This window comes from Haliotis rufescens, unplaced genomic scaffold (genome assembly GCF_023055435.1).
Source record: "Haliotis rufescens isolate VD_foot unplaced genomic scaffold, xgHalRufe1.0.p SCAF_7, whole genome shotgun sequence".
NCBI lineage: Eukaryota > Metazoa > Mollusca > Gastropoda > Lepetellida > Haliotidae > Haliotis > Haliotis rufescens.
Window position 1 is genome coordinate 21,153,262 of NW_025964361.1, and position 72,089 is coordinate 21,225,350.

A 72,089-nucleotide genomic window follows, 5' to 3' on the forward strand; every position below is an offset into this window, starting at 1 on the left:
TTCTGCACAATACGTCCATCAGATTCTACTGTTCAGCAACATTGTCACTGAATTTCAGAACTCTGGCATGATATAATAATCAAGGATTTCGAAGGTGAACGAGGGGAAAGGCAGACGCACGTGGATTTACTCTCAGGTTATTATTGTCTGGAGTTCACATTTTTGGACATTTCATATACTATTTGAACAGAGTTCACCTGCACATGTCCACTTTAGTGATACAGGCTGTAACCAAAAATGCAATAAGCCGTAGCTCTTAATCCCTTACAACAACGGTAACTACAACCAGGGTTAGGACACAGTAAGGTTAAACCGTGTCCAACAGACAATCTCAGGTGGCTAACGCCATATCTCCCATCAAGTCAGCTCTGTTTTTAAGCGCATAATTATGTTTTTACATATTGAATTAAAAGGAATTTAAAAAATCATATTTAACAAACCTACACATTACACTCTTTCTAGACTTTGTTCCAATTAACCTGGATCATTCAACTCGCTCGCGAAGGTCGTATGCGACTTTAAAGTGAATACGTCTACAGTGTACAAGTAACTTTTAACTGTATCATATATACTCATGATAAGCAATTATTTTCGTTCCTAATTCGAATGAGCACATTCTGAGGCTAAATCTGCAAAAGGACAGATAAAATATTTCTTTGTACAATGCAAACGATACAAACGTAGCGGCTGATAATAGAGACAATGATTTAATAATCTGCAATATATCATTTGTTCTCGTTCAATCTATTGTACATATTGAAGTGATTGTAAAGTTTCAAAGAGTACTAAAATGTTGTGGTATTATGAATTTATTTAGAATATGAATAGCGAAAAACAGTCACCATATCGGATGTACATGTATAACTTGTCTTCCAACACCACGCTTGTGCCGAGGCCCATGGTCATAAAACTAATCGGTCCCATAAAAGGAGCAAATAGTTTCGCAGATACTACTTGCTATGGTTCACTCCCAATTATCAGACGACCTAATCATCAGTCAGACCAGTCAAGTGTGACCAGCGTACCTGCCTGGTTTTACCTCCTAATTACTGAGCTGCCCTTTACTGTCATACTGTGGGCAGAGTAAGCGGCCTCGTTGAGTGATACAGACTAACCAGATTGTGATTGTGTTTGTAAGTTGCGTTTAATCTGTGTCGGGTTGCAGTTGTTTTATTAGGCAAGACAAGGGGTAGTTTTTTCAATGAAACCTTTTAGCCATTGAGTTTGTTTTGCATTCATGTCATTAAATATATTCCAAGGGAGAATAATAACACGTTATATGGATTAAACATCTCCCTAATCTGAGTATAATCTCACATGTACTCTAAGTACCGTTCTATATTACTTTGCGGAGACATTGAGTATAATTTTTGAGTTGGCATTGTATGCTGTCTGAATGACTTTACACAAATCCCTGCATTCAATGGACCCGTGAAGATCTTCAACAACCCATTCTTGGCGTGAAAGGGCGACAGCGCTTGTCGTAAGAGGCGACTACCGGGATCGGGTGGTCAGGCTCGCTGACTTGGTTGATGCATGTCATCGTATCCCAATTGCGTGGATCGATGCACATGATGTCAATCACTGGATTGTCTGGTCCAGACTTGATTATTTACAGACCGCCGTCATACAGCTGAAATATTGCTAAGTGCGGCGTTATACAACTAACAAACAAACAAAACTTTGAGGAATTCACAACAATCACTATGACGAGGTATGCATATCTTGCAATCAACCTGAATCCAGTTACTGGAATGTCAAACCCGGGCTTGGTTAAAACAAGAATTGCAGTTAGATCCGCTATATGCTGTAGATCTCCTGTAGTCAAGAGATGCAATAGCGAGGCAGAACTATGTCAATTTATGAGGTACAGACAGCTACTCGAACATATATAAACATAGCAGCCAAAGATAAAAATGAAATCATATCATGTACGAAAATAGAAATCATGTCACCACAAAAACAGAAAGTGTATGAGTACTAAAACTTGCAATAGATATGCGTACCCTACGTACACACATGAGTCCCATTCGACAGTCTACAACACACGAATAACTGTCAAACAAGTTTGGTACCCCTTCTGTTCAGGCAAGTTATTTAGTTCAATAATTTTGTATTAAAATCCTTTTCAATTTGTTTTCACCATTTTCCCTATTCCATGCATGTTTATGTTGCTACATCGTATTGCTCAGGTTTCCAAGTATTGTAAAAACATTAATGTTTCTCCTTCTTAATCTAACGTTATAACATTTCAGGTCATTGCCATCATCTAATAAACAAGAGATGATACCAAGACATATTTTACTCGGTTTTATGGTCTATGCGGTCTTACAATTGATTTTATTAGTCTTTAAATCTATGTCTAGTAAATATTTTCACAAACAGGGCTGTTAGCTGATATAAGGAATGTAACATCCAGTTGAGGACTAAATACGACGTACGTAAGTCTGGTAACGACGTTTCTACAATCAATATTTTGAATACGCCGTTAATACGCCAGTTGTGACAGGGATGATGGTATGGTAGCTGTAGCAGACATTGACAGCCGTTGTTAAGTGAGTCACTAGGTTATTAGTACGGCATTGGCCTTGTTGATTGTTACTATACTTTGAGGATTTCTGTGGCCAGTGGCGGACGTAATTCAAACTCCTTCCACATTGACATCGCACCAAATATATTTGTGTACCGATTACATAACTCTAACTGACAGGGTAGGGTGGTAGTTCACGCGAAACGGACGACACTGTGTAAATTGAGCGGCCCCTTTGATATCGCCTCACAACCTACTTTCAATGAATGACCCATTAAACGATGATACACATCAGGATCGCAGAGAAAATACAAGATTAGTTCTCGTTGAATATATATATCAAGGCACAAATTCATCTTTCATAAACTTTTTGTGTCTTTGTGCTTAATATATCCACATATCAACGAAAATATGTAATACATGTATCCACAAAAATATACATGTACAGGCTAGGTATTTGCCCACAGCAACACCTGCATAACTGTTTATTCACGCGTGGTGTGGCATATTGTAATTGACCGACAGCAAGTATTGTAGAATCACCTGTAAATAAGGTCGACATTGTAATTAGACACAACGTACTAATGAGAATATGAGAATTATCATAAGAAGGCTGTTACGTTTTTCTTAACTATTACCATTTTCATACCAAAAGTGACAATGCAGTTAAAAGTTGCTTTATTGTCACAATATTCACTCACGTTTTCCTCAATCGCATTGAAACATAATTCCTACTGGTCAGTTCGACACCACTTGTAATTAAAAAATTATTTTGAGATTTCGTTAGAATGTAAGATTTTCAGCTAAACGTTATGCAATAAAAGACGAATAGTTTCTTTCCGTTAAAATACGCGCACGCGTACCTGTCACGTAATTGCCCAGTGTGATGTATCAACGGGACATAAAATGGGAAATGAAATAGAAACTAACTAAAATTTAATGTTGTGGAAAATAACTCCAATGAATTGGATTACACGCACATGAATTCGTATGATAAACTGTCAAAACGTTTTGAGAGGTAAGGCCGGGTTCATTAAAGATCGCTACAATATGTAAAACAGGTGAAATTTGTAGAACTTCTATAAAGGAAACATCCAACCAAATGCTCTTTTTAAATAGTAATGTAATGATATAATATAAAGTATATTTCACATGATACAATATACTTTGCACACAGTTAGTTGATGGGCAAAATATTTCAATATCGCTATAAAATAGTTGAATTAAGTTAAAATGAGTTAAATTTTGTGTCATGACACTTGAATGAATACATTTAATGTATTTGCGAAACATAAACATGAGTTTTAAGTAAAGGAACATATTCTCGCCCATGGGCCAAACCTTTTTCTCGCCCATGGGCGAAATAATTCAATATCGCTATAAAATCGTTGAATTAAGTTTAAATGAGTTAAATTTTGTGTCATGATACTTGAATAAATACACTTAATGTATTTGCGAAACAAAAACCTGAGTTTTAAGTAAAGGAACATATTCTCTCCCATGGGCCTGCCCATGGGCCTACCCATGCATGGGCCAGACTTCGCCCATGGGCAGGCCCATGGGCGACATAGTCTAAATATTGAGTTTTTGAACAATTTTTTTTTCATTTTTTCTTCCTTGGTATGTTCCCATGAAAACAGCATGTTTAATTTTGTAAATACCTTTAACCGAGACTGGGCAAAGACCGTAGAGTTTCTGGACTTTTGGGTTTCCAGAATTAAAATGGGACGTGTTAGCCACATTTGCGCAGTTCATCAGATGTTAGAGAAGCCTTGACCAATGAACATGACGTTGCAGTAGTTGTGTACTTCTTGTACAGTGGAGTACCGAACTATCGGTAACTAGACTGGAATTCATCTGCGTCAATGATGTCTGCGAAGCCATATATGACAGGATGTTAAATGAATTTGTCAGATTTCCACGTGGTGAAGCCTTGATGGCTATAAAGACATGCCGACCTTTCCGAACTATGCAGGAGCGACAGATGCTACACATGGCTGCACTGGCTGGCCTGGCCGAGTGCATGATGCAAGAGTGTTTGCCAACTCAACTTTGAAGACTATGGCCGACAATGGAAGTCTCCTGCCAACGTCACCAAGTTGGTAACATATACTGGGCTGGACAATGCTCTTATGGACATGTCGGTAGTTCCACTTGGCGACGCAGCCTCTCCATTGTCTTCCTGGCCGCCGAAACCACTCACATATAAAGGACAGCTTACAGCAGAAAAGGTGTACTTTAACTATCATCTGAGGAGTGGCCGTAAGAGATTGAGAACACATTCGGATGGAGACGGAGGCGTATCCTCGAGAGAGTTGAGGTTGATGTCAAGTTCGCGTCAACCCTTGTGACAGCAGCTGTCTCACTACACAACCTGTAAGAAAACAGAGATCAGCCCTACCCACCAGACTGGCATACTGCAGTCCAGGATGCACACACAGTCCAACCAGGAACCACAGACGACATGGTTATCCTACATGCAAATGGTACCAACATCAGAGGTGTATTTATCATTCAGTCTTGCAAGGACCGCAATTAGACAATTAGATTGAAATTTAATCTGAAATGACATGTTGTACTTTGACAACAACTATGTTACCATGAATATATCCCATGTTGCTGCATCTGTTTATACAGCTCAATGTAGTTCCCTGTGAGCTGGTCTATTGAAAATAGGGGGCACGGGTGGCCCAGTGGTCTAAGGCGCCGCGATTCGCTGTGCAGAGTTGCGTCCCTTGGGCACGCCAGAAACTTATGATTGTGGGTTCGAATCCCGGTTCGCCCCGATAATGTTTCTAGGTTTGTCAGCACCATACCCGTGCTCGTGGGTTTCACCGAAGTGGTAAACGTCTGAGACATGCATCACTTCGGGCTTTCCTCCCACATTAAGCTGACACGCCGTGATATAACTGGAATACTGTTAAAAGCGGCGTTAAAACCCAACTCACTCACTCACTATTGAAAATAAATTGGGGTGTTGCAAGACAGTGAATATGGTGGGGGCATATGTCGAAATGAGTTTATATGCACATAAAACCCCTCTAGGGTAAACTTACCAGGGGATAAATAGATGCATGTAAACAGGGCTCAACATTTTACAAATGATATATATTGACTTGGAAACTGAATGTTTAATGTTCACAACGCCAATATGAGATCATTAACATAGTGTACAACATTGATGCTTGATATTCTCATCCATATTGAGCTGACGTTCATTATCATACCGTCATTTCGATCTCAGTCGTGTCCTTCAGATCTGAGAACTCATTTCAACCCACTCACATCACTAATGGGAACATGATAAGATGATAATGATTGTCTGTGCTTACCATTTTGAAGGTTATCTTGATTTCCAACCATGGATAAATGGTTATGATAAATAATTGAGCAATCTAAAGTTTAATCATGCAAAGGTTTGAGTTCAATTTCCCATGGGGAAGTAAAAGTATTAAAAAGTCAACAGAAACGCGATTGACGACAGACTGCAGACACATGGCCATATATAACGAACATAAGTTATACATGTATAAAAAACATCTTCTTGAGGCAAGAGTGTGAACTGACTATAAAAATCCAGTTTCAACCCTTGTCGAAGGCTGGAATTATGGAGTTATATTTTGGCTGGACTAACGAGTCTGTGCATAGTCCATTCATAATCGCGTAACGAAAACGACAACCGGTTCTGAAACTGCGGTGCAGATTTCGGTCGATTCCAGTATTGGCAAAACATATGTACCGACAACTAAGCTTAAACAGATATTTTCCAAATCTTTTCAAGATGCTCACGTGATCTGATGCACTTCGCGATGTAAGACCCGTTTTTCTTACAGTATAGATATTGATTATCGATCATCGGTCTTCACTGGGCGACGGCGTTTCATTTGAAGCAAATGTAAGTGATATGAGAGGTGGTATCGGATTGGTCAATAGGAGGGACATAACTCGTAATAGTCACTGGCGGTGCTACGATCGGGCCCACAAATTCCAGCCTTGTTCGGCAACGGCGGTAAATGTACTTTTACAGTCAGTTAACTCCTTTGCCTCGGGATGATGACGAAACGCGACAAAAAAACTTTTCCACAATCTTGAGAAATCGTTTCTAAAGGCAGAGTCCATTTACGATTCCGACTATATCATATGCCTGTGTTTATGATTTACTAACACATAGTCATGATACCAGGTGTTCGCGAAAAGATGGGTGTATCCTGCCCCATTGTAGGCATCCGTCATAAACACATGTAAAGTCAGTTGTTCACCATACAATATAACACTAGGATGGAGTGACTTGAATGCTCATAAGTGCGACAGAATGTCGCTGAAGAGCCTTCTTCTTCCCGTGGTTCGATGTACGAGGACACTGATCTTTATTTCCTCATGTGTTCAAAGTATAGTATAGATCCAAACTCATACTTCATACCATGGGACATAACCCCAATTCTATACTTAATGGCAATTTCTCAGAAACCGCAAATGTAAGGCAAACAGTGTTGGCATCTCTTAATGAAAATATAGTATAGATCAAACTCATACTTCATACCATGGGACATAACCCCAATTCTATACTTAATGGCAATTTCTCAGAAACCGCAAATGTAAGGCAAACAGTGTTGGCATCTCTTTATGAAAATATACTCTTCAAAAAAAGAAAAGAAACGCAGATTTGTGTGAGGTAGGAAAATACATTCCACGAGGAACCGTACAAGGTATTGAGCAAATATTGTGGAGAGAACATTTGGTGATTGTAGTCATCTCAGTTATCGGTACATAGGAAAAGTCTAAGGTGAAGGTCAGCTACCATCAATAAGTGCTATGTCCCCTGTTGGAATCGATAGCGGCCTGACATCACCTGCCCATGGAAGAGACGAGTATGCGAATCACATCCTGGGGAATGGTAGCCCACTCGGCCTGCAACACAAAAGCCAACTGTTGCAACGTCTTGGTTGACGTCGGCGTAGCCGTCTATCCAATTCATCCCAAAGGTGCTCTATCGGGTTCAAATCCAGGGATCAGGCGGGCCAGGGGAGAACATCAACGTTGCTGTTGTGTAGACAGGCTCTTGTGATACGTGCTGTATGCGGTCGAGCGTTGTCCTGCTGGAATACACCGTTGCCGTTGGCTGCAATTGGGAGGACGTGTGGTTGTAGAATTTCGTTGATGTGCCGTTGAGCCGTAAGATTGCCCTGGATATGGACCAAACCTGTCCTGCCATGATGAGAGATAGCCGCCCACATCATAGTGATACCCCTAACCAACCTGTCCACTTCATGTACGCAGTTTCTGGCGTAACGTTCTCCCCGAGGTCTGTAGACCCGTGCTCTTCAATGAGGTGGCTGTGGCCGTCCTTTCACGTAGTCGGCGCAGTCGGGTGTAGCGATCTTGGGTGGGGGTGGTTACTCTTGGTCGTCCCGACCATGGCCGATCACGTGTTGACCCATGCTATTGAAACCAATCCCATAGCCTTGTGATAGCGCTGGGCGCTGCATTGAAAACCCTGGCTGCAGCTAAACGGGATTCCCCTGCCTATGGCGTTTTATCTTTGCACTTCTGTTAATCTTGGCATATTGTTGAGCTGTCATTGTTCGACTGACGAAGATGCCAGGCAATCAAAAACCTTGCACTTTAATACCGTTCATAGTGCTGCTGCGCGTGCAGTGCGGGCAGCTCTATGGCCCTCTTGTTAACACCGGGTGCGGTTTTCCGAATCGTACGTGTTTCCCGATTAATGTCTCCCGATTCTCCCGATTATTGTTTAAGTCATCCGACTAGTTCACCTATCCAGAACATGTATAATTTACGAAAATGAAAATATGTTTAAAACATGGATAGTCCAGTTGTACTCATTCCTTACTGGTTTCATTGTGCAATACATGTACTATGTTCTTGTTTTAACATCTGCCATACATCGATGCACGTTAATAAAGTAGCTATCGTCAAGTCTCTGTGTCTACCAAACTGGAGGATGCATGATTTGCGTGTCGAACACATTATTCCACCCACAGTGACAAGTATATCATATTCAATATATCAAAATCGATAGGGACTTTTAAAGATAATATGTGACCATTCATCTCGACTTACAGACACAAGAAAGAGATGTCACTTTATTTCTATGATTGGGAGCAAAGTCTCAGCCTGTATACATACAGCAATAAACATGTAAATAGTCACCTACATGATACAAGTCACTTCTTCCGGAGTTAAGAGAGACTATGTTAAAAATATGCTGCATTAAAAACAGCTTTGTACACATGTTACATATGGCCCTTAATGTACGAATGACACATACATTGTGGTAATATACAAGCATTTATATGATTATCTATATAAAGTGAACATTCTAATTTCTAAAATTACACAATGGGCTGACTAAAATATGAGACAGTTCACCTCATCAGAGTATTTAGATTTGCAACAAGTTCTTGACGTTTTTAGAATATGGTATTCTGACAGTGTTGTACAGTGGACAGTGCAGAAGAACATGTGTTTCATCCTCAATGTTGCCTTTACAGTAAAAACAGTCGTTTTTTCTAATAGGGTCAAGTTCTCTTATTTTACCAATCTCGAGCCTTAAAGGAGCAACCCTACATCTCAGTAGCTCCAGCGCTCGTCTGTTATTTCGAGTTATAATAGATTGCACGTAATGTTCATAGGCGTAACTGCTTTAAAAACGTCCTGTACAGAAGAAGCCTGTTTCTTTCTCTCCCTCGTTGTCCAATCTCTTTCTACAGCTTTGCTTTCCGCTCGGTGTTAAACTTCCCCATTTCCGCAGCTTCTATCTTTAGACACATATGACGCCTACAATAACTTACATAAATATTTAAAAAGTAGGACTTCTCATGTTTGTTCTGCAACTTCTTATGAACTCTATTTTGCCAGTTCTTCTCAGTAGCAGCTGTTGCCATAGGGTCGTAGTCCAGATAATCAGTAAGGAGAAGTCCCAGAGAACTCTAACAGCTATCTGTTTCCAATGACTTATTTCAAGATTTAAATGTAACAACACTTTTAAAAATGATGGAATATTAAAATGAACTATCTTTCATTTTCTTGATAGACAGTCAGTCTGGTCTCCTAACACCAGGTATTCAGTATGTCCAGTATGAGGGCGAGATTTTCCTCTGATTCCGATGATGGAACAAGATCATCTGTAGAGCCACGATTTGCGACTTTCTTTCCGACATCAGTACTAATGCCGACTTTATTTATGAGGCCGTTAATAAAAATGTGAAAAAGTACAGGCGAAAAATCGAATCCCTGTTTCTATCCAGTATTCACTAAAAAAACCATTCTGCTGCACGACCATTTAATCTCACACAGCTATTAAGATTTTATATACATCGCCATCACTGCATGATACATTTTGCACACTTTTCCTATGTATAGGATCGTACGCCTTCTGGAAGTCCATGAAGGCTTCCAAATTGGATTTTCTCAGAGCTTTACGGGTATCAATAATTGTCGTTATAGTTGACATATGAACAAGCTGGCGGTTTATGTTTATTGTAAGGATGAAAACAACCATGAAAGACAACACAACAATAGGTGTGTGTTGTCAAAAATGTTCGTTTGTGATGACTTTCATTAGTTTATACAGCCTGGCGTGGTCGGAATCAATTTCAGGGAGTCTTGAGGGATCGTGCATTTTGGTGATGTTTTGCTTGGCTCGCTTCCGCCAAGGTTTTTTTTTTTATCAGCTCATCTGTTATCCAGCAAGATACATTTCCTTGGTCAATCAATCAATCACACAGGAGATTTAACATGCGCTTTCCGACTGAAGCGTATTTCGCACACGGGGTTGCACTTTATACTATTGGGGTAAAAAATTGTAATGAATAAATAAAGAAGCGCAACCCCCAAAAATATAAACTTTATAGTACTAATCTAATAAAACTAGTGAGGTGGGGTTTGGCTTGGATGGGAGTGGGGGATAAACGAATATACAATAATATGGAAAAAAATGGGCGTGGGTTGGAGGGGAGGGGTCAAGCGTGGGAAGGCATGGCGTCGGCTGGCGAGCGTGTGTGGTGACTTGAAGCTGTTTACTCCATCTGGCCGCTGAGGAGTATACAGGCGAGGTTGTACTCTACTCGGCAGATGCCTTGGAAGAGTCCGTCGACGATGGGGGCGGCCATGGCGCCGACGAAGTGCTCCGTGAACTTGAGATCACTGTTTACCAGGAAGTCGTTGAGATCCTGGAAGCTGTGCATCTCATGTTCAAAGCGTTGACCCTGCAGGACCTGAACCATAAACAGGGCTGGTTGTGGGCGGCTGCTTGGTTGGAGTCTGTTGGCGGGCCGGTGATCGGGGAGGGCTGGTCCTTGTATCGTTCCATAATCTCCGCAGATATCCGGGTGAGCAGGAGCCGCGCGTCCTCTGGCTTCTCCTTTGGCACCTTGACCGGGTTGGTCTGGGTGTGACTGTCACGGAGGGAGGGGACTGGTGGTGTGGCGGTCTGCGTTTTGCTGTCATTTAGTGTAGGGCCTGGAGGTGTGGCGGTCTGACACTCTGTTGACTTGGTAGGCGTTGGACAGGGGGAAGTGTCGGGAGAGAAGATGCTTCTCCTCTTCTTCTTCTTCCTCCCGTGTCCCGTCCCCTCAGACGAGAGGAAGGGCTCCTCCCCTCTGGATTCGAGGGGAGCGAGTTCCATCGCTGCTACTGGGAGTGGAGGAGTAGAAGGCAGGGTCTCCTCAATCTCCATGTCGAGGACTGGAGGAGGGGTCTTCTTCTTGCACCGGGCGGGGGGCAGGAGGGGCAGAAGCCGGTGTAGGTTTCACCTGAGGCTTGGGCTTAGCCGAAGCTTTGCCCAGAGGCCTCTTCCTTTGACCAAGGTCAAAGAAGATGGAGAGGGTAGAGGAGTTGGACTTATAGGAAGTCCTGAGGGAGTAGTCCCCAACCCGGTTTAAAAAGCCAGCAGGGGCTCCAGGATGGAGACAAGCTCCCTCGGCAGTGACTTTGCGATGTCTCTCATTGTGGGTAATGAGCTGCAGGAGAGCTTGGTTGGACGTGTTCGCAGGGCGAGTGTCCAAGCCGAGATACTTACTTACTTACTTTGGAGATTTAACGTGCGCTTTCCGACTGATGCGTATTTCGCACACGGGCCCGGCCAGGCCATTTAATGTGTTTCCGAAAGGGGCGAAGTTGTCTGTGCAACCCAAGAGGGGGGTTTTAGGGGTTGCTTATATAGAATTTGGGAATTTTGATATTTGGAATAGATGCCGATGGGGTTAGGGAGGAGAACTAAGGGAGCTGGGTATGGTGGATGTTTGTTTGTTTATGTGATTTTGATTTGGTAGGTTATTGTGTTTTTAGATGCGTTTTATTAGTTCCGTTTTGTTTAAGAATACGCCTAAGGCCTTGAAGTTTTCTAGTTTATTTTGTGGGTTTAGTATTGCTTCTAGAGTTAGAGCCTTGTTTAGATTGAGGGTGGTTTGTAATGCGGTTCGATGTGTTAGGTAGTGTGTGCAGTGGATGAGTGCGTGTTCTGGGGTTTCTGGTTGTTTGCAGTGTGGGCAGTTACCTGTAGTGTGTTTTTTAATTTATTTAGGTGATTATTTAGGTTGGTGTGTCCTGTTTGGAGTTTAGTGATTACTCTGTCGATTTTTTTGGATGGATGGAGAATTTTTGGTTTGGTTAGTGGTTTGCTGAGCACTTTTTTGATTTGGCTATTTGAGTTTAGATATAGGTTATGCCATTTTTGTGTGATTTTTTGCTTGTTTACACTTTTAGTTTCTGATTTTGAGATGGGTAAGTTTAAGCTTCTTTCTGGGATTTTGAGGGATAGTTTAGCTGCTTTATCGGCGTTTCATTACCGTATATTCCTACGTGGGCGGGTATCCACAAGAAGGTTATTTGTTTGCCTGCCTTAGTTAGGTCGTTGGAGCTTTTAAGTATTTGATTTATTAATTTAGGTCGGTTTTTGGTATTTTTGTTTTGGAGGGCTTGCAGTCCACTTAGGGAGTCGGTAAGTATTAGGATTTTTTTGTGTTTTTTTATTCTTGATTATGGAGGGCTGAGGCCATGCCCATTAGTTCTGCCGTGAATATTGATTGGTTGTTTGGGAGTCGGAAGGATTGTGTGGCTTTAGTTGGTTGTGTGGTATGGACTCCGAAACCTGTGTGTTTGGAGGTCGGATCTAAGGATCCGTCCATGTAAATGTGACACCAATTTGGCCAATTTTCGTGTATGTATGTAGCAGGGCGTGGAGTCATCCCACAGATGACATCCTTACCTTGTCAGCTTGCTGACGGGGTTAACCTCTTTGGTCATGTGGACAAGGCGTCCGACCTCTGATCAGAAGGTCCGTGGTCCGAATCCCATCACGGGACTCGGAAATTTTATGGCCGCTACATTGGCGCCCGACGTGGGGCTGAGCACGTTCATATTAAATTTGAGCAAAATAAGCCTCAGTACCCAACTATGCGGCCCAGGACGTGCCTTCTGTTGACGCGGGAGTATGTAGCAGGGCGTGGAGTCATCCCACAGATGACATCCTTACCTTGTCAGCTTGCTGACGGGGTTAACCTCTTTGGTCATGTGGACAAGGCGTCCGACCTCTGATCAGAAGGTCCGTGGTCCGCTACATGTATGCTAGTGTGGTTGTTTTAGCTATGTTTGGGTCGGTTTGTTTATTTATTTGGCTAGCTAGTGTTGTGTCTATTTTGGGTATTTTAAGTTTAGGGGTGAAGATATTTGATTGTTTGCAGTTTTGTTTAAGATTTTTAATTTGGTGTTCATTTAGGTAGTTTGTTATTCTTTGGGATATTGGGGTAAGTAAGGGGTGTTTACGAGCTAGAGCTTGGTTTTTGGGGCTGATGTTTTGGTTTATTAAGTTTTGGATGAGAGGGTTTGATTGGGACGCGGCCCAGAAATTTAAGCTTAGCTGTTCTCTGCGTAGACTTAGTGGCATTTCTCCTGTTAAGGCCTGAAGTGAGATGTAGGAGGTGCCATGTTGGGTGCGTGTAATTAGTTTGAGAGCCTGATATTGTATTGAGTCAAGTTTTTTAGATAGAGAGTTGTTTAGGGTGTTGTGTATGGCGCAGCCGTAGTCTAGTTTTGATCTAATTAGTGATATGTAGAGAGAGAGGAGGGTATCTTTGGATGCTCCCCAGTTAGAGCCAGTTAGGCATCTTAGGGTGTTTAGGTCTTTACTGCATTTAGTTGTTAGGTTTTGGATGTGAGCATCCCAGGTGAGATGTTCATCGAAAATAAGTCCTAAGAATTTGGTTTGTTTTTGAAATTTGATTGTTTGATTGTTTAGCTGGAGGATTGGGGAGGCGGGTTTCATGTTTTTGAATAATATTCCTGTTGTTTTTTCTGAGTTAAGGGAGAAGCCCCATTTGTCAGCCCATTGTTGTATTTTATTAAGAGATTTTTGGAGTAAATTTTGGATCATGTTCATGCTTTTAGTGCGGATCCAGATGGCTCCATCATCCGCGAATTTTGATGTGTTTACTTTAGGGGATAGGCCCTCGAATAGATCGTTTATCATTATATTGAAGAGGGTGGGGCTGAGGATACTGTCCTGTGGAGTACCATTTTCTAAGGGACATTGGTCCGATAGAGTTTGGTCTATACCCACGGTTATTTTACGATTGTTTAGGAAGTCCTGGATGTAGTTTATTATCTAACCTTTGAGTCCTATTTTTTAAAGTTTTTGTATTAGCCCATCGTGCCATACCATGTCGTAGATTCCCCCTAAGCATGTTACATAGTAAACTGACTTGATAAGTTGAATAGCAGTGGTTGTAAATGCACCACTGACTAAGCCGTCACTACTCTAATAGTAATTAACAGACAATTGCAAGTGCTAATACCCACCCGACACTAATTGCCCTGTTAATCCCTAGTCCACAATGAGTTGACATTGAGTTCATTTTGCTAATTAGCTGTTTTTAGAGTAGCAAGGTAATAAACATCAAAGGTGGTGCAGGCTTTGATCATGTTTTCTGTAGAAGAGATGATGTCAATTGTTTTATGTTTATTTAAGATTAGCTACATCCCTTGATGCTACCAAGGCATCCCTTGAGATTATCAGACAGTTTGGCTGGACACATACTGATGTCTCCCTTGTAGCACACTATGTGTCAGACAAGGACTTTGACCACTCTGTGCAGATGCATATCAATGCATTGGGTAGATGATTCAATAATGTCATGCAAGTCAAAGTTGGGTTTCACAGTATTTAGAAACAGACGATGGATCCAAAACTTTATAACAGTAATTATGATTAATTTAAACTTTGCCAGACCAATATTTTGGAAGATTTGCTTGTTATTGTCATTAAGTCATTAAGTTAATTTTCAAAAAAGATAGGATAAATGATAAAAATATGATAATGATTTTAGTCATGAATATTGCCATGAATATTTGAATTCAGATCAGAACAAACAGGGAGGGTCACCCAAAAATGTGAGAGTCTCTAGGGGAGGCGTATGACAAAATGGACAATAAAATATAAAGTGCTTTGCATTTTCTTTCAGGGAGGGTAGTGTCAAAAATGAATGAGAACATACCGGTAATACATGACCGGCCCCTTTAATGTAATATACCGGGTACATAGTTTTTAGTTGATGGTTCAGGTTGTGCTTTTCAGTTGAATTTTTTATCACTGTCTGTGTTGGACTACCAATTATAGGTAGATATAAATTATCCATAATAACTTAGATAAATACTTCTTCAGTCTCATCCTAATTTGTCAAAATTTGAATTTCAATATAGCTTCCAATAATGAATTTGGTGAGAATATCTAGAAAATCCCAATGTACTTTCTTTTGTATTTGGTGTGCTAGGGTAGCCTAGTGGGTAAAACGTTCTCTGAAACCCGGGTTTGATTCACAACATGGCTACAATGTGTGAAGCCCATAGCTGGAATATTGCTAACAAGCTGCATGAAACTATACCAACTCACTCGCTCATTATGTTGTATTTTGAGATCACTTACATGACCTGTGTGATTGAAAGTTTTGATTATTATGAATAGTTCTATTTTTATGTATATGAACCTCTTGTCTTGTTTACCCTTCCTTATATTTTGATGTAATGCAAACATTCAAGCATATTTCAGGTGAACCTTGTGGGGCTTAAGGTATTGTTTTAGAAGACCGGATACATTTTTGTATTTTCTGAACACTTTTCTGTTTGCAATGGCTTATTTACATGTTCAAAGATTGGTTAAATATCAGTTGCAAGATAAACTGTCAATACCTCACTGTTCAAGAAAACAACTTTTAACATTTCTAAATATGTGTGTTTCATAATTTTTGAATAACAAGTTTCTAAAGATGTTATGAATTGTTTCAGGTACCTGGATTTCACAATCTGACAGCAGCTACATTTAAGAAGATCTTGCTCACACAATTCAGACAAGGGACTCGCCGGATGATGAACAATCCTCCCGATAACAACCAACAGATTCACCTCAGAAAGTGATGATTCTGAATGAATAATGCAACATCAGTGTGACTGTAGGTGGTTTTATTATGACACTAATCAAGTCTAAATGAATTTATGCCAAAGCACTGTGACTATGTCCAGGTTGTGTACACCGACGCTGACTATACAAATCTGAATGACTTTTGTGGTTTACTGCAGAAACATAATTGACTTTAGATATTCTTCTTCCATGAAATTCTTCTGAGACTTGACTAATTTGTTTATTTAGAAAATGGCATTCAGGCGTCTGTTCTGTAAGGTCTTGCAAACACCAAAGGGTACTGTATGCAAGTTCCTCTTCTTGCTTGATCAAATTTCAATTTGTGATATGTACCAATGAAATGTCATATAATCAATAAATATGATTTTTTTCCAAAAACATTATTTGTTTTGCTTCATAAGCATAAAAAAATATAATACTGATCAGCCATAATATAGGTGCTGAACAAATATAAAATATACTAATGCCCTGAATGTTTTCCTACTATAGATACAGCTCACTTAACAAAAGTTGAAGTTCCACGTTAGTAGACAAATGACATTGATATTTTTCTGTACTTTATTCAGGTGTTTTCTATGGATGCCATTAGTCTTATGCACCAATTTGGGACAATTGTATTCTGTTTCATATATTCCCATGAAACTACACTGTCCAGATATAACAAGTACTGATACCGTTCCAAACTAAATCTTTTAATCTCACCAGGGCCAAATGCCAAAGAACATAGCCAATGATTTTCCATTTTTTCTGAGTGAGAATGCTGTTTTGCCACTTTTAGCAATATTGCAACAATATCATGGTGGGTGACACCAGCAATAAGCTTCACACATTTGTACCCATGTCGCGAATCGAACTTGTGAACAACGTATGCCCACAGATCTCAGTTTAAGGAGGATATTTACAACTAAAATAACACAGAATATTTCAACAGCTATCTGATATGCACAGGCTAACATTAATAACCAGAAACAAGACATGAAGAAAAATTGCATCCGGATACTTTCCGAAATCCTTCCAGATACCTTCAGCAACCTTCAAATTTCTTGGTATTTTTTATGTGTTTCACACTTAAGTGAACAAAATGCACCCCCAAATTCTGACATTTTTTTGTGGAAGGTTTCCGGATGGTTTCCGGAAGGTATCCGGGCCGGATCCAAAATGGGAAGTATTAATAGAAACGGCCACAGCTTTAAGTTTGCCCTTGATTGGTGATGCGGCTGACCGCTTCTTGACTTATTCTTATAGCTGCTACGTGAGGTGAAATGGCGTTTAACGCCGCGTCCAAGATTATTGCGCTTCTATAGGGACTTGCAAGCACGTGTGTGTGTGTGTGTGTGTGTCTGTGTGTGTGTGTGTGTCTGTGTGTGTGTGTGTGTGTGGCTGCTTGTACTAGTTCAGAAAGAGGCCGATTTATAGTGCAAGCCCACTGAGATACCATGCCGCAGTGTAAGTTGAATACCCCACTCAGACACATTATACAGACTCTGAGCAGACTAGTCATTGTTCTAGCCCCTTAATGTCGATCGTCAGGCATGGTTACAACAAGTACCATCTTTTAACGCCTTCTGTTATGACGAGGTCGGGGATCGAACACCGGACCGTCAGCTCTCCGGGAGGACGCTCTACCACTAGACCACCGAGGGGGTCCATAGCTGCTACGTACCAGCAAGATACATAATAGTAGATAGACACTGCAACTAAGTCTACATATCAGCCAACGATAAACATTTGTCGGGAACCGTTGCGCCGGTAGCATTAGGCCTCTCCCCCAAATAGGTTTGTTTTGGAAGCCGATTACGGGGATTTAAACTTTCTACAAACATTATGATTTTTTTTCTCTTTGATTGATTTTTCGAGGAAAATCTGTATTCGCAACAAAATCGGTATAAATTTCTTTCTCTATTCTTGTCCTTTAAGGTAAAATTGGACGCGCAACACGACTCGCTGTAGATGTTAAGAAAGATCCAATTTGTGCGACATTTCAAACGGTGCAAAATTGTCAGAAAGGTGAGCTTACCGATGGCCACAGGTCGACTGTTGTGACGACGTATCCTGTTCCAGGTGTGTCCGCATGCTCCTCATCAGTAAGGCTTTCTAAGAAGATGCAATGTCGACTTTGGAGGCCAAAATAAACTCTCTTGCAATATTTGTGGATCTTACAACTGTGTACACACTCTATTAAATGGAGATTGGTATAGTCAACGGAAATACCTGAAATATTCAAAGATATTTGAGGAAACTGTCTGTATTGGCAAGCATTGCCATGTGTTGCCACAATACAGGTGAGTGCAGAAATGAAAGCAAGCAATGTTTGGCCCATCACCAGTGATTAACGGTTAAGTTTCCAAACACCTGACAGTTACAAGTCCAGTTTCAATGCTGGCTCAATACATCTAAGCCAAAGCCTCAACTGTATCAAGCCTGTTATTTATGTGACCTTTGAGAAAGCTTAATGTATTATGTATGTTATTGATTGGCAGCATATAGATACTCCAGCAAAGGAAACCATAAAATAGTATATTTTAGTTTTGAAGTGTTGTGGGTGTGGGATGTTGGTTCTTGTATTGTAATATGAAAGTTGTATGACATAAAGAAGTCAGTATCACAAGGTGAAAGTTTGTCACTCATCTTGTTTTGTTCCGGTTTAACGCTAGCAGTGGAAGAAAGGAGGACACCTTTCAAGGGTGGTAACTCTGGGTGAAACTAGTTCCGTCATCCCAGGACAATGAAAAAACTGGTTTCTATTTTTACTCCAGTGAAAATACTGGTTTTTATATTTATTACTGTGAAATATGACTTTTGATGAAAATAAGACTTTTGTTCTATAATTCCAACTGAAACTTGTTTTTAGACAGTGGCCTAACTATCATCTAGGCAAAAAGACAATTGTGTTCACACAGTGTCGATGATGACCTTTCGCGGTGATCAATCGCGGCACCGGATGATGTTATTGCTCTTTGTGAAAGGCAACCTACTCCAGTCTAAGCGGTCACTCGTCCCAGTGTCTAATCGTGCTAACGCTGGAACCCAGCAAATGAGGCATCATGTTTTTCAGGATCTGCCTTGTCTGTACATTGTTATATTTTATTTCGTTCCGAAATATAGTCAGATGTCCCACTTCGAGACAGTGATACAAAGCCATGTATGAATGCAGTTTGCAGGACACCTTCCTCCAGTTTGGTAAGTAATGTGCACGAACTTCTTCATCAGTAATGTTTTTTACGTTTTTCAGTCGCCCTCTAAATAAAGTAAACTGTCTCATATTCGGGAAAAGACCCGCAGTGGGAACTATTTCCCAGAAAATACTCGTATGTCTTTGCAAATTTTATCTAGAATGTTTCCTGAACACTTGCAAAAGACCTCAGCTATCACATGACTTTCGGTATCTGACTATTATTTTGACAATGACGACAGAAATCTGAGAAAAAAAACTGGTGTATCGTATATATATAATATTGCATGTATATATTTGTTTATTTTGTTACGGATTTAGCGTGTGTCTGTGTGCGTATGAGTGTGCGTGCGTGTGCGTGCGTGTGCGTCCGTGCATTTGCATCAGCAGAATTACTTAGGCAATCAAAGCAGGAACGTTTACTTTCGACAATAGGGGCAACACTTTATGTCCTTGGTTTCATGCAAAAAGCTTAAAATATCATAAAATGAACAAAACGGTCGAAATATGCATGAAATGTTCATTTTACCGACTGAAAACTATTGTCATGCATGTTTCTGTTATTAGACTGAAGAACGGGGTGTGTATTAAACGTTGAAAAACATATACTGATAAATGTATAATCAATCATCTCATTTATTAAATACGGTAAAGTGTGTTCTATTGATTGTGTTCATGTGCACAACTATATTGTTCATCTAAAAGATGGTATAAGTTAGGCAGTTTTGATAAGACAAGATAAAATATTACTCCGTATTTTATTGCTGAATTTGAATCCTGACAATTGCTCGTAAAAAGAATTACACGTTATGAAAAAAGATAAAAAGTGACCCGCGCAGTAATCATAGAATGGGATCAATAATTATGTTTAAAATCGTATACATATGAAATATGGAATATATATGCTATGTATCATTTTATACACATGTGAATGTATATGGTAGTGATGCCACCAAAGGGTTGACTATGATATCCATGCAGGAAATGACATATAAACCTTTGCAGACACAATCAACACAATCCATCTGGATCCTATTTGGGTTATAAAATGCATGACCATATGGGACCATATTAGAACCCTTGCGCAAATCCAAACGGGGCCTGAAAGGGCTACCCATTTAGGACCCACATTAAGCTCAAGTCGGGGCCTTGTGTAAAGGTAGGCGGGGATGTTGCTGATTACTTGTGATGATAAATATATCAGTGTTTACTATTGATGATATATACTGAGTCAAATTAAAAACTTCACATCTTTAAAAGTAATCCCATATATGATATACAACGGACATATGTATCAGAGAAGGTAATTTTTAATCATTAATGTCTAAAGAAGGATTTTAATTAACGGTGGTAACCATAATTTGTTCCAAGCACATACGGTATTCGGTAATAACATAAACAGTTTAAATCATAAGTCCCAAGCACGAGAATCTGATGGCACACAAGTTCAGTAGCGTGTATGGCCACCATGTGCGTTGACAACTGTCACTCAACGCCTCCGCATTGACCTTGTGATGCTTGTGAACACATGATTGGGAAGACGACGCCATTGTTGCTGAAAAATGGTGCCAAGATCTTGCAAATTCTTTGGTTGGTTCTGGAGAGTGCGCAGACTTCTGCCAAGAGCATCCCAGACGTGTTCGATTGGATTGAGGTCGGGAGACCTTGACGGCCAGTCCACGACGTTGACTCCCGCATTCTGAAGGAAATTCCGTGTCAAAATTGCTGTGTGGGGTCTGGCACTGTCGTGTTGGAAGATCAAACCGGGTCCATGTGCTGCCATAAAAGGCAGAAGTTCTGGTGCCAGTACCTGGTCGCGGTAAGCAGCAGCGGTGAGGTTGCCACGGATGACAAGAAGCCTGGAACGTGCATTGCCACAGAAAGCACCCCACACCATGAGACTTCCACCTCGAAATCTGTCAACTTCCTGTACACAACACTGGGCGTAACGTTCATGACGGCGCCTCCACAACCTTGCCCTACCATCAGCAAATTGAAGATTGAATCGGGATTTATCACTGAAGACGACTTGATTCCAATTCCTCTGAGTCCATCGTAAGTGTCGCTGTGACCACAATTGACGTTGACGTCTGTGTAATTGAGTCAGAATCGGCCCGCAGTATGGCCGTCGTGCTTGAAGGTGAGCAGTTCTCAGACGGTTTCGAACAGTTTGCGCACTCAGTCACCCCTAAACAGTTCATTTCTGGTTGATATAACCGTCAAAAATCGGTTACGGAGGTGACGTAAGATAATCTGACGATCCTCTGCATGTGACGTCACACGTGGTCGACCTGGCCGAGGGCGATCAGCGTTGGTACCCGTTTGCTGTAGACGCGTCTGTAAATCATAAACAGTCCGTCGACTACAACCCATCGTTCTTGCGACCTCAGCTACGGACGTTCCCGTCTGCAACATGCCGATGGCACGTTCACGTTGCACATTTGAAAGGCGTGGCATGACAAATGACCGTAAAGACTTTTGTTTTATTGTGTTTTTCTTTTTTTGTTAATGACTGCGGTATTATGGCCACGTGACCAGTTGCACGTGAAAAAACACTTTTGCCACTATAGTGCTGTGCATATGATTTTGATCGATTCACCTGCACAAAAACGGGTGTTATCTGAAGAAAATACGTGACCATTACTGTTTGAATACACAATAAGGGCCCACAATGATAACTGGTCAAAATGTTAAAATTTTAGGATTGTGAAGTTTTTAATTTGGTTCAGAATATATTATACACACACGCGCGCGCACGTACACATACAAACACACACAGAGAGACACACCCACACAAATATATACATGGCCCATAATTTATTACCACAATATCTAGTGCGCACTTGATTCATGTTCTTACCAAGAGGTCGTTTTACTTTCACTATCTAGTCATGCTATTGTAGCATATTTTTCCAGCTTGCTGTGTAAATGTCAAGGATATCACTGAAATATAATACGTGAAACAAACGTGAAAGCTTAAGAAGTGTGAGCATGATCGTGGAGAGATGTAAGCTATCACTTACTATTGATTGGTGAGTGTACTTGGTTGGCTTTGTTTCTTGTTTATATAAAATATTAGATGAATTATCCAGGAACGTAGACAATATCGTTAATGTCGTACGTACGCGACATTGTCGACGTAAACCATGATAATTATACCACACACGACATTGTCGACGTAAACCATGATAATTATACCACACACGACATTGTCGACGTAAACCATGATAATTATACCACACACGACATTGTCGACGTAAACCATGATAATTATACCACACACGACATTGTCGACGTAAACCATGATAATTATACCACACACGACATTGTCGACGTAAACCATGATAATTATACCACACACGACATTGTCGACGTAAACCATGATAATTATACCACACACGACAGTGTCGACGTACCTGGACAATCATAACACATGATCTCTCGAAAACGTGCTCGGCGTGACGAGCAATCGCCCCGGCCCTAGAGAAACCATGCTAATAAGCGGAGCTTTACTAAAACTAAAAGCAAAAAAGAAGCCGGTTCAGCAATGTATATATCAGGTCGATCAGTCAAGTCGGTACATTTTACGGTTTGTGGCTGACCACAGTGTCTGCTACATGTGACGGTGGAAGTCGCCCAGAAGTTACATACGTATCATAGTGGCACTATTGGAATTGGTTCTGTCTTGTTTGTCCCGCTTTCTGTTGTGTCTGATGTAGCCCTCGAGGGCACAGAGAGCAACTGCTATCCCACTGCAGACACCAGCAGTCACATAGAACAGCAGGTCGTAGTCACCGGTCAGATCTCTGAAGGAACCTGTAAAGGGAAAATACACATCTTTCTAACAACAGACTTACATTGCCAGTTTGTAATAAAACATAATTTAACATAATGTCTGCCTACACCAGTGTATGCCATTTCACATATTTATGTTCCATTTGTGAAAACATTGACTTGGACAGAAATCTCTGTCCCTGTATGGTAAAGATTGTAAATAAAAGTTGTGTTTGTGACATTTTATAGTTATTACATGCATACGACATAAATGTAATGCGTAGCTATATATGACATCATGTGTTGTGCTTACTCACCTCCTATTGGCCCACACACAATGTCAGCGATTCCACCTATTCCGAATGCATACGCCAATGCCGTAGAGTAGGAAGCTCGGCCAGTAATCTCAAGGACAGTCACGGGGAGTGCCACTGGTAAAATACCAAAGAAAATTCCCAGGAATGTTGCCAGTGTTACCATATAAGGATAGTCATTGACGTACACCAGTGCCAAGCTGAAACTACCACAAAACACAGCTGATACGGCTGTTGCTATGCACCCAGGTATGTGTGAAAATGAAATGATAAATCCCGCAATAAGATTCCCAGCAACATTTGCAATACTCATGGCAGAGAGTATGAATGATGAGCTCTGTAGGCTGTGGCCTCTAGATGTTCCAATGTCTACAATCAGAATATTTTCCCCTAAAATGAAAACCCATAGGGGGAATGTACACATCAGATATAAGACGAAAGCTAGGTTCTTGAACAGATGAAGATGCAACGATTTAACAAAGGACACGTTGGTCGTTTTTGCTGATGTGTGGAAGACTTTGTCAGATAAAGATCTGATGATGAATCCAAGGACACAGAGATTGAAGACGATGGCACCCAGAAGCAGGAAGGCTCCTCTCCATCCATATATCTCAAGCATCCAAGCATTAAGTATTGGGGAAAAGAACCCCCCAAGTCCATTCCCAGCGGTGAGAAGGGAAACACCCAGCCCTTTCCTGGTAGTAAGGACAGCATCAACAGTTATATACGAGGCAAGATGTGCGAAGCTCAGTCCAATTCCTGGAGGAGTAAAAACACAAGGAACGTCAAAATGGTATATAGCAATGTAGACTGTAGTGAACATATTTACAGTTCCTTACATTTTAAGAGAATGTACATGGTTTCATTTTTGGTTAAAGCTTTGTCTATGGTAATATACATGGCCGAAATGAGAATTGATATAATATCTCCGAATCATTACTCACACATGATTAATGTTTGATGCTTATAGTTTGTCACTGATTAGTTTGACGGAATACGACATATTAAACTGACGGATGATGTATTTTGTAAACAGGTTGGGGTTCCTGAAATATATGAGTCGCTCCAGGTCAACAACAAAAGTGCAGGATGACTACTCAGGCTTTCCGAATTCGACAAATAAAAGTTCCCCGGCCTTTCCCTCAAATTATCATTGGGACATCGTGGATACACAATGCCTTTTCAGAAAGTGATCAAATGTTACATTTGTGATTAGGCGCCTCCCTCTGAGAGTGTGGGTTCAAATCTCGGATCGGATGCATCCCCCAAAAGTACTGAATGAACTCAACCCAAAACAGTACTAAAATTTATACTTTACTTTGGAGACTGATTCGGCCCATGCCACGCCGTATAAACGAAGTTTGGCTTATCGTAGGGGTATTACAATTATCATGTCATCTTAAACGTTCATTTGGTGTTTCTCTTCACATCCCTTTCGTCTTTCTTCGTATCACCTAGTAACACCTAGTCGTTCTGATTCTTATGCATAAACATGTTCCCGAGGCAATGGTGTTAACTGACAAGAGGCCAGTTTCCACCCTTGCCGAACTGGGCTGGAATTTCCGAGTTACATTTCGGCTGTCCTAACGAGTCTATGCTGGGTCCAATCATAAATCACGTAATGAATTCGAAAACAACATGGCGACTGCCAACCATTTAAGCATGTGTACTCTCAACTGGGCGCCGACAGATACTCTTCAAATCCTTTTGTAATTAACGTGCACACGTGATTTGATGCACTTCGCGAGACCCTTTTTACTACAATGTGGATCTTGATTATCGATCAGATCATCTGATTTGGCGCCGTTATTTTGTTTGAAGTAAATGCAAGCGACATGAGAGTTGAAATCTGATTAGTCAAGAGGAAGGACATAGAAGGGACATAACTCGAAATAGCCACTGGTGGCGCTGCGATCAAGCCACGACTTTTCCCTTTTTGTATTTCTGTTATCATCCGTTATTTGATATTCCCTATGTCTTTTGGAGGGTAAATTCAGCCACTTCATCAGCTGATTGTTTGTTGTCATGTGATGTGATGAGTAGGGTGCTATTTAGTTTATGGGTTTGACCGCGTTATTTACCTGCCACAAATCCGATCGAGAAAATGATAATATCCATGTTTGGGGCAAAAGATCCACCAATGCATCCTGTCAGTGTTATTGCCCCTCCCAAAATGATAGCATTTCCGGGCTTAATCTTCTGAACAATTGGACTGGTAACAAAAGCTGAAAATAATTAAATATGTAAGATTAGAAAAACTGTGTTTATTTATATATATATATTATATATTATTATTTCGCCCGTATGAAGTTGTTGATTTATGTTTAGGAGATAAGCTTCTATTTAAATATGTCAATGTCTTAGAATGTGGCAAGCTTGCACGTTATTTAGCATCGCATGATGAAGTGGAAACAAAACTCTCGCCATCAGTTTGTCATGGTCCTTTACTATATTCAACACGACAACAATATAACGGCGTCGATCAACTTACACCCAGTTAATAAGATACCAACACACAATGACAACATCAGTGAAGTCACAGCCCTGCTGGTCTGAAATATTTCCAGTATTGGTACAAAAAGAACTCCCAAACCAAGAGCGAATCCAAGAGACAGGAAGTTGACGAGGAAACACGTGATCAGCACCACCGCCTTGGTTCCAGTATCTACTCCTGTTGGACTTGATCTTTAAAGGTAAAAATCAAGCTGTCGAACAATGGTTATGTGTTTAGTTCCTAGAGTAAGCGCATGCTAGGTTAACCCAGAACACGATACGTAGCGAACGAAATTTGGCAAATCCGCCGAACATAAGGTGTATTGAAAATGCCACACTATACAATCGATACCTATCAATGATAATGTACTATGTAATTTCAACATGTTTAATTTGTTTCCAGTCATCTGAGGATTAACTTCAGCCAATGATGACAGTGTTGTTAAATATGTTGTTAAGGTTTATATAGCCATGAAGGCATGTTTAACAAGAGGCACTTGTATTATTTTATTGTAGCGTTCAAAAAGTGGATATTTGCGTCACAGTTATTCCTTATTCATTCACTATGAATAGATAAAGCTCATCCGGAGTAAGTCATTTCCCAGCATGTTTGGAATCCACTATGTCATATACTTATGATTAAGAGAAAGGTGTTCCACAAGGTACCATACAGAAATTCATAGTTTATCGAAAGTATAAAATGACTTTGTTGACTTTGTTTGTGGATTCTTTAAATTTAAATCTTGCCGAGGTAAAAATATGTGCACTATTGCAGCTTATCCTTATGAAATAGATGTTTGTTCACAATGTAACAGTTTTGAATTTTCCAAAAAAAACACCCCAAAAAACAAATTGCATTCACACCTAAATATAAACAACATATCGATCCAGAACTTTATGCTGCAGAACTCCAATTGAGGTAGTTCAGCGAGCCAAGTTCTTGGGTAAAATCTATAACCATCACCTAACGTTTGTGCAGCACATGAAATGTAACACAAAGTGTGTCCATGCACAAGTAAAAATATTCAACGAACTTATCTGTCTTGGATTCATCTGTTGGACTTCTGGCAGACTCATCCATTCTTGAGACGTCTTCCATTGCAGTAGTCGTGTGTCCTGAAACTACAACTCATTAAGTTTGGCTCCTAGAGATGATTTACAACTATCCAGTTATTGTCAAGCTGAGTCTGGGATGAGGATATTGCACCCAAACATTGATATGGTGTACAATGTAACAACATTTGGATTTTAAGTTACCAAAGAGAGATATTTTATGACGCATAAGGCTTTTCCGCTTTCATTTACGAATGTAATTCTTATATATGATAATTATCTTAATCAATTAAACTTACAGAGATTGTAATAAACTTCTAACATAATCAGCTTTTCAAGCAAATTTGGTATTGAGTTTTATGTGAAAGGTTACATGCCCCTTCTCATAGAATGGCATTGGCACGTCTCTCCTATAAGAGTTGAAACTTGACGATATGATAGGTCTCCTTTACCTGAGAAATATGTTCCCGTACTTTTTCACGGTGTACTACTGACTTGCATGTGATTGTGACGAATGTCTCCGATGGGTCAGGATATGCCCCCCTTTTCGCGAACATCTGGTATCATCACAATTTGATAGTGATTCATAAACGCGTGGTCATGATTTAGTCGAATCACACAATGGACCCTGGTTTTAGTTGAGATTTCTGATGAAAATGGAATAATTTTGTCACTGGTATTGTTCAGTTATTAATCATTTAAAAAGAAATAGTTGTGCTGATGCATGGTTTGGCAGATGTCTTCCCCAGTTAACATATATGCCTTATGTGTGACATTATTGGATGTGTCACTTATACCACGTTCTTTGATAAAACAATTCATGTAGTGATGCTTACATATATTCCAAATGAATGGTATCTTCTGGCCTTGGTCCTTTCTTGTGACCATGGCTGAACCTGCGTTGACGTTGAAGTCAAATGTTTTTCATAATATATTGTTTGAATATAGCCTTTTCAGAGAATGTAAAGCCTGTAGAAAAGAGGGGAAAGTTGGGTATGATGGTTGGGTGTAGATGCATGACAGCATGTATGCCAACGGTAATTTTGGTACAGAAGATGTGTAACATTTCGCTTTCACTTGTTCATTCTATGATAATTTAAGGTTAAAATGTTTACCATGTGCATATTGCCAAATATGTACAAATTTATGTTTAATGTCAAACCAAATAAAATACTATTGAGAAAGAAATTTCTGTACAAATATAAGGCATGTATATAAACAATGAGAAGGTTTTGTTACACTGGTCATAACCACTTTGCGTAGTGAGGTAATGTTTTAAATGTACATGTTTCTATCACCGTGTATTAGCATATGGTCTATATACTGAATACCATACATACTATTGCGTACGAATGTAACTCTAACTGAGGGGATCTTTTTAGCTTCTATTTCAAATACTTTATACTCTTATATTGATCCCTTGATTATATTTTACATGTTTCCATTAAATTAATATGTACATTTATGTATTCACACATTTACATGAATTAACAAGAACGAAAAACAAACCACTTATATGTCGTTCTCAATATTCAGATTCAGTTAGTGCTGAATAAATTACACCCGAGGCATTTCGAGTCTACTATTTCAGTCTCAAATACAGGACTAGAATTCAGAAAGATAACAGAGAGGATAACTATACTTGTTTCCATCTTCCCGATTTAGTTGCAAGATAAAGTTGTAACATCTAAACCCCAACAGAGTTCTTAGGTGGGAGTATTTCAGAGATAAAAGAATAAGTTCTTGGGCTACATTGCCTTTAATACGTTCATATCGAACAGGCACTGTTTCGCTTAATCAGAAAATCAAACCTGTTGGTGAATATCTGCTAGTAACAATCAGAATCTATCTGAACTAGATGCTTCCTGTTTTGTCAGATGACTTCATGACTTAGTTTGATGCCATTGCAAGAATTGTGCACCTGTGGTCCATTGCTGTCATCTGTGATGAAAAGTGGATGTAGCATCTTCTCAGGATGTTGGCTACTGTCATGTCTCTGACACTGAGGGCATAGATGTGTCTGTCATGGTAATGCTGTCCATTAAATATGTATGTCTTAGTTAGTTAGCAATTACCCCGAGTAAATAAATTAAATACATATTCAAAATAAATGCCTCTCCAACAAGAACTTGGATGAGGCAGAACTTGACCTAAATCGCGGTCACTCGTCACTCGCTGTCAATGTTGTTATTGATAGTCTTTGTGCATCTGAAACAAGGTGACAACTCGTATCTGTGATGTGGTTCAACATTAATTAACCTTGTACAACGTGATTGCCAATGAAACAGTGTTGCATGGAAAAGGAGGGGATGGCCGACATATATTTAGAAAACCACTGTGTCATGTTGTGTATTGTCCAGCGATATGGGTGAATAACTACCCCCAGGGACATCACGAGTCACAAGCCATATCTATCCTGATACCTGGACAATGGGCGGTAAGAGGTTAAACACCTTGTTTCCAGAGCAGCAGCAAAACTTACAACGTTCACTTAACATGGTCAAGTAGTTTATACACTACTTGAAATATTTCTACATTTAACTATGCAAAGAAAGAGTATGGTGTTTTCTCTGTAAGGGTCGGACACATGACCTTGCTGAGCAGGGTTTAACTGACGACGCACGCCAGGATAAAGGTTGGCGTATTCTCTCACGTCAGAATGGTTGTCCGAACCTCTGCCTCCTGTACTAGCATTTTGACTTTTTGTCATTTCCTTGTAATTCTGTAACAATAAAAGTCTTCGTCTCTCGAAGTGAAATGGTTCTCTGATGTTCATTTTCTCTATGTGAATCAAGAGCGATTTTCTCAAATGAGAACTTTTGGTGCCGTGACCCGTATGCCCCAAATTGGATGAAAAGGGGCTTAGGAGGCCAGGTTGACATCGGAATCAGATCGAGCCACTGGGTGAGTGATCCTTGCTTGGTCTTAAAACCTTTTTCACACAATGGCTAGTCAGGAGTGGCTCTCCGGATTAACAGGACAGTTAGCAGGGCATCTGGCAAGTTTGTCAACGACGATAGGCGCGCAATGGATAGCCCAGATAATACGTCCATTTGAAGGGGATCTAGGAAAATGTCAGGTGTTGTCAAAGACTGTATTATGTTTGATCCAGATAAGATAAAACTATTTGTTCAAACATGTCCAGAGATATGCTTAAGTATATACCGGCATATTAAGGCTCAATGGCAGGTGATAAAATACTGAAAGGCAATTTTGTTCAATAGGATAAACAAATAATAGTGATGAGCGCAACCCTAAAACGGTCGAACAACGTTCATGTGAAGAATAGGGACACTGGCAACTTATGAATGCTAGGACATGCAACGTATTCCAGTATAGTCAGGGATTGTAGTTACCTAATGAAATTCAGTGTTGTTTTCTTTGCTACGAATCTTAGGGAGCTGTTTTATTTAAAATATTGTATAATAAGCAAACAAACAAACAAAATATAACTGGTTGATAAATGGGATGGAAAGTATAAACAGAATAAACACTAGCTCCAATGTCGACGGTATAAGAAAAAGAGAGAGACAACTTAAATGCAAAAACGTGAATGCAATTTTGTTATCAATGATCTGTACTTGATCGCGGGCAGCGTCAAGGCGTACTGACATAGTTACGGTGATGATCAGTATTCCTTCGCGGATAGGGACGAGAGCGTACTGACTGATAACGGGATGCTCAGTCCAGTAGCGACAACAGTAAGAGAGAATTTAATGATTCCTTTAAAAAAGATTGCAAATAGATATCCAGGGAGAGTTCGGGTTCAGAAGAAGAAGATCATATTCATCTGGAGGAGCTGGCCAAACGAATCAGAGCTAGGGACGACAGTAGACAATGTGGTGACCATAGGCAGTGAAACGGATTCCCCAACAGAAACCAATGAACAGTTAAAACGCCAGGATGATATTTCATCTGACATGGACATTAACAATAGGTCAACTGTGAAGAGACCGATACGGACAACATGACTTACATCCAGTGGAGAGGAAATCTGAGATTAAGCAGAAACAAAGAAACACAAATGATAAGAGATTGCTTGAAGCAGAAGTTGGCTTATTATAGGCTTCATTAGTGTACATAACACGTATGACTTAAGATGAGGTTCATTATTATTCTGATTATTTTGGTGTATATATGACTATTACGTCTGATGTGTTTCAGACAAAATATGAGGCTAATACTACCCCTTCCTGTTACCTGGCATAGCCAGTGGTGTAATAGTACATGAAAACGATATTTTCCGGAAATTAAATATAACCACTACCAGGTCCAGGTGGCTTGTTACTTTTGTAAAAGATTTGAAACCATACCAGGATTTCGTGAACAAATGTACAACCAACATAGCAGAAGTTTCTCTAGCAATAAGGAAATTAATAAGTCAGTTTTATTCCGCAGTGGATAATGGAATGATGAGCATGTTTCTCAAATGAGACGATGAGACAATAGGTTTAAATAGAACGAGTAAAATACTTCGCAGAATACTGGAACTTGCAATCTAAACACAAACGATTTATTTTACCGTTTGTTTGGGGAGGCTCTGAGTTTCCTTTTAGGTATTGTTCCTGATACTGATTTAGAACCCATTAAACGAAATATTCGCAACTAAGTAAAGAACCAAGAAGATATAGCACATGTGGTAACTTCAGGTCTTTCTATACTGATTACATCTCGAGTGCAGATCTCAGAGAACAGACATGTATTAAAGAGATAGTTCATGATCACACCATTGATGAGAAAAAGACTAATGGCTCTGGAGCTAAAGAGAGTAGAGTCATCAAACTGGAACAAGCAATAAAAATATATTTTCAACTTGAACTGGTTTTGGAAGAAGTAAGAGACGTGTTGCAAACTTTGACATCTTATTTGAAACACTTACAACTACAACTGAATATGTAATGGTTGGGTCATCTGTCTCCCAGCACCATAACACCAAGCAATATCAGAATATTATTAAGAGACATTAAAGTTCACTTACCAGCTCGTTTCAAGTTAATCCAGACACTGATTTGTGGTACTGTTGTCGCTTACTGACCCGTACCACAACCTTAAAAATGATAAGATCTGTGATAACTCCAATTACATTATTAGACGCAGATGGCAGATTTAAAATATATAAAGCACATAATCTGCAATTGATAATAAATGAATTCAAGGAAAATGAACTAGGTAAAACGGTAGCTCAATATAAGAGAGAATGCTAATGCTGAGCACAAGGTGTACGTCCTGATGGTTACGGCTGAACGATCAGAATGTACAAGGCCGACGACAGGGTACTGTGAAATACAAAGTCCTGGCTAGCCCAATAGCCTGTGTAACCTGTGTGTGATACCCCCATTCATGAAAGATGGAAATGAAATCAGTCAAGTGAGTAGAAAAGAGGTCATACAAAACGCGATATTGCCGATGGCTGAATATTTAGAAAGAAGAAAGTAAAACCCTGGCTAACCAAAAGAGAACGTGGTGGGAGATGTACCTTGGTCGCACCTGAGTTGAAACTGAGGCGGAAGAGTACCCTCCGCACCCCTCATGATGAACACTGGTCCACAGACAGAGCAGACACTGGAAGACAGGAGTAGGTCATCTCCAGACATCAGACGCATTTAACCGATGTTGGACAGGTTGACTTCCGCGTGAAAGAAAGTAAAATTGACCTTATAAAAAGAATTGCGCAGTGAGGTGCGATCAACGCACCTGACTCTGGGAAGACCCATTAAATCATGGTGATTTACCGTCCAGCGATATGTGGGAATAACTACACCCTGATACCTGGAGAATGACCGCATATTTGCCATGTTTTTCCTGAATCTTGTCAATCACAAAAGTGTCAAAAGGGACCGAAAATTCAATAATATAAATGATTCCATTGGATTTATCAAAAAGGACAAGATCAGGTTTGTTGGCCTGGATACGTCTGAGGCTGTATACGGGCCTATTCCAAAGTATTTTGTATTTGTCATTTTCCATGACGCCCTCTAATATTCTGGGTCGTACCATGGATGGACCTCTGTGTCAAAACCACAAGCATGGCGAGGACGGTTATAAAATGATCGAGCCACGCCATCATGTCGCTTAAGATACTGTGTTTGTGCCAAAGCTGGGCATCCACTGACAATGTGTTGGACAGTCTCATTAAATTCATACCATAATATACATTTCATATTTAAATTTTGATGCAAAATCACACATTGACGGTTTCGAGTGGGAAGTGACTGGTCCTGAGCAGCAAACAGAAAGCCTTCTGTTTCACTTTTCAGGCCAGCCGACCTCATCCAAGCGAAGGATTCTGCAGGGCTGCTGACCCTCTCAACACACTGCACATAAACTCGATGCAGTGGTCGTTTAGATAGCCTCTCCTTGAAAAACTGAGTCTGGGCCGATTTGATATGGCACTTCATGATCACTTGGTTGACACTCATTTCTGTTCCGCCCAGCAGTACCATCAACAAAATCAACACTGACATTGTGATCATGTCCCACACCCTTGGCTCGTTTAAGTAAACTGTGGAATGCCTTGTTTTCATCATGAGTCTTGACATGCTTCACAAGAGAATCATCAGACAAATAAATGTGTGCACAAAACAATTATATCACGAAGAGCCTCCACGTTAATCAAACCCCGCCCTCCCATCATAATTGGTAAATATAAGCGATTTGAGGGAAGAGCGAGGGTGGTGGGATCTATTGTCTGACATGATTCTTCGTGTGGGGGTGTCAATACCCTGAATTTCATTTTTCGTCCAATCAACAACACCAAATGAATATGAAGGGACGGGCACAGTATTTATCATCATCATCATCATCATCATCATCATATACCACAGGTATCCAGGTACTAGTATCTGCTCAATTGCGGTTTTATTTGTTCCCCGAAGATAGATATTCAGTATTTGTGCTTCGTTCAGAAGATATACTGGCCACTGATTTTTTAAATCCTAAACATTGACGTTGAGTAGGCAAGCTTTTGTTATCGAAGAAACAATAGACTGGGCTGGGGCTCGCTGCGGCAAAGAGTCATGTTAGTCAAAAGCATGCAGTGTGACAATTGGTTGAGGTTAAACTGAGGGAAAGCTATTGAATGTTACAGAGCTACTGAATGAATGTTTGAGGTATGAAATACATAAGGATACTCAAAGAAAAAGTAACTATGCTTCATAAAACAGTTCAGTCAAAATAAATGTATTCTGATTTTAAATAATACATCTTTTAATCCGGTGTTTTGAAATTTTATGTAGTTTCACTGTGGAGTAGATGCCTCTTAATTTAAATTGGAACCGAGTAGTCATTTCTTTGAAATCAGTGCGACAAGTAATTTCTTGGAAATCAACATGACACCTCCCTTTGTAGGCGTGACAGGTTGTAGAAATACTGAAGAAAATGCTGAACGAATTTATTTCTCCAACAAAACGTATTAATTAACATTCGGTTATTTAGTTAGAATATGCAACCCTTAGATCTTAGCAATTATCCCCAGTAAATAAAACATTGGCTGCATCCGGCTTACGGCAAAGGACGTAAAATTCGTCACCAAAAACAACAAATATCAAATTACGATATTTCCCCTATAAGACGCGCGGCGTCTATTAATACCGCATGAGCTGGCGTCTATTAGAGTCCCGACGTCTATCCTGTTAATGCTGGTACAGTGGTAACTCACTACCTTACCGAATGAAGTCTCATTTTTTATGGATCGATACGTAGGATATTGATGTATTCATACTCATGTTTATTGTGTGAAAAGGATTTACATTTAAGAGGTTTCTGTCGGAAAAAGAATACCTCCTTTTAACCAATCAGAATCAAGCATTCTTCAATATCATGTTTGTTTGTTTATTTGTTTTTTAACGCCGCACTAAGCAGTATTCCAGCTATATGACGGCGGCCTGTAAATAATCGAGTCTGGACCGGACAATCCAGTGATTGACATCATGAGCATCGATCCACGCAATTGGGATACGATGACTCAACCAAGTCAGCGAGCCTGGACACCCGAGCCCGTTAGTCGCTTCTTACGACAAGCATAGTCGCCTCTTACGAGCATGGGTTGCTTCAATATCATGGCAGAATACATATTCATGAAGGCCTTTCCTCGAGTTTAAGTTCGTTATTGGCTATTGCAAGTGCATATTAATGCACGGTACACTGGATGTTTGTCTGTTTGTTGGGAGCCTGATACTCACACATGTGGTGTTTGAATGTGAACAGCACACAAACAGGAATGGCGCAAAGCAAAGTTGCCAGATATTTCAATGTTCATCAAACCACATTCATCACTTTGAAGAATCTTGATTCTGAGGGGTTCTTTTGCAACGGAGACCTTTTAAATATATTAAGCATCTTCACACAAAAACGTGCGTATGACTACACCGATAGCCTACATATCGCTCACCAATAAGAACTGCAAAAGGTATCGATTTTTCTTCTATTACAAATTGCGTCTCTAATACAAGCCAGGTCGCTAATACACGCCGAGACAAAGGCTCTCGCGAAATTAATTGACGACCTAGCGTCCACAGGAACTCGATGATAGCATGTATAACAATATATATTCGTATAGAAAAAAAGCACACCCCTCTTTATACATAGAGTCTCTATGTATATAGCTTTTTTTCTATAAGAATATATTTTGTTATACACGCTATCATCGAGTTCCTGTGCTAGCGTCCAATAGAGGAAATAAGGTAGTTTGATTTCGGATGTTTGTGGCTACAATATGATGTTCTAGACCGTAATGAGATTTACTGACTGCTTCGATAATGAGATTACAAGACTTTACGAATTCATATATTTTGCATTCAAATGATGTCTAATGTTTATGATAATGTTAGGGACATGTTCGATGGCGAACAGACTCGGAACAGGCAAATTCCTCATTGAAACAACCGACAATGAATATAAAATATAACATCATAAAAAGTGTTTGAAAAAACTTTAATCATGACAACATGTTGTTTACAAACCGTTTTGTGATCGATATCCATTGCCATCTCCGTGATCACTTTAAGATTTGGCAGGAGGAAATTTGAAAATCCATAAGAAAACATCAAAGGCCACGAAAACATGTCCCGACATCACAGCTTTCATAGCACAGGCACTTGATCAGAACAACTTATCAAACTTGATGAAATTCGCATTCAGAATACGCACAATTAATCAAATCATACACGAACCGCTGTTTCTAGGCCACAAATGTTATATTTCGTTCACACGCTGGCGTCTAATTCCGTGAAATCTTGAAATTGGAAAGTCAAATCAGATCCATCGTGTAAAAATTCTGGCTGGTCTGCAGCCTACAAAGCGGCTGTAGAGTTATGCTCCTGTTCCATTGGTACCATTAGTCTCATTCCAAATAATATTACAGGTTAATGTTGAACCACATCATGGATCGGGGTTGTCATCCTTCATCGGGGAATTTGAACTGAGGCACGGAGAATGGAATGTTCAAGTTCTAAAACTTCCAAGTTAGGGGTGGATAGGCATTTATTTTATGTGTATTATTTACTGGGGGTAATTGCTAACTAACTAATACGACTTCCACGCGTAAAATAAAAAAGTAGAATGTTGAGAGAGATTTCTCTGAAATAATGGCTAATGTCGGGCTCGGAGAGTAGTTGGATAGGTGACCGCGGTCAGGAGCTTGACTCCTGAGAGTTTCTAGGGATTCGGTCCTGACCCATTCTAAAGCACATGTACCACATGTGGTGTCTCCTTTAGCAAGTGTCTTTGTTCCCCCAGAAGTAAATGCGTACCCGGTAGGATGAGATAGTAATGTGGCTGTCTAGCGCCTCACTGGCAGCTTGGGTTGTATACTCCTCAGGGAGCTGAGAATGAATATCGAATGCACACAGATCAATTAGCGCTGTGAGCATCCATTGGTGAATGGAATTTGGCGCATTATAAATTATAAATTACCTTAAGTCACACATACGACTTTTGGGAGCGTCATTAACCTCATTACTTGGACAATAGAAATAGAATGCGTTGTAAATATTATTTAAAAATAACTCGTTTCTTATAATTAATCAATCAAACTGTCTCCGGGAATCAAATTCAGTGCTAATTTTCTTGTAAAGTAGAGTTGAACTTTCCTGCCAGGTGAGACTAGATATCCGATTGAAGTTAAGGCTTTTTGTTTAAGCGGGAATATGCATAGTTATGTTACAATTCTCTATCTATTATACGGTATGGTTGTTATCAAGTGTGCGTCCTGATGTGAGTTGTGTAATTAGCAACCACATATATACACAGACAGTGAGTCAGACAAACTACATACATACATGCATGCATGCACGCACGCACGCACGCACGCACGCACGCACGCATATATACATACATGACAACTTCACAGAGGGAGACACAACCCAACCACATACATAATTTGACAAACATATACTCAAAATATACACAACATATAAGAATGACAGCTGATTTAACAAATGTTATGTGTGGGAAATATTAGTGAACAGATATCTCTTTACAGTCATGGTTGTCTAAATCCGAAACAATTACATCACTTGCATATAGACTAAACAGTAAGTACACCACCTTCACGGTATAATGGTGAGTGAAGATCTACGTAATCTCATTTAACAGCCCTCGCGTATTACACAAACCTCGGCTACTCTGATTGACCCTATTGTTACAAGAAAACATTGATGCAGAGCATCAAAGTTCCCCGCCATATGTGATGCCTTACAAACGCATAATTATGATGTTACTGAAAGGCATGAAGGAGCATAATTATATTAACCACAAATAACACAACGCTGTTGTGGACAAAAATATTATTTATTTTGAGTATTGGGCAATACAGTTTATACATCTGCATAGCGTAGGTCTATTTAAAAATAGTTTCTTGTTTAACGCCGCAATCAGCAGTATTCCATCCATATGACGGCGTGAGTCTGGACCAGATAATCCAGTGATTGACACCAAGAGCCTCGAACTACGCAATTGGAATATGATGTTATGCATCGACCAAATCGGCGAGCCTGACTACCCAATCCTGTTCGTCGCCTCTTACGGCAAGCATGGGTTGCTGAAGACCTATTCTAACCTGGGTCTTTATTTAAAAAGTAGTTCGAAGGAAATTGAAGCAATAAAACTGTAAAACTGCCTGTCCATTCGGATCAGTCTGATCCAAACCATTCCGCTGATGAGGGTCAAATAATGCATACGAATCAAAATCCGTAAAAATTGAAATAGAGACATCATTAAAGTTACCAAAAGTGACTGGGATATCAATATTGCTTGTTGAAGTGATTCTATGAAATTTGTTTTCCCTGCTTCAGTATCTGGAGCACCTGTGACGGGGCCATAAAACTGATCTGTTATGTAGACAATATCGCTTGAGGCAGTGGCTGCTGGGAGCTGATTATGACCTAAATGCCCCTCATAGCCTTCGGTGTTAACTATGTGACTGTAGAGAGCTGTGCCTTCATCCAACAGATTATCGAGGTCAGTGGAACACGGTACAGAAGCAAATGGATTTGAGCCATGGGACACAAAATATATGATAGCGATCTGAGCTACGGCTGTACATTGAATTCCATTAAACGGTTGAAAAATACTACAGCCTTGATGCAAATTCGCCAACACACTACTTCGATTTTGCTTTGACTTTGCTACCAAACGTTTCACATGTGGCTATGTGCGGTGCACTGATTTAAAAAAACACGGGGGACTGGGTTAATTCAAAATACGGAATATAACTATTCTAAATATTTCCAGTGAACATGAGCATCCAAACAATCAAAAGTGTGGTATGTAGATTGTGGAATTCAGCCATATTACATTTAAACTGAGATGTCGTCGTTGTCCACGAATAAGAATATTCAGAACATATTTTATATTTTGCTGTTATTTACGATCTCCGGAGTACAGTTCTTCTTTTGTATGAAACCCTGAAAATCAGAAAATTAGTCCTTGAAGAAAAAAGGACATCGGATTAGATATGAATGCTTTAATAATGTCAGCTAATGACCAGAAACGGTCAGATGCATCAATTAACAACAAAAAGACGATTTTGAAGTATCTCTTATTGCTGGAAAAGTTTAGCATCAACATTCCACGCACATGCTTTGTATGTTTTGTTTCCGTAAATGCGTGGCTTGAAATTTCAAATAAACCAACATGTCGACATAACTGCTACAAAATTAACGTTTGCCGTATACTTCCCCGCCTTCAGACTTTAGCGTTGATATCAGTGACCACAAGGTTTGTTTTGTCACTCTAACCAATTGTATCAACTTAACCAAGTCTTATGCAAGAGATGTTTTTCTTTACCAGCAAGGTGATTATCAACGCCTAAACCAGCTTATTGTATCCACAGATTGGGAAAAAATGTTTGACTCTTGCAGTTCGGTCAGCGAAGCTTGTGACGCCCTAACATCAGCACTGGGTCAATATGTAAAAGAGTGCGTACCCTCCAAACAAGTAATAATAAGGCCAAGGGATAAACCCTGGTATCAGAGAAAGACTCAGAAATAAGGCAAAATTATCCTGTAAACCCAATGACTTTCTAAGGTACAAAAAGCAAACAAATACTGTTAACAATCTCCGAAAACAAGCAAAAGAGGACTTCCATCGTAACTTAGATTGGTTTTTATCAACTGTATCCAAAGAAAATAACTCCAACTATTGGAAATTACTTAGATTTATTCTAAAGGATTCTGGTACCACAACAACTATATCTCCTTTGGTCACTGATGTCTCAAGTATTCCAAGCGCTTTTTCAGATTCCGAAAAGTCTGAAGCATTGAATACATATTTCAGTTCAGTCACAAATATCGATAATTGTAACCATGTGTTACCTGATACTTCTATCAAATGCGATGCTGAATTCCAAGATTTTCATGTTGAACATAACGAAATAATCGATTTAATAAAGTCATTTCCAGTAAACAAGGCTAGTGGTCCAGATAACATTAATCATCGCTTACTGAAACATATTGACCATTCAATAGCCACGCCATTGTATTTATTGTTAAATTTGTCTTTGCTTTAGCACGAATTTCCACACCAGTGGAAATTGGCACATGTTATTCCTATATATAAGAAAGGAGATAAATCTTCACTTTCCAACTATAGACCTGTATCACTACTATCATGCATAAGTAAGATTTTCCTCTCCAGATATTAAGCATACTGAAAACTCCATAAATAAAGATCTATGCAAACTACATAACTGGGCACAAAAGTGGTTAGTACAATTTCAATCCCAATAAAACCAAGTATATATTATTCGCGCATAAAATCCCAGATGAAATACCATCAATAGTCTTTAATAACACATGCATAGAAAGGGTAGACTGTCACAAGCACCTTGGTGTTACATTATCACAAGACACAAAATGGAACGATCATATCAATAAAATTCTTTCATGTGCATCAAAAATGGTTTCATCGATGAGAAAACTTAAATATCGGTTAGGTAGATCAAACTTGGCTAGAATATATCTAGTTTTTATCAGACCGATTTTAGAATATGCCTCAGTTGTCTGGGACAGTTGCTCGTCGTATAATGCTAATCAATTAGAACTACTACAACTTGAGGCAGCTAGAATAGTAACAGGATTAACTAAATTTTCCGCCCGTCGCCGCCTGTATCACGAAACTGGATGGCAGCCTTTAGCGTATAGAAGAAACGTCAACAAACTTGTAACTACCTCTAAAATGATAAATAAGCAATGTCCTTCATATGTAACTGATCTTATACCACCAGCTGTGTCACAGAACGTCAATTATAATCTCAGAAACCGCCATGATTTTGTAGTTCCATTTGCACGGACATCTACGTTTAAAAGGTCTTATATTATAGATACATTAGGCCAATGGAATTATCTATCATCAGGAATAAGGGATAGTTCGTCAATATCTTATTTTAAAGCTGTCGCATCTGAGCAGCCTACATCACCACCTCTGCACTACAATTGCGGTAAGAGATCTACAAACCTATTGCACACTAGATTGAGACACAATTGTAGCACACTAAATTACGACCTGTTTCGTGTTAATTTATCTGATATTATTTCCTGTAAATGCGGAGCTCCTTGTGAAAATTCATTCCATTTCTTCTTCGAATGTACCTTATAGGATGATTTTAGGGAGACTTTACTGACAGCTATCGATAATCTTGGAAGACAAAAAACTCTACATAAACTGGCCGGCAAAAGAAAGTATGGGTCGAGTTCCATGATCGATAAAAAAATAATAAGAAGAGGTTTTGTTGTGAATTATAATATAATCTAGGGAGGGGTAACAAATGATTGATCAACCACAGTTTGAATGAAATTGTGCAATCATAGGTAATGTAAGCTCAAGGTAAACAATGGTGGGGTAAGAAATTTCATATCAAAAGTTGTCTGAAATGTCACCCCAAAAATTGTCAGACACACTACAAGTTCATTATCGACACAGTTGCCTTCAATAGCGTGTATGACCTCCAGCTGCTTCAATGCATGCTGCGATACGCCGCCTCATCGATGACGTCAGTCTTCTGATGACGTGGACTGGAATCCGTTGCCACTCGTCTCACAGGGCCTGCTGCAATTTTTGTCTGTTGACGGGAGGCTGGTGGCGTGCACTAATCTGTCTGTGAAGATGGTCCCACAGATGTTCAATAGGATTCATATCGGGTGAGTTGGCAGGCCTGCTGGTTTAGAATGTTCCGAGTCAGTCTTGCAGTATGGGGCCTGGCATTGTCGTGTTGAAACAATGTCCCCTGCTGTTGGTTTTGTAAGAACGGAAGCACAACTGGCTGCAACACTTGGTCTCTGTCCTGCACAGCGTTCAGGTTTCCCTGTATAATCACCAAATCAGTCTTCTGATCTCCACAAATACCACCCCACGCCATGACACCTCCCCCGCCGAATGGATGGACCTCTCGAATACACGCCGGAGCCAAACGTTCCCCTCTGCGTCGATAAACTCGTTCTCTGCCGTCATTTCGAAACAAGTTAAACCGACTTTCATCAGTAAACAGCACTCGTCGCCAATTTCTCACTTGCCAGCGTCGAACCTGCCTCGCCCATCGCAGTCTCAGGCGTCGATGTTGAGCAGTCAGTACCATTCCTCGGAAAGGACGATACGCTCGGATTCCAGCAGCACGAAGTCGTCGTAGTACTGTACGTTGGCTAATGGAATGTCCCAACGATGTTGCTGCCGTCGCCGTCGCCGTCGCCGTTACGAATCTGTTTCGCAGGTGAATGAGCCGTATCTGACCGTCTTCCAGTGGTGTTGTCACTCGGGATCGTCCGGTTCTAGGTTCTGTGTCCTCCCTGTCTGCCTGTACCGTTGAATCAGCCTGGCTACTGTCAATGGTGTACAACCAAACCTTCCGGCAATTTGGACCTGTGTTGCCCCCATTTCAGCCATACCGATAACTCTCTCTGTGCTCCTGTGACAGTCGTGGCATTTCTTTTGTGTGCTTTCATCACGTGTACCCTGCAGACGAACGCATTTATACAGCTAACATGCACGTGCAGTTTATGCCATAAGCGGGAAACCTGTTTCACCTTTTTTTTGTCGCGGCACGAGCGCCGTCAAAGATGGTGCGTTCGGGTGAGGTGTTTTTTGGTACCTGTTCCTGGGCAGTCATATTCCCAATACCCACTTTCTAATAGTTATTGCTGTTTTCAGAAAAATTACAAATTGCCAACCTATACTTTCTTTTTCCGCTTAGTTTAGTATTCGTTTTGGTGATCCCAACTTAGATGTTTTCCTGAATACAAAAATATTCTTGTCTGTACACAAATTTATAGAAACGACTAACAGATTCAGTAGCAAGCATATTATTGTTTCCAAACTGGTAATCATTAATATTGTTAAATCTATATACAACACATAAATGTATTATATAAGCATATGTATGAGATGCACACTTTCATCACTTTCCAGCACATTGTACATATCCTTCATATGAGCACTGTATATATATTGCACACTACGTTTCCAAAATGTGAAGCTTCAGCTGTAAATTTTTCATTTTCATTATGCAATATTATGTATGACTGTATAAAAGTGCTGCACTTGTGCCCAATCCCTTTGTCTTTTTGGACAATAAAATATGTTTAATCATAATAACAGTAATGGGCTAAGCATACAACCTTCACACGTACCAGTGATACATTCCAAATAATCTGTAAGACCGTTTCTCGTCGAGACTTCAACTTACTGTACATATTTCTACATCTAGTGTTTACCATGAATACCATATGAAAAAAGACGGTACCATAATCGCCCACACTATATGACAGACACTATGAAATTACATTCGAGCAATCTATAAATTTCACGTTTAGATATATATTTTCTTGCTATCGCTTACAACTATAAAATGTGATTTATAGTTGAACCACTTAATGGAAACCAACTGGATATTGGGTTAAAATATGTAGGTTATGTACCCCCTTCGAAAGTCTTCCATTTAATACATGCAGACTAAATGTAGAAGTGGTCATAACACCCTTGGTATCCAGTTGGTTCGTAGAGGTTTAGTGAGCTGTGATGACCAAACTGCAAGCATTGTTATGTAACTGAAGACGAAATACATGTTATATACCACTGTGTGCTTTACGATAGTGAGCCGAAATATGTCATTTGCCAAACTGTAAGGGATAACTATTATTCATTACAAAGAATACGTCAGTCAACGAATGATAATGTCATGTTAAACTTTGCCAGGTTCCTCTATTATATCTTCACAGTAAGATAAAGCACTTGTGTATCTTCCCTTAAGAAATAATTCTCTAAAAATGGTACATGAAAACCTTTTTGTACCATGGATCTGATGGCCTTCATGTCTGTCTGTCTATTGTTTTGCCTCCTATGCGGTTACTTATGGTGGCCGAGAGGGGACTTCGCTTCCTCGCTCTATCGCTTTCGGTGACGAGCGAACGCTTAACCACTAGGTTACCCCACCTCTCCCATCGCTGTGTCAATGGTGTTATCACAGATGATGTGTGCACTTTGGTAAACTACACATATGGAGAGGATCCCTACTTAGTGTTGTCACAGAGTTAACGTTGACACACAGTTAACAATATGAAGTGCACTACTGTGGTTATCTATAACATATGTTAAATCAGCTGTTGAGCCAGAAAAAATGAGGTCACAAATGATGCGTTACACTGCATACTGATCTGAGGTTCAAGGTCAAGTGTCCTTGTAAGAGGCCATAGAAACTTACATGTTTATAAATACATGAATAGCTATTGTTCAAAATGAGAAGGATTCATATTACGCCAAAACAATAATATCTTCTGCTGTCTATCTTGGGTTGCAGATATAAAGAATCTATTGTACAGATATGGTATCGGTTACTTTTGGATTACTCAAGATGGTAATGACGTAAATATGTTGTTTATGCAATTTTCCTAGTTTTCGCAATTGTCGGGGCAAAGAATGGTTTTTCAGATATGAATAATTCTTCAAAATGTGTTCATAGAGTCTCTGATTTAAATCTCTACTTCAACCTGAAAAATATCTGTTTCATTCAATACCTTACAAATATCGTAACTCACTTTGTCGTGTAAGATGCGCTGTAACTAATATCAACAAAACATTACGTCTGTGGGTATTTTGCACAAAACTATAAATATTGTTGAAATTGTATACGTCTTCCTTTTCAGTAGATGTTTTTATTAAGACATAAATACATACATGAAATTTTCAGAGTAAATCCTGATAAACAAATATTTATTAATCTCATGAGTACTACGAAGAGTTTATTCTTAGAAATGAATTGCTTGCATTGGAATAGTTTTCAAAACATATATATATTTTGTGTGTGTGTGTGTGTTTGTGTGTGTGTGTGTGTGTGTTTGTGTGTGTGTGTGTGTGTGTGTGTGTTGAGTGTAGCTCTATATCGCCGGCTGCAGTGTCCATATACATCTAATTCTACAAACAGATGAAGTATAAGCTTGCTCCATTTCGGCCCCCTATTTAACTGAGTTCAAAACGTTTCCGAACAAATGTTCAACACATAATCTAATGTCCTACAATTTAGACCATAAACCTTGCGATTAAATTCACATGAAAAGACTATGAAGTGGATGGTCATTTGCAAATTAATTATCAAACAAAGTAAAACAAGACGCGAGCGTCATATCTGCTGAAACAAAACAAAAGTATGATGATCATGCTGTCGCATGTAACAGTTACAATAACTAACTTCAGCGGATAATAAGAACCAAAAACAACCTACCTGCGATGGATATACAATGTTTCCAAGTGAACTCCTTGGACGTGTGAACCAGTTTGGCGACTCTTCAAGCGTGCTACTTAATATCACTACAGCCACCTCACCTTTTAAGAAATCATGTGATGAAAAGATCTAGGGCTTGTTTAGAAAGCAGCAAAGCGATGTAGTGGGTTCACTGGACATAAGTTCAACAGCATTCTTACACTTTCACGGGTTAGTACCCCGTGCTATGTGAAGTGTGACGATGTCTGACTATATTAGCCTGACGAAAAAGAGTATAAAATTATTTTTTTACTGAAAATATTTGTAACATGCCAACGAAAAAAACCAAATCGTGCAAGCGAACTAACATTAATGCTTCCAACCAATCAGATCGATCCATACACAATAAAGCCATGAGCACAGACCTTCATGCGCGTGTAACTGACAGGAATGAGGACGAGGATAATCATGTTTGTTTGACACGGTATACTTTGTACGATGAAGACTGTGGCAAAGTTTAGCCTTGTAGAACTTCTCCAGTCACCGTCTCAAAACGGACATCCCCGAGTCGTTTCTGTATCTTGCTCATCCCGCAAAAACGACTTCAAAATTCTAAGACATCTTCGACTGATAATTTAAGAAGTTCTACAAGGCTAAACTTTGACACTTCTGACTACACAATAGTATCGATTGATGTGTATAGAGCCAGAATCGGCTCTGGAGTCTACAACCGTGATCCCGAGTCGAAACGTCAATCCATTGAATGGCACCATTCCACTTCTCCGGCACCAAAGAAATTTAAGTCTTCAAGATTAATGGAGAAAGTTATTGCCACTGTATTTTGGGATGCAAAGGACGTAATTCTTGTTGATTACGTAGAAAGTCAAAAGACGATTACCGGTGCCTGCAATGCTGATTTGCTTCATCGCCTGAGAGATTCTATCAAAGAAATGCGGCGAGAAATGCTGACTGCTGGAGTTCAACTCCTTAATGACAATGCCCCTTCTCACACCTCTTGACTTTGAAAGGCTGCTGCGCGACAATGTGTGCTCGAAGAGCTTCCTCACCCTCTACCCTCCTCTACCCCCCCCCCCCCCCCCCCCCCCCCGATTAGTATTTGCCAAAGAAAATCGCTCTTTCTGTGTAGCATGTGACGTCACTGCGATGGACTATGGCCCATATTTGTCAAATTACTTGGCTTGCACGCGAAAGGTGTCGTTCGGTATCTGATACTCACGACTTAATCATAAACATGATATTATGTATATTGACATTGATGCTGTTTCTGATAAAATTTAAACTGTCGTAGAACGTCTAAGAATGATGACGATATGGACAAACTGAAATCATTTAGTCAACGTGATAATGTCATTCTCCATGATGTACCCGAAGCAGAAGGTGAGTAATCGATGGCTTGCAAGGAAACGGTGATGTCAATTTGTAATAATTGAAGTAGCAAATCAGTTTTTCTCTGTTGACATATTGATAAATTTGACACGTACTTATATCCCACCATACTATAACAATAGTAACGTTAAATGTAACATTGAACTGCTTGACCAGTTCTTATTAGAAATCATTTAAGAAATTAGTGATTCTTACACAGTTATTTGTGGTGATATGAATGCATGTAAAGGTATGAATGCATGTACAGGTGAACAAAACAACCATCTTGCTAACTTTGATGATGCTTTTTGTAAACACAGCATTCCATTTAGTGAGGAGGAAGATCTACCTGTTGTTGATCGTAAATCCCATGACAGTGTGATAAACAGATTTGGGCAGATATATTTAGGAGATAAACATATTGTGTTTTCAATGTAGAGCTAGGTAATCTGAAGATTTAACCGCGCTTAATTGAATTTGTAACCGAACGCGCAGCGTGGGGTTTCAAATGTTAAATTTAGCGTGACTAGTGACTACCATGACTATATAAACCGACAACTATTCGGTGCAAGCAAATATTGTCAATCAAGCAACAGCGTCTACATCTGTTTTTCTTCTTCTCAGATTTCATTGGTCAGTTCTCGCATGTTAGATTACAGGCCGGAGCTTGACGCTGCACTCGTAACACTTAGCGGAAGAGGTGAATTCAATCGTTCTGCGCATGCGGATTGTTTAATGCTTTATCCAAATCTTCCGTTCTGTGGATGCGCGATTTCGCGGATTGTTTTCTAGATTTAATGTGACCACTATTTGACAGTGATTCATAAACACATTCTCGTGATAAGGTCGGAATCGTACAATGTCGCTGTTATTAACGGCACGTACTTGATCGGTAAGAGTTTTACTCATAATAATTAGGCAAGCGTAATTAGCGTAACAAGCGTATAGCTCGTATTATAGACTCTGTCAACTCGGCAATAATTTTGCAGACGATCCTCATACGAGTTCTGTACGAGCACCACGAGGTCGCCACGAGGGTACTACGAGTAGGACGAGTGTGTTAGGAGTTTGTTAGGAGTTTGTTAGGAGTTGGCTGGCGGCCCGAGTGTTTTGATCAGTTCCAAAACTCTCGTAGATCAGTACGAGGTATCCCGAGTTACCCCGAGTTTAGTACGACCTCGCTACGATCTCCATACGAGTACCCCCGAGTCAGCTCGGGTCCATACTCGGGACGCAACTCGGCAAAGTGTGATTGCCCCTTTAGGCTCAGGAACGTGTTAATATAGGAAACGAATAAATACTTTCGCAAGTTATCTAATCATTAAATTTGCAAATTAATATCAAACTGAACCTGAATAATTTGCCGGTGGGACATTGAAAATGGACCCGCGTTGACAAGTAACCCGGGAATCAGTATTCAACGTTGAAAACATACCCAGTCTCAATTTTCAACAGACCAGGGTCAGTTTTCAACAGTTGAAAAGTGACCCTGTCAGCTCACCAAGTCGTTAAATTGTGATCCGGGCTTCGCGTTGAAAAGTGACTCCGGTGAATTACGACTTGTGGTTTATTCTGCTTACCAGAACATTCCGTTATCTTTGGCAACATGTCCAAATTGGTGGAAATATTTATCAGTGTGTTCGGGATGAGGGTTGGAGGTGACAAGAATTTATGGATATGTGTTAACGTATACGTATACAAATTGCCCTTTTTCCTTGCCCTTGCTTTAGAAATGTCCAAAAATTTGTGTGCATGTACAGATGTTTTGAGCGCCCAGTGACTGCATGTGCGAGCGATATGTTTGTTTGATTGGTTTTTACGTGGCTTTGGGTAGTATTTCAACCATAACGCCACGGTGGTTACATTGGGCACCTGTCTTCGGGATGAACGAAAGTGGCCCGAGCGGGTTCATGTGTGTAAGAGCAAGTATGTGGGTGCGGGGTAATATTTATAGAAACTTCGCTTTGCTTTGTTCGATTACTTTCTTAGGGTCCATCACTGGAACCCGAACCTCTGTTGTTCAAAACGAACTGGTGTTTCATCACTTTGAAGATTCTTCTTTCGTTGAAGTGTTCTAAAATGTTTGTCCTCAAAGTTGCCTAAAACATCTACATGTATATGAATACCTTTCTCAGGAACATATTTACTGAAAAATATCAGATACATTAAGTTCCAAAAGTTCTCAGATTCATCTTTTCTATTACAAATCTCAGAAACAAAATTTGAGGTTCTTCGATTCATTTGTCACATGAAATATTAAAACAATTTATTATGCTGTCAAGAACATATGTATGCTCATCCGTCTACCTCGCTTCATCAGAAAAATGTCTCAGAAACATATATCCTCAGAATTCAAAAGAGTAGGAAGCGTAGTAATGTCAAGGTGGAACATTTCTGCAAACATCTACGTTGATAACACTTTCAACTACCTTTCTATAGTTTCATCTACGTAGATGATAATCCTAGTAAATGATACTTCATATACAGATAATACTTTCATCTACTCACGTTGTACTTTCAAATACGTCTGGAAGCCATACATAGAAAGGGGGTACAACCGAAAACGTCTCCAACCTAAAACGTCCCCACGCATGAACTGTTCATTGTGGCCTTAGAAATAGCGCTTAATGATTATTTTTTCGAAGTGTTAACATGATGCCAAGTATATTTCAGTGCAATAATGTATAAATGTTGTAATCTTAAGTCATTCTGATATACATATATTGATGCAAATATATATTGCGTTGGCACGCAGGTTGGTATATTTACATAAAACTTCAACCCCATAATATTTCAAAATATGAAATCCCACTTCACAAAGGAATAATCAATATTGTGAGAAGTTAGTATCAATAAGATTAGTTAAAAAACACTAAGATTAAAAGCACAATTCGCATTCGTCAGCCCTGATTTGATGCGTGGGGATGTTTTCGGTTGGGGATGTTTTCGGTCGCAATAGAAACCATTAATCTAATACATGACAAAGGTCTGAAAGGACGTTACTTTGTTGAAGCAAAGTGGCATCCAACGTTACCCTCAACGTGACGCTGTCGTAATAAAGCAACCAACTAGTCTGCAACGTAACACGAACGTTGCACAGACGTTGCGTGGTTCCACAGACGTTGCATGGTTTCACAGGAACGTTATCGTAACCTTACTGGGAGTCTACATAGTAACCAAATAGTAACCTATGTATGCAACGTTGCCTGGACCCCCTGTGTTAACTGGGTTATTAGCATCTCTGTTGGAAGGGTGGATCATATTATCATCATCGAATTAGGAATAACAACGGTTTATGCAAGGTGGGTGACACACACACACACACACACACACACACACACACACACACACACACACACACACACACCACGGACCAAAATAACCTGGACAGCCTCTGATGAACTCCCGCAGAATGTTTATCCAACTCTGCATGGGACATTCTCAGTGGCTTGTGCACGACGCTGAAATGTTTTCGGCTTGCATATAAGATGGAGGACAAGTGAAATCGTGTGATATTTGGCTATTTTCTTTCTTGATTACCCAACAAAGTCATCTCATAGTTACACGGTTGAGAAGAAGCATACAACTTTATAACACTTATTCATATCATTCCAAAAGAGCTGCTGCTCACATAAAGCTGTAGTTGTTATGTCACTGTTATATTTCTTTAACAATATATTACATCAATAACAATTAAGATTATCTTACAATTTCCAATACAAGTAAATGAATGAGTGTGTTTTATGCTACAGTTAGTCAAGGACCAACGCTATCCGGTTTGATGACTCACAATCAACCAGGTCGCACTTTGTGTTCACCCGGTCCTCATTGAAATCTCCTCTGTGGACATTCCTGGTTATGCAAAGGCCCCATGTACATGGGAATCTTATTGATACATTCATGCATGGCATTTTGTACCTTAAGAAGATCATAGTTAACATGCTTATCCACCTCAAATTAACATCCCGCTCAAGATGAATGTTCTTTATGTTATATCCCACAATCCTACATATTATTACCCATCCAAAGCCGAATATACCTTTATTGAACTTTGTTGCATCAGGTAAACATTCACTGACAAGTTTAATATTGCTTTTGTCAGGAATTGCGATATAAACTGTGAATTATGTGACGTGTTGTGGAAGACGCGGATGACTATGTGGGTGTTGTGCTGTCTCAGCGGGGTGTACATGCGTCGGTAAGCTTTCACTAATTCGAACCTTCGGCTGCTAAACAAACAACAACAGACGTACATGAAGTTGGAAATTATTCTACTCCTTATGGTTGCGGGGCAGTTGATATTGATTGTGACAATGTGTCTAACGATTGTATTAATAACATTATAACTAACGCAGACATCCCAGCAGCAATTAATGCAATGAAATGAATTTGACTTTCAAATCACTGACAAGCTTACTGGACTAGATTACGGTTTATTGTTTACCGGTGAAAACCCAAACACGTTGATGAGACTTGACATTTTAAATACATTTTGGGATATCAGACGGTTAACGGTAATAAGCTTGGGACATAACAGGCAGTCCAAAACTACTCTCTCTCTCTCTCTCTCTCTCTCTCTCTCTCTCTCTCTCTCTCTCTCTCTCTCTCTCTCTCTCTCTCTCTCTCTCTCTCTCTCTCTCTCTCTCTGGGTGGAGCCTTACTTTCGCACTATTATGTGTAGATCCCAAATTCAGATGTCTAACTTTGCCATTAGAAGTTGAGTTGATAGATATACTAGACCCGTAGCACCTTTAGAAAATCATATATGGAAATACTGTTAACATCAAACTGTTGAGGATAAAGTACATTTTATAGCAAGCTGTGATCTTTATTCACACATTAGATATTCGTTATGGAGATCTGTAACTGAGGTGTATCGTTATTTTCCGCAACTATCACCTGCTGACCAGTTGAACATCTTAATGCATTCTGATGCAATTGTAACATTCCTGGCTACCTATCATTCTATGATGTTAAGACTGACAAAATCTTTTGAGTTATGATAATAGGGATATTTAATATGTACATATTGTAAAACATTTACGATATTTATAAACGTGTAATTCGAAGCTTGCAATGCTACGTGAGTATGAGTACGGATACATGAAGGTTATATACGTAGTTACAGTTAGGAGGGTGTGTGTGTGTGTGTGTGTGTGTGTGTGTGTGTGTGTGTGTGTGTGTGTGTGTGTGGTTTGGGATACGAGGGTTGGCGTAGCTATAGTGAGATGATTGTGTATATAAGTTATGTGGTTGAGGATGCATGTTGGCAGGTATGAGTATGGATACACAGGAGGACAGGAAGACTTGGGGTAGGGGGACTGGTGTCTTTTTCGTGTTTACTGATTTGTAGTGTTTTCTTTTAATCTAAAAATCTTTTACGCTTTTTAATTGCTTTAGTGTCTCATATGTCATATTGGCGGGCATTCTACATATCTACCCGAACTACGTAGCAATTTTCATGCTGTGCAATGCGTGACACTTAAATACAAATAGTCTTCTTCACACACACACACGCACACAAACACACACACACGCAAGCACGCACACACACATACACACACACACCTTTCAGTTTTATGTCATTTTAATATATCAATTGAATCCTATTTCACCCGTGAATATCCGGGTTAGAATAGGCCTTCAACAAACGATGGTTGCCGTTAGAGGAGACTATGCTTGTCATAAGAGGTGACTAACGAGATCGGGTGGTCAGGCTCGCTGACTTGGTTGATGCCTGTCATCGTATCCCAATTGCGTTGATCGATGCTCATTGATACCAATCACTGGATTGTCTGGTTCAGATTGAATTATTCACAGACCGCCTTCGTATATAGCTGGAATACTGCTGAGTGCGGCGTTAAAATCGTAAAAAACCCAAAACCGAATCCTACTTATTTTGTGGATACTATACAAATAAATCAAAGTTTCTTTTGAGCTGGCATGAATATCATAAAATAATTAGCAAGTCCACGCTCATAATTCCCTCTATTGGTCGTAAATAATTAATTTAACGCAACAGTGAGTTACCACATTAACGCATTAAAACGCGTCATGAAATTTGTGCGAGTAGCATTGCAAGAAACACCCAGACTGTAGACGCATAATTGCATAAGGTAGTATTGGCTAATAGACGTTGGACCGAATAATATCATTCGCTTTATCCCAAACTTAACTGTTCATCTAATGTATGTTAAATAGTTAACATGTTCATGTGTTTCTTCAACAAATGCAGAGAGTATAGAACTACTTCAGTTAAAGATAAGTAACATATTATAAAATAATTATGATGTTATTGTCATTTATATTCCTTCAGATTATTGCAAACAAAAGTTATTACTTTTCATGGAGGTTGGAGGTATGGAGATTATGCAGATTAATTTTAACATTGCCATTATAAACATAAGTCCTAATTCTAATGGATCTAATGTTTTTTGGTTTGTTGTTTAATGCCGCAATCAGTAACGTAAGGGTATAACAACATGCACACATTTATTACAGTTTGTATTATTTTGCAGATGTTACAGAGACTGGATAATGTTTATCTCGCGTGACCGCCCCGGGCAGCATATCACGGCTCTGCATCTCCTCGGCACTGACTGGATAAGTGTACGAATTCTGTCCTGCGGAATTCCGAGCCATTCTGCTTGTAATGCGTTGGCCAGTTGTGGGAGTGTCTGCGGCGTGTTCTGACGTTGACGTACACGTCGATCGAGTTCATCCCAGAGGTGTTCGATTAAGTTGAGATCTGGGGATCTCGACGGCCAGGGCAAAACGTTGATGTTGGCATTATGAAGGCAGTCTACCGTGACAAAAACGAGCAACTATGTTTGAATTAAAAAGGATCCCAATTGAGATGGATATTTCAGCCTGAGCCTGTTGAAAATCGAGGCTTTCTTCATTTGGGGCTAATAGCAATACAGTAAGAAAATAATATTGTATAGGGACAAACTACCCCACAGTCTGTAGCGCCGCCGTGGTCTTTAGGGCTAAGCAATTTGAGCAGTCTGAGACAGCACTCAACATCCGTTTGCACCCATTAGATACCAGTCACTACTGTCACTACTTCTCTCTCCCAACGAAACATATTACGAAAAATGTCGGAAGTGTATATTTTTAAACCTGCTAATTTACTATTTATATACATGTTTTAACTTTAAAGTAATTATATGTATATCGTATTCAAAATGTATTATTGGTATCTTTGATGCTGGTACAGTATTTGTCGCCATTGTGTAGATTTTGTGGAATTATTACTAATACCAAATACATGTATTGATCTATGGACTAGCAAAAGAGCTCTTCCGTTCGTGAGTTTTTTCTATCTCTGGTTACCTACTCACATGAACAGATTAAAATTATTTGTATGTAACATCTTTTCCTAATGTCAGTTTATTTAATTCATAATAAGAAATTAATAATTCACTTATCACAGTATTGATCACATCCGTTTATATCACAATCTGGCGTGCTTTAATTGCAGAAATTACAATGAATTCAAAATGAGGAAAGATACACTTTATTAGACCTAAAGTTAATTTGCCATTATTTGAAATGCAATATTTCTCAACTTTTGAAATATGCATAGCATGAAATTATGATTAGAATGCCTGTAACGGACAGTGTTTAAGATGGGAGTATTAGAAATTTAGTCTTATAAAAAAAAATCCACCATGACGAAAGAATACAGAGTATACAATAACTAAAACCACAATAATATATATCTGATATAACAGACTTGTGTGAGGTGGTGGTGCTTTAATCTCGACATGGTGTCCTTGTTCGCGTGCCCTTGTTCTATTCAGCAAACAGCCAAGATCATATCCGATTACACTGACCCAGGCTGGTCCAAGCGGGATTCTCCCTACACGTCAGTTCCCCATAAGATACTGACGCCGTTGCCAGTATGTCTCCCGGACTATAGAGAATAGTTTAGAAGGAATCTAACTCAAGTCTAGAACGATTTGGCAAGTCCAGATTTCCTCACTTCCAGCCCTGAAAAAAGCAGTGTTCTGGGCTCTTTTGAATTTCTATTTTTTAGATACACATCTTTAACTACGAAATTTGGTTTGGTCCACTGACACTGGTCCTGCCCCTGGTGAAGCTATTTATAGCTCGAATACATGTGTCGAATTGTCGTCCATTGTCCGATGTCAATACATCGATCACAAGTGAGGCTATCATATAGTTATGGTGACTTGATTCCATACATGTAATACAATATTGAAAACCAAACTTTACTTGTTTGAAAAATACACTAAAATATTGGTGTCACGGGAACTTTTGTTGTTGAGTATATTTAACTGGATCAGTGGTAACGTGTGATATTAATGTTCAATCAATATATTTCCTGGTTGGTACATCCATGACTACCAAATATAAATAATAAATTCAAAAGGAGCACAGAACAATTCTTAACTTCAGACTAGAGCTGAGGCAATCTAGACTTTCTCCGTCATTCCATTATTCTCTTTGGTCTGGGAGACTACGTGATCACAACTCACACCAAGCAAAAATAATTCCAGCTCAGGCGTGCACTCGTCAGTTGTCTTGTACTGTCAAGATTAAGATCTTCTGGACGACTATTGCACAAGAGCCTTTGTGTGAGTTCATTGGAATATCAACCTTCGTGGAGTTAGGGACAGACATTGTCGCATGCTACGGTTTTGGGCATGAATAAAATACACTGACGCAAGTATACTCAATCAAATCAACAGGATAAGTGAATATGCTTTCCTGTACGTAATACATGTCATACATTTGGCAAGATGTATTCACTCATGAGCAGTATTGTTAATCAGAACGTTTAGACTCTTACATCGGCATGCAGTTGAACTCATCACCCATCCATCCCATTATTGATAATCCTTCTTGAAGAGCTATGAAATCAGAAGCCCCAACAATGCATTTTAACATTTTATCTTTCAATGGGCATGTTGGGCATAGAAGGGACATTGTCTCGTCGCGCATTGTCACCCTTACAAAAACAAGCAAAACACGTGAAAATTAACCAATGCAACAATACGACAACACGACATTTTGGCCATTTGTCGCATTGTCGTGCTTTGAGTAATTAATTTATATTTTATATATATATAAATGTGCCCAATGCTCAAATCCCAATTCCAAACTGTCCCGCTGGCGCTGGTTTACATATGTAATCATAGAGCTTCTAAAAGGGTTGATCACGTGGTACCCCAAACGCAATCCACATGCCTCTAGTGCAGTGGTCGTCCAGAAGATCGTACTCTTGACAGTATAAGATCATGCGACGATGTTCTTACAATGTCTAGCTCTCACTCAATGAAGGTTGATACTCCAATGAACTCACACAGTCAATTATTATAATTTTGTATATCACTATTTTATACCTCGAGGGAAGTAGCTCTAGATCTATACTTGTGGTTTCTTGTTTACACTGACAGCCACACAACCAGCTGTCTCGTGGAATAAAATAGTTCCCCGAAAAGAGAGGTTACATGAGCGTATGTATGTTCAACTTGCTTTACGGGAACATCTGTTTTAGTTTGTTTACAAGAAATGTATTCCAATAATGTCCTTAGTGATGAGAAAAGTCTGTTAAGAACAACATCAGTAAGTCAGAGTGACAGAGCGTCGTATAACATTTACATCAAGTACAAGACGTCAAAATGGCCGACACGATAAACGTCACGGGAGAGATTTCCAAACTTATTAATGATCCTAGGGCTATTACAAGTGTTCACTGATCAACTGGCCGGTCATTGAAGGTGATTGTAAAGATGTGTCAAATAGGTACTAAGGTAAGTTCATAGTTTGCCGTAAACTGTCACTGTTGTCTGGACACGGATCCAGTCGATACTACAATAGTTTGGATGTGCTTTTCTTTGTTTTGTTCTCTAGGATGGGTTGCACTGAGGAATATCCTTGAACGGCCATGCAATCAAACTCTCTGACTTATGCTAAAACGTTATGTTAAAAAATAAATGATCAGAAACAACTTTTCTGTATTTTGTCGTGCTAGGGAACTCCCCAGGAATGTGAAAGTAGTCCTTCAGTGTTTACGTCATTTTACGAATACAATCTCGTGAAAAACAAAATACACATATGAACTTCAATTTCGCGATGGAAAAGCTGTATATCGTTTAAACTTCACATTAAAATAATATTTACTGTTATAACGAAACTCATTGTCCAATAGAGGTAGCTGTGAATAGCGGATGGATATGTTATCTCAATAACTTTGGTAACATGGTTTAGTTTGACTTCTTGAAGAGGTTACATATCCTAAAACTGACTTATCAGCAAATCTAGCTGCACTGCGCGCGACAGAAATACGAAACCTAATGCTTTCTAAAGGAAGCATTGGAAAACACGTGCGAAAAAGGACCACCGCCATCTGATTGGCCAATAACAGTTAAGGTGAAGCAAAAAGCATTGTTTTTCAGTCCATTTTAAGCTTGTAAAACTCGACGCTTTTCTGGACACTTTCTGGACGCTCACCAATTAATCAGTTTTAATGAATTTTTAGTCGTTTTTCCGTCCAATGACCATATAGGGGAAAAAACGGCGTTAGCAGTGTATATTGAGTGAAGCGGCATGGGTTTAGTCCAGTGTTTTGAGTGGGTGGTCGATGTGAATTACGGATACAACAGATTTTAAACAAAATATGGCGTATATGTTCAGACAGTTTGTTTGCACGTAATACTTCACTCGAACATGTGACAGACATTGACAGCATATAAGCACGGCAAATCGAAAAGCTAACATGAGGTGGTCACCCCTCCAGAATACTAAGCAAGCTTTGCAAAGGTTTCGTTGTACACCGCCCGTCACCATTATGACGTCATATAACCCATTGTGACGCAAAAGATATGACGTCACAGTCTTATATAGAAAAGCGCCAAATTCTAAGCTCTCTGTTGTCCCCAAAACTTAAAATACATTCTCTTTGTATATGTCTATCGTGTTTTCTCCACGACATGTATTGCCTCACATCCTTTGAATTTTGTCGTAACCGTAACTTTGCTTTTTGTAACCTATAACTGTAGCTATAATTATGTAAATACGCCTACCGACAAAGACTGAAGAAAATACAGTTCTATGAATATGAGTGATTGAGTGAGAATGGTTTTCAGCCGCTTTTAGCAATATTCCAGCAATATCACGGCGTGGGAAACCAGAAATGGGTCTCACACATTGTACCCATGATGTCAGGAATCGAACCCGGGCCTTCGGCGTGACAATCGAACGCTTTAACCACTAGGCAAACCCGACCGCTCCCCTCTATGAATATGAAATTCCGCGGTGATGCGGCCGTCAAACCGGCTGTTTCAAATAGAGGGGGTTTATTGTGATTTAATAGCATCTGATTGTCCAATCAATAGCGATAGTAATTTCCAAATTCATGGTAGAAGTCTGCATATGTTTTTCATTTAAGATATTTATTGTTAACGGCAGGGTGTATGGAGACGCAAAAGGGGAATATACATATTGTGGTCACCAGGGCTGTAATGTGAATGATTACTTTATCTGTTCTCCGGATGTTTTTCAGTACATTGACTTTAACACTGGCGATCGTCCGTTTATTTACTTTCAGAATTGACATGTATATTCCAAAACATAAACAACCAAACAGATAAGCCAATATCTGGTTGTTTCAAAGAAAAGATTGTTTTGCAATGAATCCCATTGTGAAACGTTTTTGAACAGCCTGCAGGAAAGGATGGTGTCTTGCAATCAGCTAGATTTTAACATGATTTCGTCCAAGGTACTTTAGATTCTGCAGATTGTATGAGGAAAAGGACTAGAATTATACAATATCAACATACCATATACAATATCAACATACCAAGGCACCACGAAATGACGAATGTAAGATTGCTAGACAATCGAAAAGCATTGAGAACAGTTAGACGTATACGTACTGACTCCATAATTTTTACATAATTTTTACATCAAATCCAAATCTATCAAAATTGTCACTCTTTTCAAACATCAAAGACCCCTGTTCATGACATGATGGGCATTCATTCTCTTGAAAAAATAATTTCTTTTATCTCATATCAATTAACATCCATTGAGGTTTTGGTTCATCATTGTCAAGCACGGGAGATTTGATATTTTGAGCAGCTTTAAATTTTGACAGTTTTATGGCACTGCGTGAATTTCCATTCAATGAACAAGAATTCACACCTTCGAATTCGATGTCTCCAGCGGGGATGTTTTCCTCAACAGCGTGGCCCCGAGGTGATTCCGATGCATCTGAAACATCCAGCCTGTCAGAATCTAACGCAGGATTGATCGCGCTGTCAGCACGTGTCATAACTCTAACACCGCATTTGGAATTGCTTCAACTGACTTGTCCTTCGTCTCTTATTCTTTCCATGGGCGTATTTTGACCTCATCATAAAAACATACAACAATTTCCAATCAAGTAAAATAACAAAAACGATGTTTACCTGTCAATCTTTTCACTAGGCAGCCGCCATTTTGTATACCTACCGGAAAAGGGCGAAGTTTCGTTGCCAAGCCGAATGGTGCATGGATGGATACGTTTTACTTTATTTGAATGTTGCATTATGGGATATTTCTCCTTACATTGTAGTTTTCGTACAGAATGACTAGGGGGAAAAAGCAACGATATCCTCACGGGGAATATCTGGTTTTAGAATGTTTTGCGCAGAAACATGAAGGAAACGATCAGCTTTCTCTCGTATGACATAAAAGGCCTCGTTACAGCTGTGGAGGCGTTGTCATGGGTGAAAGTTCAGGTTTTGCCTCGTTGATTACGAACATATTTAAAAATAATAACACATATTATGATATCGTAAAAAAACATGTTGCATCACAAAGTATGCGTGTATGTGTCATATAAGCTTAAAAAAATTCAAAATCCTCATTATGTCAATTTAAGGTGTCGTGTCTGGCCTTAATGAGTATTCGGGAATAGATTTGTTACATCAGTACTTATTCCAGGATTACTAATTTGGCTAATATGCAAGATAAGATCCTGGAAACTCAAGATGGTTTTAGAAGAAAAAATACTCAGCGTCAGATCATATGTTCACATTATAATCAAAATATGTCTATCAGGTCGTAAACACAAAGTGTATGTAGCCTTTGTTGATTTTTTAAAAAAGAAGCTTTTGACTCCGTTGATCCTTATAAACTACGGTACTGTAAAAGAACATGGGGAAAACGTACTTTCTATGAAAAGTATTTATTCAAATATCAGATCATGTGTACCTTGTGGTGACGGACAAGGATGTACCTTGTACCCGATATTATTCTCATTTTTTTATCAATGAATTGTATTATGAAATGATGGCTATCGGTAAACATGGTATTCAAATGTTTCCAAATTTAATAGAAGTTTTGATGCTTCTTTTTGCCGAAGATGTCTCGCAGAAAGTAGGAGCTTTTACACTGAGTATATTGGTTAAATTATTCGATGTCCAAATCCAACCAATCCTGTTATATGGATCAGAAGTATGAGGATATAAGCGATACGAATGTCTCGAAAAGCCACATATTTTAGCCTGTAAAAAAATATTATCCGTTGGTCCATCAACACCCAATTATAAGGTCTATGGCAAGTGTGGCAGATACCCATTATACATCATTTCCCAAATTAGATGCTTGAAATACTGGTTTAACATTCTTGGAATGCATGAAGGCTGAATTCCCAAATGTTTTTAAAATATGCTTGTACATTTAGATGACATGGGCAAAGTAACATGGGCATCACATATTAGAAACCTTTGTTTTCTCATGGCTACAGCTTTGTATGGTATTGTCATTACTGAAGTATTTACAGGATGGGTATATACAAAACCAACAAATAAATTACGTGTGAAACTAAATATACTCTTATCAAATAACACAAATATCATGTCTGTGTAGTCATTAATAACGCAACGCAGACCATGTTATAGTGAAGTGTGAACAGACACGCCCCCTCGGTAGTTATACTCTCTGTAGTTCGCGAAGACACTACTCGGGGAACGTTGTCTCTATGCTTTCCTTGGTTCATTTGATCCATATCTCTACAAGACCAAAGATACTGTGATCAGTGCAAAAATACTTGAAGATGTCATTATTTAGCTTATTTTATAAACCGTTGTGACTGACAGTATGCTGCCTTGAGGGACGCCCTGATCTTGATCGAATGATCAGACAGGGTAAAGCCTACGCGTACTTGAAATTGTATCTTGTTTAAAAAATGAGATATGAACTGAGGTAATCTGCCCCTCAATCCAAATTCATGCAAATGTTTGAAATACCATATTTCGCCCATGACGACACAGAACTGATCCTACAAAGTCTGAAGATCTGTTTGGCGGATAGGTTGAGGAAGGTGGAAGATACAGTGAACATAATGTAAACACCATGTTCAAAGTAACAGGGACAGCAACAACTTGTAGAGTAGTGTTGAGTGGAAGGGATTATGCCCTGCTTCACCAGGATAGAAGAATTTGGTAAAGTTTTATCACCAGGACTGGAAAAGGAGTGGTAAGGACTGTACTGACGGATATCAAATTGATCTGTGTTTTTCTAAGTATACTGACCCGCTTGACATGAATCAATGAAGATATCGTGACAGTTGGAAAAGAACAACGAAAATACCTCATGGTTAGGACTTAAAGAAGCTCCAAAACTGTTGTCAGGTTTGATAGCCGTTATAAGTCGTCACCAAATCGCAAAAGTGAACTTTACTCACAAACACGTTTTTACACGTGCAAGCAACGAAAAATGCAAACTATCATAACCTTTTCGTACAGAAATGGGGTATGAAGAGATGGCATTCAAATCATTCATAATCACTGAAGCCGCAGAATCGCACTGAGGGTGCAAATTCCGAGGTCGTCATCATTTCGTAAGCTCGATTCTGACCATATGGCACCGCAATGCACGTCTACAATGGTCGCAGGGGAACAGGCAATGGTTACTTTGACGCTGGCATGGCGTTCTCTTCTCTGACGAATCCAGATTTCACCTCAGGAACGCCGACTGACGTATGGCGTCGCCGTGGTAGACGTTATCACGATGATTGTGTTGTGCAGACTGATGGATAAGGCGGCGGAAGCATGATGGTTTGGGGCTATATCAGTGTTTGGCGCAGCTCCATGTATGCATAGGTCGTGTTAATGCAGTTTACTACAGAGACTCCATTTTTAAACGCCACGTTGTCCTATTTCCGTCAACACCAAGAGCTGCATACTTTCCAACTGGACACCGGAGCACACACAACAAGTTAGAGAGCTCGCACTTGTCCTGCAACGTGAGTGGCGTAGGATACCACAAGTTATCTGCAGCCTGACAGTGTCCATGGGAAGGCGTTGATTGGTATTGGCATTGCAAACAGGGGCGGTCATACCCGGTACTGACTTTGTCTTAGTTTGGACCCATTTCTTCTACATTGAAATTGTGTACGTACTTTCCAATGACACTTGTCTTTACTAATGTGGAACTAAGTTATCTGAGTGTGATTGTAATACACAGCCAACACCATATAAAATTTGATTTTCCGTCAATTCAATATTTTACATCTGGTGCCTTTTCCATGCGTTTCATAGTATGTAGACAAAAAGCTGGCTGTTTAAAATATTGAATTAAAAGTTGTATTTAATTAAAATTCTTCTTAAGACCTCTGCAATTCCATTGTATTATGTTTGGTGGATTCATAGTGGTGCGCGAACGTGAGGAAGACTTTGTAGTATTCCTATTTGTTTCACGTGGAGATTGAGTTACCTCCATGTCCCGAAGACAAAAGGAGTTATGGACCTCTATGGGGACCTCTAAAGGAGAGGAAGCATTTGCTGTTGGTTGTTCTTTTTGCTGTTTCTGTTTTAATAATGTGTTCTCTTTCTTTGAAAGGTGAACAATTTCTAGTGCTGGTCCAGGTGCTGGTTCAGTTTGAGACTCATCATTTTTTCACAGTTTTTGGCTTTGAAGGAGAAACAGACGAAGGTGTCACAGCTGATTTTTGGACTGAAGCAGTTGGAAGTGGCTGGACAGACTTGACCCATGTAAGATCAGTCTGACAGTCGATAGAGGTAGTAGTAACAGGACGAGAGACAGAAGCAGAGTAGGAGACAGTAGAAGTGGTTGTCGTAAGACCTACAACCCTCTTCCTAGCTTCATGGTAAGAGAGATTCTGTTCAGTTTTGATTTTAACAATTCACGTTTCCACACAGGAGAGGATTGTGAAGAGGCCAAATGGTTCCCACCGCAGTTTGCACACTTCACATCCTTCGTGCAGTCAGCTCGTCATCGCAGCGGTAACAAACAGTAGAGGCATGTCAGGACTTGGATCCATGTCCAAACGCTTAGCAGGTGTAGCGCCGGAGCGGATTGGGGATATACACCTCCACTCCAATGATACAGTAACCAGCCTTAATCGATTGAGGGATAGATGTCCGAGGATATGTGAAGAGGTAGGTGTTGGTCGTTTCGACCACACCATCCTTCTTGATGGTTAATCGTTTGACAGCTGTGACGGATGTTGGTCAAGTTCCTTGGTTATTTCGTCTTCAGTCATGCCGGACAGGCAGCGAGCTCACAGACAAGGCCTTTACACGAGTTCAGTGTCTTGAGACAGCCACCCTGATATTGCCGAACTCTTTTAATTTGAGTAGATTGACAGATTGTTGTGTCTGTGCACATTCTACAAGGAGAGATCCAGAACTGAGCTTTGTGAATTTGTAACCTCTCCGCAGATGCCACAAGCTTCAATAACTAAGTAACGTGGCCAATAGTCGGTTCGATTTGATGTGCTCTCGTTTGACGATGTATTGTCAGTATCTATGTATCATCGTTTTGAACCAGGGTGTCGGAAAGCCATGTCAAAAGGAAAAAGATTCAACACCCCTTTTACCCATCCACCATGGAGTGTCAACAAGGAGTCTTATACTGCAGTGGATCTCCAAGCTGCCAAGACCGGGGATAAAGGGGTGGTATACTCAAGCAAATGTAACACGAAAAGTTATAACTATCTACCAAATTAAAGGTCAGGCTGGTTCGGCAGTTGACAATCAATTGGAGACGTACAGAATTCGGAGAAGAGAATAAATTTATTTTAAAATACCGAAAGTTTGTGCGAAATAGTTTATGCACATGGCATGACATGACCAGCCGATTGAAAGAATCGTGCCCATTCTACCGCACGTCTGGGCAAAGTTAGGATCGAAGTGATGTGTTGCACTAAGGCTCCGTCGCCCTCAACAAAAAGACTCTTCATCTGCCGACACAGGGACGCAGCCCACGGCAAACAGGCCCATTCGATCGCCTTTTACGACCAGCAATGGGGTGCTGAGGACACATTCTTATCTACCCCGGGTCCCCACGGGGGCCGAAGAGGTTGTGCCCTTTATGTCATTCAGCTATGGAAAATGAAATTCATTTCACTTTTGTATGATCTTATTATTGTGATCTAAGAAACAAATTTATACCAGAACACTATCTGTCAAATTATCCCTGGTTTTATTTCTCTTCTCTCTTCAAAAGATGATACTGTCTGTCAAAAGATGATATGACACTGGTTGTATATGTTAAGATGTAGTTTCACCCAGAAACAAATTGTTAAACATTAGTACGCATCCAATTATCTTAAACTAATAATATGTAGCATGGTGTGGTAGTTTGCCTACATGTACACTAATAATAGTACATCCCTAACAGACAAATGGATGAGTCCACTCACTATCTCGTTACAGGTTAAAAAATGTAAACAAAGATACTGTAACAACAAATCAAGATAAATCTTGTAACTCTCTGATCTTGTTATGTTGTTACAATGTATTCACCTGTGTATCTCTCATGAGAAGAGAGAAGACAGCATATAATTAACAACAAAGTATAATATCAGTAACAACATTTAATCAAGTATGAAGGCTCAGCCATACAAGATGATACTGGTTAGTCCAAACGTGCAGCTACAGTGAGTAATAGGGATTAAGGACTCAAACTGGAGTTTAGCTTCAGTGAGTAACAGGGACTAAGGACTCAAACTGGAGTTTAGCTACAGTGAGTAATAGGGATTAAGGACTCAAACTTGAGTTTAGCTACAGTGAATAATAGGGATAAAGGACTCAAACTTGAGTTTAGCTACAGTGAGTAATAGGGATAAAGGACTCAAACTAGAGTTTAGCTACAGTGAGTAATAGGGATAAAGGACTCAAACTGGAGTTTAGCTACAGTGAGTAATAGGGATAAAGGACTCAAACTGGAGTTTAGCTACAGTGAGTAATAGGGATAAAGGACTCAAACTGAAGTTTAGTTACAGTGAGTAATAGGGATAAAGGACTCAAACTGGAGTTTAGCTACAGTGAGTAATAGGGATTAAGGACTCAAACTGGAGTTTAGCTACAGTGAGTAATAGGGATTAAGGACTCAAACTGGCGTTTAGCTTCAGTGAGTAACAGGGACTAAGGACTCAAACTGGAGTTTAGCTACAGTGAGTAATAGGGATTAAGGACTCAAACTTGAGTTTAGCTACAGTGAATAATAGGGATAAAGGACTCAAACTTGAGTTTAGCTACAGTGAGTAATAGGGATAAAGGACTCAAACTGGAGTTTAGCTTCAGTGAGTAACAGGGACTAAGGACTCAAACTGGAGTTTAGCTACAGTGAGTAATAGGGATTAAGGACTCAAACTTGAGTTTAGCTACAGTGAATAATAGGGATAAAGGACTCAAACTGGAGTTTAGCTACAGTGAGTAATAGGGATAAAGGACTCAAACTGAAGTTTAGTTACAGTGAGTAATAGGGATAAAGGACTCAAACTGGAGTTTAGCTACAGTGAGTAATAGGGATTAAGGACTCAAACTGGAGTTTAGCTACAGTGAGTAATAGGGATTAAGGACTCAAACTGGCGTTTAGCTATAAAATATGTTGGTGATTTTGTCCGAAACAGTACGCCCCACAACCATCCTCCCGAACATGAGGCCAACAGCAGATTCCTTAGAAATCTCCGAGTTCGAGTCCAGGAAGGGACAACGCCTGTTCAGGCCATCTACAAGGAGGAGCTGCAAACCCTGAACAGAGAAGAAGCTGCTACCCTTCAGTCCTACAACACATTGAAGAGTGGATTGTACCGTCGACGAAGAAAGACAACACCTGCCCTACCAAGGTCCTTGACTCAGGTTGACCTGCCCGACACTTGGAAGACAACAACAGATGGTCAGCGCTTCCTCTGCATTGATGATGGACAAGGTGACAGAATCCTCTGCTTTGCAACAGATTTGAATTTGCGCCACTTGCAACAGCTGACATCACTGTATATGGATGGTACGTTCTACTCGTGTCCAGCCCTCTGGGATCGGCTGTATGTAATCCATGGACTCATTGGCACCAAGATGACCCAGTTAGTCTTCTGTCTTTTGCCTAACCGTCGACGTGAAAAACATATGTCCGCCTCTTTGACAGATTGAAGGTAGTTGTCCAAGAAGTCATGAAACCATCCCCTTGCACCAGAAACCATCCAGACAGACTTCGAAGCAGCAGCTATCCGAGCAGTGGAGGATTCATTCCCGAACACAGACACCCGCGGGTGTTTCTTTCACTATACCCAGTCCATTTGGAAGAAGGTACACATATATTATTATATAATATTATTACACATTACATATTATATTTTATATATTATTATAAACATGAATATTTATTTTAACATGTTATGAATATTAATTGTAAATATGTTATTATTTTCACTTAGGTCCAGCAGCTTGAGATGGTGAACCAATACCGAGACAACCGAGAAGTCAAGAAGGATGGCACAGTCACCTCAACAAGACGGTCCAGCGTGCCCATCCAAACATCTTCGCCTTGATCCGAGTGTTGCAGCAACTGGAGAAGACCGAGAGAAACAAACTGGTACAGTTTCAGCGTGGTGCGCGCCCCCCTCCTCGCAAACGAATCTATGTTGAACTTGACCAGAGACTGCAGAGAAAGATCAGCTATCAAATGGACAGAAAAGCCCCCTTGAATTCCTTGATGCTGCTAGTCACATCATTAAGCTTGACTGAGTGAAAGACATGATCAATGGAGAGTGACAAGTTATTAATATGCTATTGTAATGAGTGAGATATGATGTAGGGAAAAGAGTGGACATTTAATCAATATTTATTATTTTCTGACGCAGTGATGTGCTATTTTAATGAGTGAGACATGGTCATAACATTGTTTTGATAATTCTTTAGTGCACTGTAGGCGATAGTAGACCTAACCATTACATGTATCTCATTTTGTATATGGGCCGGAGGCCTTAAATGCAATAAATATAATTGACTTTGACGTATATACGTGTCTACGATAAACTGCTACTGATACAGCGAGGTGTTACATAAGACGTTTGAGTAACGACATTTATGAACCTTTAACAATATTAGTACTGAACAAAAAATATTCTTGACTTTCTTATGGATGGCCAAGATTGTATGGCAGTACTTTCCACGGGCTATGCAAAGTCCTGTTCAAATGTTCAGTTATATATGAGTACTGTCAGTTATTATCTTACGCGCATTTTTGACACTTGTGCTCCTAAATTTCGCCGATGCAAAGTCATGTTCAAATGTTCATTTCATTGAAGCGAGCTGTTGTTAAGAATAATCGTTTTAAAGACTAATACTGGCTGGTATAAATGATTTCCGGACCCTGTTTATTTCAGCATCCGCATGCGCCATCGGCGGCCAGGAGGTAGACACTGGAGTGTGAAGTATATGACTACTGTAAGTTATTATCTTATTCGCCTTTTTGACAATTTGCAGCTCATAAATTTCGCTGATGTGTTGAAATTGGGTACCAGACATTTTGCTTGCTGTATTAAGGCTCCTATACCAGCAGTGGACTTTAACGACAATGTTTTTAATAAATGTTCCATAAAACAGAGAGTATTGCATTATCAAGTTTAACATACCTAATACGCCTTGAGAAAAAATAATTGATTTTGGCCCTTTTTATCAATATTTTACGAGTTGGCATTCCAAGTGAGTTTTGAATGGTCTTTTTCTCTCTTGGACAATTCTTTTGACATATGCTTCGTCAGCATCCATCAGATTAAAACGTTGTGAAGCCAATTAGTAGGAGGCTTCTCATGATATATATATATTTTATATCGAATGATCAAACCGGTGAACAAAACAAGTGACCGTAAAGACTCGAATTCATATAGAACCATTACGCTTCCTTGGTAAATTGTTAACTATGAAATTAAATGAATAATTATTATGAATGATTATTATTTTGTCAGCAGAAACACAAGATGGATTTCGACATAGCTGTTCTACCTCAGATGGCATTATTAAATTACATTCTTTGATTTAATATCATAGAACCCCCAAAAGGAAAGTTTTCGATAAGGTCTTCGATAAAGTTTGGCTTTTCGGACAAGTTGTTGAAAACATTATACAAGGAATATGTGTTCAAGTAATATTTGATATGTACCAGGACATAAAGTCGTGTTTTACTATTAATGGGGAAAAGTAATCTTGTTTTAGTAGTCACATCGGGGGCACGGGTGGCCCAGTCGTCTAAGGCGCCGCGATTCGCTGTTCAGAATTGCGTTCCTTGGACACGCCAGAAACCTATGATTTTGGGTTCGAATCCCGGTTCGCACCGATTATGTTTCTAGGTTTGTCAGCACCATACCCGTGCTCGTGGGTTTCAGTGGAAGGGTAAACGTCTAAAACCTGCATCATTTCGGGCTTTCCTCCCACATAAAGCTGACACGCCGCGATATAACTGGAATACTGTTAAAAGCGGCGTTAAACCAAACTCACTCACTCACTAGTAGTCACATCAGAGTTAGGCAAGGTGAAAGTGTATCGCCGATTCGTTTTGCCTTGTGCCTATCAACATTACCTTGAAGAATATTTGGAACGGAAGACGTGTAGATATTTTATCGGATAATTTGTTCAGAACATCATAGTTTTGCTATGACGATACTATTATTATTTCGAACCACTTGCACGCTCGTGATTTACAACAAGTATGCTTACAATGTATATTGCAAATTAGATATATGAAACTAAGGTCGTAATATTTGTTTTAAAAAAGAATAGCGATTTGTTTAGCATTATACATATATATAAATATAAATACGTGGGTTTGATATTTAAACGTACTGGAAATTTCCTGGCAACCAACACGTCGTTAGTTGCTTACTAGAAAAGCCATGTATTTACTTCATGGACATAAAAAGTAATTTAATCATCAATATGCATCGGTCTGACGTGACCAGTAATGGGATGTCCTCAGATCCTTGTTAAACGGTAGCGAGATCAAAGATCTGATTTTAGTGAGATTGTTCTGTAATGGGAATATTTACCCATCAACTCGAATACTAGGAAGATAATCATCAAGTCTAAAATGAGTCAGACTATTAATGTTATCTTCATTGAGAAATGTTGTCAATAAAATTTAATACTTTCTTGAAAGTTATATTTTCCTTGTGAATGTCAAACATATTTTCGATCATGTTAAGGTTTTCGAATACCCAAGTGTCATAGCCATATATTTATACGTGAATAACAATTGAATCAAAAAGTTGACTGACTGTTAATTGACACATTATAATATCTAGGAGAGAGAATTTTTTAATGTCAACTTCTTTATTATGAGGTACACAACGTTTCGGAGTAGATGCATACTCTTCATCATTATATTCCCCCAAGAGATAATTTTCACGAGACAGCTCAGTGTAAGTACATAAGATAGGATCAGTGGGCGTCGGATAACAGCTCCATTAAGATAACTTCAGAATATAAGATGATATGCCTTGTGAATTATTAAGCTGATGTAGCTAGATGTAGAAATACACTGCTGATCAAATCTAACTCTCCCACTACTCTACCCTAAGCGGAACATATGCCATCTGTTCTTTTGCATCTGATGGGTGGAAAGGTATTGCATATATATTTGTGTTGGTCTACGCCTCAGTAAGCAATTTGTCAGAAATCGTACACAAACCATCTCGGCATATCTCTGTCTTGGTCTTTATCAAATGTAGACCCATACCATAAGGATCCAGTCAAAATCATGGACGGTCGAGGGTACCTCAATTGTGTGAAGTGTTGTAGTGTTGTTCTTCGTCTGCTCTGTTCGACAATTTCGGACGCCACGACACACAGCCAAGATGCATTTGTCAACGATGCCAACTATTACATGGGCATCATTGATGATTCTGTCGGTGGCTGCTATTGACGAACCAAAAGTACATGAATGTTTTTTTAAAGTATTTGAAAAAAACAATTTGGACTTTTCTGTATTCCAACAAAAGACGGCGGTTTCTTACCTTGCGTGTGGATTATGGTGTGCATTTGTTCGAGGGTGTCTTGCATTTCAGTATCAGCCTTCTACGCCAGTCTGTATCTTGTACCGTCTCTTCAGGGCAGAGTACGGCGCTCCAGCCACAAGAAATCGTGGCTCTGGTGGCAGACTCTACACTGTGTATGGTAAGTTGAGACCCGGCAACAACATTCAGTCCTATTATGTGCTATTATCTCAAATTCTGTTACGCCATAAAAGTTTATTTAAATTGCAAACATGACATAGCATGTGCATTTATACATGTGTATGTAATGCCATGTATCCAAATAACGACAGCTATTTAAAGAACACTTATTTTATCAATTAGGAAAACATACTGACTGTGTTTTCAGTGTAGAGCTTAATCTACAGGTAACCTAGCTCTCATAGGAAAGGCAGTATTTTTATTTCCATCCTACCATGACCAAACAAAACGCAAACTCTTTGGCGTTAGCAAATATATTGAGTGAAGCGGCATGGGTCCGGAGTTTTTAGTGGCTTGTCGATCTGAACTACGAAATCACCGACAACAGTCTATAAACAGCAGCGCTCTATATGCTCAAGCGGTTTGTTTCCACCGTCAAGCTTCACCCGAACATATGACATGCATTGAAAACACATAAGCAAGCCTTGCAAAGCTTTCGTTCTATACCGCACGTCACCATTATGACTTTATATCGCTCATTGTGACGCAAAGATATGACGTCACAGTCACATTTCGCGCCACGTTCCAAGCTCCCTGTTGTCCCCAAAACATAAAATACATTCTCTTTGTAGATTTCTATCGTGTTTTCCACAGGAAATGCATTGCCACACATCCTTTGAATATTGCAGTAACAGCAATTTTGTTTTTTGTAACCTATATAATTGAAGATATAAATAATACTTTAAATACGTCTACTGACAATGACTGAAAACAGGGGTTATTGTGTTTTGACAACCTCTGATTGACCAATCAGAATCGAGTAATTTCCAAATTTATTGTAGAATACCAATAAATGTATGACAGCTTGTATGTTGAGACTGTTAAACCTTTAAGCGAGCGCTTCAAGACATTTATTTTGTTATATTTATTTATTTATTTGATTTAGTTCTGATGGAATTTGTCAAATTAAATATTTGATTTAAACAATATCATATTCAGGACAACTAAATATGTCTATAACCACCTCCCCCTAAACATAAAACATGTTTTGACACACAAAATTGTTTGACAAAGAAAGGTTGGTGATAACCGCCGTACAGTGTACATGTACTTCCCTTGAAGCCAGACCCAAGTTTAGCCACTATAAATATTACTATAATAGTTTATCGATTCACAGATCTTTTTGACTGTCTTTTCTTCAAACGTAAGAGGCGAACTAACAATATCGCAATATTTGTCATTAAAGTAAGGGTCAGTTCAGAAAATTGGTTATAATGTACATTCGGATCTAAAATGTTCATTACCTAGCATTTTCAAATGGATGTTCAGATGGACAAGGCGAATCGAGGGAGGAGTCTAATACCGTTCTATAAACCTCCTCTTAATCTAGCATGGATTCTTTGAAAAGATCAATCACCTGGAAAGAAATACGAAAGGTACTGATGAGTTACCGTTACATCCTACGGCTCCAGAGTAAGATTACATGGTTGTGCGACAAAGGTGAACAAATAAACGTTCCGAACATAAAGGGTTCGGTTGTGACTATATATGACACTATATTTTAGAAACGAACTTAAAATCTAGAATTGGTCCGAACCAATTTAGCTAAGATCATTGTTATCCCCGAATATACTTGACAAAATGGCGTGCAAGAGAATATTCAAATAAAGAATCTGCTCTACGTTCCAACATTGACATTTCATTTCATGGTGTTTATTTCGTTCTTTCTCTTTTCATGGTTTCATTTCAAACCATTTTCATGCAAAGCCGTACATCGGCAGGTAATACATTTCATACTCAACAGATTTACATTTAGTAGCATTTTGGTACACTAGAAATGTTTAGTTACCTAACGATAATGAAAGTGCAGATCAAGTTTAATAACGCTAATAAATTAGAGGTTCATAACTTGTTTTTTTTCAAGCCTGCTCATGCATGTTACAGGAGGTAACAGATAATACAGTGTTCAGTATGGGGAGATTTCAATGTGTTCTTTCATGATCAGGTTAACAACATATATGGAAACAATGTTTCAGATATGACAAACACCTGAGAGGCTTTGGTACATTTTAGGTTTACAACATATACACTGTGTATAAATGTCACATTAAAACCCTCATATCTAACCGCCCTTCCATGCACATACACACACATACATTCCATACACCCACTCATAAATTCACACATGCACACATACATATACGTACATGTTTCATTTCATGTTTAATTGTTCGATTCAAATCGACACTTCGGAAACACTAAGAACAAACTCACAGATTTCACGTCGGAAATTGTAACATGACACGTGTTCAATTACTGT

At 39.5% G+C, this 72,089-nt stretch overlaps 1 protein-coding gene across 1 annotated transcript; it reads right to left on the minus strand.

The window, feature by feature from the left end:
- Positions 1 to 21,641: 21,641 nt before the first annotated feature.
- Positions 21,642 to 26,815, minus strand: LOC124139852 (monocarboxylate transporter 2-like). Its single transcript, XM_046507234.2, has 5 exons — positions 26,750 to 26,815; positions 25,714 to 25,907; positions 25,304 to 25,447; positions 23,226 to 23,981; positions 21,642 to 22,950 (listed from the first exon to the last, which is right to left on the minus strand). Exons 1-5 carry the CDS (start codon positions 26,812 to 26,814, stop codon positions 22,778 to 22,780), a joined length of 1,332 nt encoding a protein of 443 aa, XP_046363190.1. The 5' UTR covers position 26,815; the 3' UTR covers positions 21,642 to 22,777.
- Between the last annotated feature and the right edge of the window lie 45,274 nt (positions 26,816 to 72,089).

What these genes read in the sequence shown, in the direction of transcription:
- LOC124139852 (XM_046507234.2), bottom strand. Translation starts at nt 26,814, where the DNA reads ATGGAAGACGTCTCAAGAATGGATGAGTCTGCCAGAAGTCCAACAGAT. An exon ending in GATGAATCCAAGACAGATAA is followed by an intron (nt 25,908 to 26,749) that starts GTTCGTTGAATA and finishes TTACCTTTAAAG; the next exon opens with ATCAAGTCCAACAGGAGTAG. An exon ending in CTCGATCGGATTTGTGGCAG is followed by an intron (nt 23,982 to 25,303) that starts GTAAATAACGCG and finishes TTACTCCTCCAG; the next exon opens with GAATTGGACTGAGCTTCGCA.